Source organism: Pristiophorus japonicus, chromosome 18 (genome assembly GCF_044704955.1).
Source record: "Pristiophorus japonicus isolate sPriJap1 chromosome 18, sPriJap1.hap1, whole genome shotgun sequence".
In the NCBI taxonomy this organism is placed as follows: domain Eukaryota; kingdom Metazoa; phylum Chordata; class Chondrichthyes; family Pristiophoridae; genus Pristiophorus; species Pristiophorus japonicus.
This window is the reverse complement of record NC_091994.1, coordinates 12950393-13021767: the sequence shown is the minus strand read 5'-3', so window position 1 is coordinate 13021767 and position 71375 is coordinate 12950393. Positions and strand designations below refer to the sequence as shown.

At 44.4% G+C, this 71375-nt stretch overlaps 3 protein-coding genes, 2 non-coding genes and 1 pseudogene across 12 annotated transcripts in view; 2 read left to right on the top strand and 4 right to left on the bottom strand.

Annotated features, from left to right (window-relative positions):
• Positions 1-22075: 22075 nt before the first annotated feature.
• On the top strand, positions 22076-34689 carry gamt (guanidinoacetate N-methyltransferase). The gene is made up of 6 exons (XM_070859663.1): positions 22076-22587; positions 25818-25963; positions 27271-27334; positions 30355-30422; positions 31461-31571; positions 34473-34689. The coding sequence occupies exons 1-6, from the start codon at positions 22407-22409 to the stop codon at positions 34611-34613; spliced, it is 711 nt and encodes a 236-aa protein (XP_070715764.1). The 5' UTR covers positions 22076-22406; the 3' UTR covers positions 34614-34689.
• A 1788-nt stretch (positions 34690-36477) lies between these two features.
• Positions 36478-54152, bottom strand: ndufs7 (NADH:ubiquinone oxidoreductase core subunit S7). The gene is made up of 9 exons (XM_070859664.1): positions 53996-54152; positions 53636-53772; positions 45457-45493; positions 41951-42019; positions 40218-40335; positions 39263-39442; positions 37721-37767; positions 37524-37612; positions 36478-36710 (listed from the first exon to the last, which is right to left on the bottom strand). Exons 2-9 carry the CDS (start codon positions 53649-53651, stop codon positions 36613-36615), a joined length of 654 nt encoding a protein of 217 aa, XP_070715765.1. The 5' UTR covers positions 53652-53772; positions 53996-54152; the 3' UTR covers positions 36478-36612.
• Positions 43838-44412, bottom strand: LOC139229149 (reactive oxygen species modulator 1 pseudogene; annotated as a pseudogene).
• trnan-guu (transfer RNA asparagine (anticodon GUU)) lies at positions 53918-53991 on the bottom strand. The gene has a single exon. It is a non-coding gene; the product is annotated as a tRNA-Asn (tRNA).
• A 183-nt stretch (positions 54153-54335) lies between the features above and the next one.
• Positions 54336-54408, top strand: trnaf-gaa (transfer RNA phenylalanine (anticodon GAA)). The gene has a single exon. It is a non-coding gene; the product is annotated as a tRNA-Phe (tRNA).
• Positions 54409-63489: 9081 nt separating this feature from the next.
• LOC139228551 (PWWP domain-containing DNA repair factor 3A) overlaps positions 63490-71375 on the bottom strand; it is a 72053-nt gene continuing 64167 nt past the window's right edge. For all 8 annotated transcript variants that reach the window (XM_070859653.1, XM_070859652.1, XM_070859655.1 and 5 more), the window contains 3 exons: positions 70091-70536; positions 66671-66759; positions 63490-64857 (listed from right to left, as the gene is read on the bottom strand). In XM_070859653.1, coding sequence (XP_070715754.1) covers positions 64773-64857; positions 66671-66759; positions 70091-70536 — 620 coding nt within the window. In that variant the 3' untranslated portion in view covers positions 63490-64772. The remainder of the gene's footprint in view (positions 64858-66670; positions 66760-70090; positions 70537-71375) is intronic.

Below are 71375 nucleotides of genomic sequence, written 5' to 3'. Positions count from 1 at the left end.
TCATCTAACTCACTTAGTGAAACCACAGGGCGAGATCAGTCTGAGTGACAATCTGCTAAGTTAACATGCATCAACTGAATGTGATGGTTGTGAGCTGTAGAAATGCCCATACATTCCATTTAGTATCAATGCTCTTTGTCCCCCCCCCTCAATATTAAGAACATTTCCATTATAATTTTCTCAAAAGTCTAATCCAGTTTCTTTATTTGTGTGTGAATGCTCCTGGTTACTTATACAAAGGGGCTCCCTCAGTTACACTCAGTCCCCTCACCTACGACACATGCCTGAGTGCAGAATCATCATCATAATCATAGGCAGTCCCTCGGAATCGAGGAAGACTTGCTTCCACTCTTAACATGAGATCTTAGGTGGCTGAACAGTCCAATACGAGTCCCTGTCACAGGTGGGGCAGATAGTCACTGAGGGAAGGGGTGGGTGGGATTGGTTTGCCGCACGCTCTTTCCACTGCCTGCGCTTGATTTCTGCATACTCTCGGCTAAGACTCGAGGTGCTCAGCACCCTCCCGGATGCGTCTCCTCCACTTAGGGCGGTCTTTGGCCAGGGACTCCCAGGTGTCAGTGGGGATGTTGCACTTTATCAGGGAGGCTTTGAACGTGTCCTTGTAACGTTTCCGCTGCCCACCTTTGGCTCGTTTGCCGTGAAGGAGTTCCGCGTAGAACGCTTGCTTTGGGAATCTTGTGGCTGGCATGCGAACTATGTGGCCTGCCCAGCGGAACTGATCAAGTGTGGTCAGTGCTTCGATGCTGCGGATGTTGGCCTGGTCGAGGACGCTAATGTTGGTGCATCTGTCCTCCCAGGGGATTTGTAGGATCTTGCGGAGACATCGTTGGTGGTATTTCTCCAGCTACTTGAGGTGTCTACTGTACATGGTCCATGTTTCTGAGCTATACAGGAGGGCGGGTATTAATACAGCCCTGGAGACATGCGCTTGGTGGCAGTTTTGAGGACCTGGTCTTCAAACACTCTTTTCTTCAGGCGACCGAAGGCTGCACTGGAGGCAGTGCTGGATCTCGTTGTCCTTGATGACTGGGGGACAGTGCAGTCCAGCGAGGACAGGCTGGTGGAGGACCTTAGTCTTGTGGATGTTTAGCATAAGGCCCATGCTTTCGGATACCTCAGTAAATACGTCGACTATGTCCTGGAGTGCAGCCTCTGTATGTGCGCAGATGCAGGCATCGTCCACGTACTGTAGCTTGACGACAGAGGTTGGGGTAGTCTTGGACCTGGCCTGGAGATGGCAAAGGTTGAACAGATTCCCACTGGTTCTGTAGTTTAGTTCCACTCCAGCGGGGAGCTTGTCAGCTGTGAGGTGGAACATGGCAGCGAAGAGGGTTGGGGCGATGACGCAGTCCTGTTTGACCCCAGTCCGGACATGGATTGGGTCTGTAATGGATCCGTTGGTAAGGATCACGGCCTGCATGTCGTCGTGGAGCAGGCGGAGGATGTTGACAAATTTTTGGGGCCATCCGAAACGGAGGAGGATGCTCCATAGACCCTCGCAGTTGACAGTGTCAAAGGCCTTTCTAAGGTCGAAGAAGGCCATGTATAAGGGCTGGTGCTGTTCCCTGCATTTTTCCTGCAGCTGCAAAAATCATGTCCGTTGTGCCCCGTACTGTGACTCCGGGAGGAGCTCCTCAGCCACAGGGAGAAGACGGTTGAGGAGGACTCTAGCGACGACTTTCCCAGTGGCTGATAACAGGGAAATTCCTCTGCAGTTGCCGCAATCGGACTTGTCCCCTTTTTTAAAGATGGTCACGATCACTGCATCTCTGAGATCTCCCAGCATGCTCTCCTCCCTCCTGATGAGAGAGATGAGGTCATGTATTCGCGCCAGTAGTGCCTCTCCGCCATACTTCAGTGCCTCAGCAGGGATTCCATCCGCTCCCGAAGCTTTGTTGTTCTTAAACTGTCTTATGGCTTTTTCTACCTCACGCAGTGTTGAGGTTTTACTGAGGTGGTGGCGGGTCATATGCTGTGGGATGGAGTCGAGAACACTCGAGTCAAAGGTAGAGTCTCGGTTGAGGAGATATTCGAAGTGCTCCTTCTAGCGGGCCCTGACTGCCTCGGTGTCCTTGATGAGTGTTTCCCCATTCTTGGCCAGCAGTGGGGTGCAGCTTTGGGTGTTTGGACCATAGGTGGCCTTGACTGCGATGAAGAATCCTCGCACATCATGGCTGTCGGCCAGCTGCTGTATCTCCTGTGCTTTCTCCATCCACCACCTGTTCTTTAGGTCCCGGGTTTTTGTTGGACCTCAGCCTTGAGCCGTCTGTAATGCTGCTTTGCTGCTCCGGAGTTGGGTTGTTGCTTAAGACTCAGAAATGCCCTGCGTTTGCATTCTATTAGCTCTTGGATCTCCTAATCATCCTTTTTTTTTATCAGCAAGAAAGCCTCAATTGCAAACGCTTGGTGGAGGACACAGAGAGGTGGAATGATAATGTTGGGAAAGGAGAGAATACTAAAAAAAGTGGTGCACTTGTGCAACAGGGGTGACCTGGATTTAAAAAGAAAAATTCAGGTGAGCAACATTTTCTAAAAGGAGGGGATCGCACGAAGAGTGCAGTTGGGTTGAAAGGGAGTTGGGAACGGTACCTTTTGAGGCTGCAACGGTGGCGAGGGAATGCATGTACGGAGTCTCCCAGCGCTCCATGACTGGTTTGCCCAGGGTCTCCAAGTGACTGTCGGTTTCATCGTACTCGGCGCTCGCCACCCTCCAGTCGGGTTTGCAATCTTCCCCCTGCGAGAAGATTGGGATCTTGCTTTCCAGGCTCATTTTGCTGCAGTTAGGGTTGGGCAGGCACTTGGGGGAGAAAAGGGGACGATGGAGGGCGAGGCTGAGCTATAAGAGCTCACAGAGTTGTGCTGACATTGCACGTTGCTTCTGCACCTCCCCCTCAATGCAAAGCTGACATTGTGGCAGATAGATATCAGAGCCCAAGAAGGCGAGGGGCTGCAATAACATTATTATGCTGCTTAAACATCCCTCCGTCTCCCAGGAGACATTAACTGGGTCACAGAGATCTTTTTTATTCATTCATGGGATGTGAGCATCACCAGCATTTATTATCCATCCCTAATTGCTCTTGAGAAGGTGGTGCTGAGATTATTTATTGAACCAGTGCTGTCCATATTCTTAGTATCTGTGACAGGATTGAAACCCATGTCTCTGGATCAGCAGACCTGGCCTCTGGATTACTAGACCAGTAACATAACCACTATGCTACCGTACCCATCCACATGCCCGACACGAGACTCCCAAAGCAAGCGCTCTACTCGGAACTCCTCCACGGCAAGCGAGCCCCCCAGGTGGGCAGAGGAAATTCTTCAAGGACACCCTCAAATCCTCCTTGATAAAGTGCAACATCCCCACCGGCACCTGGGAATCTCTGGCCCAAAATCGCCCAAAGTGGAGGGAGAGCATCCAGGAGGACGCTGGGCACCTCGAGTCTTGTCACCAAGAGCATACAGAAACCAAACGTAGACAGCGGAAGGAGCATGCGGCAAACCAGGCTCCCCACCCACCCTTTCCTTCAACCACTGTCTGTTCCACCTGTGACAGAGACTGTAGGTCCCGCATCAGACTTTTGAGTCACCCAAGAATTCAGTTTGAGAATGGAAGTAAGTCTTCCTTGACTCCGAGGGACTGCCAATGATGATGATGATGATGATGATACCCCATTGTCATATGTACTCTCTGGTATCTCAGCTAACTGGCCATTCATTGAGTGCAAGTGGCAGCAGGCTGGCTGGCTGACTGTGAAGGGTATCACAGTTGAGCCTGATTCTGTTCCAGATCCACATTTGCACACAAATACTTCCCAGCAGGAATCACGGGAGAGCAGGAAATCTGGGTGGTTTTCCTCTCCACTAAAAGTGTCAGCTGTGGCTGAGTTGGTAGCACACTCGCCTCTGAGTCAGAAGGTTGTGGGTTCAAGTCCCACTCGAGAGATTAATCTCGGCTGACACTCCTGTGCAGTGCTGAGGAAGTGCTGCACTGTCGGAGGTGCCACCTTTCGGATGAGACGTTAAACCGAGGCCCCATCTGCTCTCTCAGGTGAACGTAAAAGATCCCATGGTACTATTTCGAAGAAGAGCAGGGGAGTTATCCCTGGTATCCTGGCCAATATTTATCCCTCAATCAACATAACAAAAACAGATTATATGGCCATTATCACATTGCTGTTTGTGTGAGCTTGCTGTGTGCAAATTGGCTGCTGTGTTTCCCACATTGCAACAGTTGCAGTACTTCATTGGCTGTAAAGTGCTTTGAGACGTCCGGTGGTCATGAAGGGTGCTATATAAATGTAAGTCTTTTTGGTTTTTTTCTATTCCAGAGCCACTGAGGCCAACTATAGTCAGCCCGCCTCCCTCTCTAAGATTATAGTCAATTCACTTATTAATTTGTCTCGCAACAGTTATTTTCTTTATACACACATATATATGCATCCAGTTACTAATTTGTTTGTTAACACTTATACTCACATATATATGAATTCACTCACAAAGCAAAGCAAACACTCACATCTAGCTTAGCAAAAAGACTGATGGAATAACATTCATCAACGTGCCATTTTTATTCGAGTAAACTAGAGCTGAACGAAACACAGTAAAAGCCATGAAATTCACAGACCTTGAAAAGACAGGAGTTTATGAACTAGAGAAAAACAAAATGCAGCTGCAGTTAGAATCCATGCAACCACAGGAACCAGACTGATAAGGGAGGTTCACTATACAGATAAGAAGGGGCCTTTTGCCACACTAACATCCTTGAAATAGGTGTTTTTCAGTAACAAAAGAGGAGGGACGGCATGAGATTGGGGGAAAAGAGAGAGGACCTATCAGAAAGGTAAGTTGAGTGATGGATCCAAGGGAAGATCCAAGGGATTGAATTGAGAAATGGTATAAGAAAAGGATACCAGCAGCTGTTAAGAGTAGAAGATACCAGAGGAGGATTCAACAACAACAACAACAACAACTTGTCTTTATATGGCGCTTTTAACATAGTTAAATGTCCCAAGGCGCTTCACTGGAATAATATGCAATAGAAATTTGACACCGAGCTGCATAAGTAGAAATTAGCGCATGGACCAAAAACTTGGGCAAAGAGGTATGTTTTAAGGAGAGTTTTAAAGAAGTGGTCCTAGAAATAGTGGATGCATTGGTGATCATTTTCCAACAGTCTTATCGACTTTGGATCAGTTCCTATGGACTGGAGGGTAGCTAATGTAACAACACTTTTTAAAAAAGGAGGGAGAGAGAAAATGGGTAATTATAGACCGGTTAGCCTGACATCAGTAGTGGGGAAAATGTTGGAATCAATCATTAAGGATGAAATAGCAGCACATTTGGAAAGCAGTGACAGGATCGGTCCAAGTCAGCATGGATTTATGAACGGGAAATCATGCTCGCCGAATCTTCTGGAATTTTTTTGAGGATGTAAAGAGCAGAGTGGACAAGGGAGGACCAGTGGATGTGGTGTATTTGGACTTTCAAAAGGCTTTTGACAAGGTCCCGCACAAGAGATTGGTGTGTAAAATCAAAGCGCATGGCACTGTCGCGTCCGAGGAGCACGTCCTTCAATTAAAGGGAAATGCCCACGCTGCCGACTCTGCCAAAGCAGAAGCCACCTACCTAGACCACCGGGGAGCTGGGGTGGGGTGTGTGGGGAGGTGCCGCGCGATCAGCCCACCCTCAAGCAGTGTGCCAGGCTGAGCAATCGCGGCACCGACCCCGCCAAAAAACCGCAGCAATGAAACGGGCAGATGCTTTTTCACAGCAGCCGGTCACCTCCCCTTATAATGTTCACCCCGGTAGCGGCCGGCTGCGTCCCTTGAATCAGTCGCTGTTATCACCCTGCGCTGCTTCAGGGGGTGAAACCCAATTTAAGGTCCGGGACGCTAACGGGGCGATGTGCGTAGTGATGACATCACGATCTCCGGGTGTGGGAGATCGGGGCGCAATGCTGTAAGCGCCGCAGCTAAACTCTCACTGAATTTATTGGGAGTCGTTAGCGGTGTGCACCCGGTCGCAAACTCATTGACGCCTCGTTATGGCAGGCACAAAGGCACCCAATTTCTCCCCTTATGATTCTATAAATCTATACTTCTTAATATACATAGCTTAGGGTCGCTGTGCCCAATTTTGGCGACCCACATGAGATAAACTAGCTCAGCAACAATCTCCAGACAGACCAGCTTGTAACTCAATATTCAAATGACCCAGGCCCTGGAGTTTGGGACAGGGTCAAGGTAAGCGGTGGGCAGAAGTCCCACCCTGTTACAGTTCAAATGGCAGCGCAGGTTTCCTACAATTTCTGAGCAATGTTTCCTGACAGTTGAAGCCCCTGGAATAAAAGTGACAGTTGCAGTATGGATATGAATTTGGCTACGTGACAGGAGACAGAGAGTAGTGGTGAATAGTTGTCTTTTGGACCGGAGGAAGGTATATAGTGGTATTCTCCAAGGGTCGGTACTAGGACCACTGCTTTTCTTGATATATATTAATGACTAGGACGTGGGTGTACAGGGCACAAATTCATAATTTGCAGATGGCACAAAACTTGGAAGTTCGGCCTCAACTGGAGTGTTGTGTCCAAGTCTGGGCACCACACTTTAGGAAGGATGTGAACGTCTTAAAGAGGATGCAGAAAAGATTTCTAAGAATGATTCCAGGATGAGGGACTTCAGTTTCGTGGATAAACTGGAGAAGCTGGGGTTGTTCTCCTTTGAACAGAGAAGGTTGAGAGGAGATCTGATAGAGGTGTTCCAAATCATGAGGGTTCTAGACAGAGTCGATAGAGATTGTTCCTATTGGCAGAATGGTCGAGAACCAGAGGACACAGAGTTAAGGTGATTGGCAAAATAAACTTTTTTATGCACGGAGTGGTTAGGATCTGGAATGTGCTGCCTGAAAGGGTGGTGGAGGCAGACTCAATCGTGGCTTTCAAAAGGGAATTGGATAAATACCTGAAGGAAAATAAATTGCAAGGCTACGGGGAAAGGGCGGGGGAGTGGGACTGGCTGAAGTGCTCTTGCAGAGAGCCGGAATGGCCTCCTTCTGTGCTTTAACCATTCTATGATTCTACATCGTACGACATACTATCATGGGTATTTAAAACGCATAAAGTGAAGCTTTGGTCTGTAGTGGGGGCAGGCTTGCCTTTGGAAACCATTTACAGTGAGCACTAATGTGTATTGGAAAGTGACTTCAACTGTCACATTTAGTATTTACTATCCTTATGCAAAGCTGTTTGATAATTTCTTGTATGCTAATCATCATCTTGGCAGTCCCTCGAAATCGAGGAAGACTTGCTGCCACTCTAAAAGTGAGTTCTCAGGTGTCTGTACAGTCTAATATGGGAATTACAGTCTCTATTACAGGTGGGGCAGACAGTGGTTGAAGGAAAGGGTAGGTGGGGAGTCTTGAGGTGCTCAATGCCCTCCCGGATGCTCTTCCTCCATTTAGGGCGGTCTTAGGCTGGGGGTTCCTAGGTGCCGGTGGGGATGTTGCACTTTATCAAGGAGGCTTTGAGGCCACCTGGGGCTCGCTTGCCACGTAGGAGTTCTGAGTAGAGCGCTTGCTTTGGGAGTCTCGTGTTGGGCATGCGGACGATGTGGCCCGCACAACGGAGCTGGTCGATTTAATCAAAACCGCGCCACCTTGGACAACATGGACCATTTTCCATATCTCAAGAGCCTACTATCAACATCATCATAGGCAGTCCCTCGGAATCGAGGAGGACTTGCTTCCACTCCCAAAGTGAGTTCTTTGATGGCTGAACAGTCCGATACGAGAGCCGCAGACCCTGTCACAGATGGGACAGACATTCGTTGAGGAAAGGGGTTGGTGGGGCTGGTTTGCCGCGCGCTCCTTCCGCTACTTGGCCTCTTCATGCTCTTTGCGTTGAGACTCGAAGAGCTCAACGCCCTCCCGGATGGACTTTCTCCACCTCGGGCGGTCTTCGGCCAGGGTCTCCCAGGTATCAGTGGTGATGTAGCACTTTACCAGGGAGGCTTTGAGGATGTCCTTATAACGTTTCCGCTGTCCTCCTTTGGCTCGTTTACCATGAAGGAGCTCTGCATAAAGCATTTGCTTAGGGAGTCTCATATCTGGCATGCGAACTATGTGGCCTGCCCAGCGAAGCTGATTGAGTGTGGTCAGTGCTTCAATGCTGGGGATGTTAGCCTGGTCAAGGACACTGATGTTGGTGCGCCTGTCTTCCCAGGGGATTTGCAGGATCTTGCCGAGACATCGTTGGTGATATATCTCCAGTGACTTGAGGTGCCTTCTTCTATACATCGTCCATGCCTCAGATCCATACAGGAGGGCGGGTATTACTACAGCCCTGTAGACCATGAGCTTGGTGGTAGATTTGAGGGCCTGGTCTTCAAACACTGTTTTCCTCAGACGGCCGAAGGCTGCACTGGCGCACTGGAGGCGATGATGAATCTCCGCATCAATGTCTACCTTTGTTGATAAGAGGCTCCCAAGATATGGGAAATGGTCCACGTTGTCCAGGGCCGCGCCGTGGATCTTGATGATTGGAGGGCAGTGCTGTGCGGCGATGACAGGCTGGTGGAGGACATTTGTCTTACGGATGTTAAGCGTAAGGCTCATGCTTTCATATGCCTCAGTGAATACATTGGCTATATCCTGGAGTTCAGCCTCTGAATGTGCACAGATGCAGGCGTCGTCCGCATACTGCAGCTCAACAACAGAGGTTAGGGTGATCTTGGACCTGGCCTGGAGGCGGCATAGGTTAAACAGCTTCCCATTGGTTCTGTAGTTTAGTTCCACTCCAGCGAGGAGCTTGTTGATTGTGAGTTGGAGCATGGCGGCGAGGAAGATTGCGAAGAGGGTTGGAGCGATGACGCAGCCCTGTTTGACCCCGGTCCGGACGTGGATTGGGTCTGTAATGGATCCGTTGGTAAGGATCACACTATCAACAAGGGCAGACATCGATGACGAGGTCCAACACCGCCTCCAGTGTGCCAGTGCAACCTTCGGTCACCTGAAGAAGAGAGTGTTTAAAGACCAGCACCTCAAATCTGGCACCAAGCCTTTGGTCTACAGGGCTGTAGTGATACCCGCCCTCGTATATGGCATAGAGACGTGAACCATATACAGTAGATACCTCAAAGCGCTGGAGAAGAACCACCAGCACTGCCTCCGCAAGATCCTGCAAATCTACTGGGAGGATGGACGCATAGCATGCTCGATCAGGCCAACATCCCCAGCATCGAAGCACTGACCACATTTGTATGCTAAGCATGCAACACGACGACTTAAATCGTTTGAAAGTTGACACTGTGTTGCAAAAGTATTTAAATATTTTTGTGTAAGTGAGATTTAGGACTGTGAGCATCAGGGAGACGGTAAGAGCAAGATTTACTTCCAAGGAAATCGTGACAAATCATGAAAAAGAAAGATAAACTAGTATTTATATAGCACCTTTCACGATCTCCGTAAGTCCCAAAGCACTTTTTGAAGTGTAGTCACTGTTGTAATGCAGGAAACGTGGCTGCCTATTTACGCACAGCAAGCTCCCACAAACAGCAATGTGATAATAATCTGTTTTTTCGTGATGTTGATTGAGGGATAAATATTGGCCAGGACACCGAGGATAACTCTTTCTTTGAAATAGTGCCATGGGATCTTTTACATCCACTTGAGAGGGCAGACAGGGCCTCGGTTTAACGTCTCATCTGAAAGACGGCACCTCCAGCAGAGCAGCGCTCCCTCAGCACTGCACTGGAATGTCAGCCTAGATTTTGTGCTCAAGTTTCTGGAGTGGCACTTGAACCCATAACCTTTTGACTCAGAGGCGAGGGTGCTCCCCACTGAACCACGGCTGGCACTAAATACAGTTAAATGCAGAGAGTGCTGTTTCCTTTGCTGTGGTGTAGATCAAAATAAGTCATATTGTTACATCAAAACTGAGTGGGACTTTATAGGATTGGGCTCTTCTCCCCATCTCCCTTTAAATGTAGGCGCGTTAAGCTGTGAGCTGCGATATTTATGAGGAGCGCAGGGAGGGATCGAGGGTACGTGTCAGCGGCTGGGAAGGTATAGGCCTGCATAAGAACATAAGAAATAGGAGCAGGAGTAGGCCATTTGGCCCCTTGAGTCAGCTCTGCCATTCAATAAGATCACGGCTGATCTGATCTTGGGCTCAGCTCCACTTCCCTGCCCGCTCCCCATAACCGTTCACTACCTTAATACTCAAAACCCTGTCTATCTCTACCTTAAATATATTCAATGACCCAGCCTCTACGGCTCCTTGGGGCAGAGAATTCTACAGACTAGAACTAGGGGCATAATCTTAGAATAGGGGGCCACCCATTTAAAACTGAGAGGAGAAGGAATTTCTTCTCTCAGAGAGTTGTAAATCTGTGGAATTCGCTGCCTCAGAGAGCTGTGGAAGCTGGGACATTGAGTAAATTTAAGACGGAGATAGACAGTTTCTTAACCGATAAGGGGTTATGGGGAGTGGGCAGGGAAGTGGACCTGAGTCCATGATCGGATCAGCCATGATCTTATTGAATGGCGGAGCAGGCTCACTCCTGCTCCTATTTCTTATGTTTTTATGTTCTTAATTCCTCCTCATCTCAGTTCTAAATGGAAACGGGCGTGCATGTGCAGAGTCTACAATGCGTTGCAACTAATCGCTCCGTTTTTCAATGTTGCTCGCTAGCCAGCTAAAAAGGAGGTAGAAGAGGATTTTTTTTCTCTGCTATTATCCTTTGTACCAGAGAATGGCTTTTTGCAGGTTCCCAAAAGGTGGCGGTAGAGGGGAGCTTGTGTGATAGCTCACTGCATTTAACTGGCCCATGATTTGTCACGCTTTCCTTGAAAGTAAATCTTGCTCTTAACATCTCCCTGATGTTGACAGTCCTGCATCTCATTTGCACATAAATATTTAAATGTTTTTGCAACACGGTGTCAATTTTCAAACAATTTAAGTCGTTATGTTGCACGCTTAGCATACAAAAAATGATTGTCAAACAGTTTTGCAGAAGGATAGTAAATACTAAATGTGACAGTTGAGGTTATTTTCTAATACTCATTTGTGCTCACTGTAAATAGTTTCCAAAGGCAAGCCTGCCCCCACTACAGACCAAAGCTTCACTTTATGTGTTTTAAATACTCTTGATAGTATGTCGTACGATGAGCAATCTATAGATAGGATGTCATAAGAACATTTGAAATAGGAGCAGGAGTAGGCCATTCAGCCCTTTGAGCCTGCTCCGCCATTCAATAAGATCATGGCTGATCTTCTACCTCAACTTCACATTCCTGCACTATCCCCATATCCCTTAATATCCAAAAATCTAGCGATCTCTGTCTTGAATATAATCAATGACTAAGCATTCACAACCCTCTGGGGTAGAGATTTTCAAAAATTTACCATCCTCTGAGTGAAGAAACTTCTCCTCATCTTAGTCCTGAATGGCCGATCCCTTATCCTGAGACTGTGACCCCTGGTTCTAGGCTCCCCAGCCAGAGGAAACATTCTCCCTGCATCTACCCTGTAAGAACTTTGTATGTTTCAATGAGATCACCTCGAGAGAATATAAGCCGAGTGTACTCAATCTCTCCTCATAGGACAATCCCCACATCCCAGGAATCAGGTTGGGTAACCTTCATTGCACTCCCTCTAAGGCAAGTATATCCTTCTTTAGGTAAAGAGACCAAAACTGTACACAATACTCCAGGTGCGGTCTCACCAGGGCCCTATATAATTGCAATAAGACGTCTTTACTCTTATACTCCAATTCTTTAGTAATAAATGCCAACATACCATTTGCTTTCCCAATCGCTTGCTGTACCTGCATGTTTCAGTGATTTGTGTACATGGACACCCAGGTCCCTTTGAATACCAACAGTTCCCAATCTCCTACCATTTAAAAAATATTTTGCTTTTCTATTTTTCCTACCAAAGTGGATAACTTCACATTTATTCACATTATATTCCATCTACCATGTTCTTGCCCACTCACTTAATCTGTCTATATCCCCTTGAAGCCTCTTTGCAACCTCCTCATAAATTACCTTCCCATCTCCTTTGTATCGTCCACAAACTTGGATACATTACACACCGTCCCCTCATCTAATTCATTGATATAGATTGTGAATAACTGAGGAGCAAACACTGCACTAGTTACAGCCCGCCAACCCAAAAATGAACCGTTTATTCCTCTCTGCTTTCTGTCCATTAATCAATTCTCTATCCATGCTAATATATTATCCCCAATCCAATGAGCCCTAATTTTGTGTAATAACCTTATCGAATGCCTTCTGAAAATCCAAATACACCACATCCACTGGTTCTCCCTTATCTACCCTGCTAGTTACAACCTCAAAAAAGTTAAATTTGTCAAACATGATTTCCCTTTCATGAATCCGCGTTGACTCTGCCCACTTATATTATGATTTTCTAAGTGCCCTGTTACCACATCCTTAATAATAGATTCTAGTATTTTCCCTACTACTGATGTCAGGTGAACTGGTCGACAGTTCCATGTTTCCCAATAACCTTTTATTTTTTTCCAAATATTTATTAATTCCCTTTAAAAGTTATTATAGATTCTGCTTTTACCACTTTCCATGACCTAACAATCTTCTGAGTAAAAAGGACTCCTAACCTCTCCTTTTACTCTGTATCAGCTATGGCTCAGTGGGTAGCACTGAGTCAGAAGGTTGTGGGTTCAAATCCCACTCTAGGGACTTGAAGACAAAAATTTAGGCTGACACTCCAGTGCAGTGCTGAGGGAGTGCTGCACTGTCAGAGGTGCCATCTTTCAGATGAGATGTTAAACCGAGGCCCCGTCTGCTCTCGCAGGTGGATGTAAAAGATCCTGTGGAACTATTTCAAAGAAGAGTAGGGGAGCTATCCCTGGTGTCCTGACCAATATTTATCCCTCAATCAACATAACAAAAACAGATTATCTGGTCATTATCACATTGCTGTTTGTGGGAGCTTCTGTGCGCAAATTGGCTGTAGCGTTTCCCACATTACAACAGTGACTACACTCCAAAACATACTTCACTGGATTTAAAGCGCTTTAGGACATCCAGTGGTTGTGAAAGGCACTATATAAATGCAAGTCTTTCATTCTTTGAGTTTTTTTTGTCAATTATCTTAAATGTATGCTCTCTAGTTACCAACCTGTGATATGTGTGCGCACTAGGTCCATGCAGCAGAGCTGGTCTCCAGTCGTCTTGGTTAACTCTTGCCACTGGACCAAGACTTAGCTCTGTCAAGCTCGTGTCGTGGCTGATTTGCAATGGTCACCACACGTTAAAAAAATCCACGCACAGGCATCTTCCACCCTTCAAGATTTAGTTCGGGACCTGGAATATTAGGTTCTTCGTTGAAACACCTGTGAACTTTTTGGTGTGGAAGCAAGTCATCCTCGATTCGAGGGACTGCCTATGATGATGATGATTAGAAATATATCAACCAGGTAAGCCTGATTGTTCCAGATTGGCAATCAGAGATCCCTGCTGGAAGGTACAGATGTGCAGACATTGGGTTAGGCTTGGCTGTGGTGTCTTTCACTATAAAATAGCCACCAGGGCTCAGTGTGTAGGCTTCCATGTGAAGGTTGGCCACTTACATGCCGTATTGAGCTGCTCCCCATTCCCCAGAACAAGTTATTGACAGAAAAAAAAACACCCGCTGTCTGTATTCCAGCACTATGGTCATAAGGTGCCAGCCGTGGCTCAGTGGGCAGCGCTCTCTCACCCTTGAGTCAGAAGGTTGAGGGTTCAAGTCCCACTCCAGACACTGGAGCTCAAAATCTAGACTGACACTTCCAGCGCAGTGCTGAGGGAGCACTGCCCTGCTGCACTGTCGGAGGTGCCGTCTTTTGGATGAGATGTTAAACCGAGGCCCCGTCTGCCCTCTCAGATGGATGTAAAAGATTATTAAAAGAGCAACAAGTGAGTTCATCCTGATGTCCTGGCCAATATTTATCCCTCAATCAACATCTTCTGAAAAAACAGATTTCCGGTCATTGCCGTTTTTGGGACCTTACTGTGCAGAGATTGGCTGCCACATTTTCCACATTACATTTCAAAAGTGATTCATTGGCTGTAAATTGCTTTGGGATGCCCTGAGGTCATCAAAGGCGCTATATAAATAGAAGTTCTACTCTTCTTAGAACTGTTAAATACTGAACTGCTACTCGGAAATTCAATACTCTGAATCTCAACACGTCCTTTCTCGCGGAAATGTTTGCTTTAGTTGCTGATGCTTTACATCACATACACGGGAAAAGTACTGGTAGTGAGCCTGAAGAACCGACAGGCTCTTTTACAGGAGTGGGCCATTGAGCCCCTCGAACCTGTTCCGCCATTCAATGAGATCATGGCTGATCTGTGACTAAACTCCATATTCCCACCTTTGGTTAATACAAAGTTATCAATCTCCGATTTAAAATTAACAATTGACCTAGCATCAATTGCCGTTTGTGGAAGAGAGTTCCAAACTTCTACCATCCTTTGTGTGTAGATGTGTTTCCCAATTTCACTCCTGAAAGGTCTGGCTCTAATTTGTAGGTCATGCCCCCTAGTCCTAGACTCCCAACCAGTGGAAATAGTCTATCTACCCTGTCTGTTTCTCTTAATAACTTGAAAGGGGGTGATCAGGTCACCCCTTAACCATCTAAATGCAAGGGAATACAACCCTAATTTGTGTAACCTCTCCTCGTACCTAAACCCTTGAAGTCTGGGTATCATTCTGGTAAACCTACACTGCACTCCCTTCAAGGCCAACACATCCTTCCTAAGGCGTGGGGCCCAGAACTGCTCACAGTGCTCCAGGTGTGGTCTAACTAGGGCTTTGTACCGCTGCAGCAGAATATACCAGCACAGGACCAATTACTGAGCTTGGAGCAGACCACAGTGTGTGATTTCCCTTTCATGAATCGGTGTTGACTCTGCCCAATCATATTATGATTTTCTAAGTGCCGATTATCTGGTCATTATCACATTGCTGTTTGAGGGAGCTTGCTGGGTGCAAATTAGCTGCCGCATTTCCCACAGTATAACAGTGACTACACTCCAAAAGTACTTCACTGGATGTGTTGGCCAACCACAGATGCCCTGATTGACCTTTGCCATGCCTAGTCCTCAACTGATGCATTCACACCAGTCACTGGTGAAGGTCAGTGCTGCGTACATTTTCATGACATTTGTTATGTCTGCAATTACCATCGAATAACTCCACGAGGCCATGTACTGTGGGTAAGAACTGTGTGACTTCAGTCCATTTAATACGACTGTAAAGTGAGGGGCAGTATGGCTGATCGTCTTTTATATGCCCCTGCACACCTGGGCAGATAACCCCTGGGGCCTCCAACAGCAGCGCCCTCAGGTGGTACATAGTTGCATAGTGAATACAAAGAGTTTGCATACATGACAACATTGACTTCCAATGAGCGGATGGACATTTTTGTTGCATAATCGATAATGCAGAAGTTTTATTGCATAATCAATTAAGTGCAGAAGTTTTTTTAACTTCTACATGAATGAGAAATTTATCTTAATTCCATGAGCTCACTGCAGTATGGTATTTTTAATGGGGTAGAATGCATAAATTCATAATTTTGTAAGCTTGATATATTTATACAGTATCTCTAAAACTGTAACAGTTAATCACCCCCAACAAAGGTCATTATTGGAAATAAAAACTGAAGACACTGGAAAATGCTCAACAGGTCAGGCAGCATCTGTGGAGAGAGAAACAGCGTTAATGTTTCGGGTCGATGAACTGAACCTGAAACGTTAACTCTGTTTCTCTCTCCACAAATGCTGCCTACTCCATTGAGTATTTCCAGCATACCTGTACTTTATTTCAGATTTGCAGCATCTTTAGTAATTTGCTTTTCTCAAGTATTTCTCAAACTCATCAGTTGCGTTTTTACAACTTGGCGTCTGTTTATCTCCTGTTCCTCCTTAGTTATCAGAAAATTTCCATTTCCTTTGTTCCACTACTGGTGGCCGTGCTTTCAGCTGCCTAGGCCCTAATCTCTGGAATTCCCTTCCTAATCCTCTCCGTCTCTCTCTCCTCCTCTCACCCTTGTTTACAAATCCCTCCATGGCCTCGCCCCTCCCTATCTCTGTAATCTTTTTCAGCCTCACAACTCCACAAGATGTCTGCGCTCCTCAAATTCTGCCCTCTTGAACATCCCTCATTATAATTGCTCAACCATCGATGGCCTTGCCTTCCGCTGTTTGGGCCCCTAGCTCTGGAACTCCCTGCCTAAACCTCTCTATCCTCCTTTAAGACGCTGCTTAAAATCTACCTCTTTAACCAAGCTTTTGGTCATCTGCCTTAATTTCTTCTTTTGTGGCTCGGTGTCAAGTTTATGTGTTTTGTCTTGTAACACTGCTGTGAAGCGCCTTGGGATGTTTTATGACATTAAAGGCGCTATATAAATAAAAGTTATTATTAATAAAACATACCTGTTCTAATATCTCTTAATGTGGTTTGGTGTCATATTGTCTGATAACGCTCCTGTGAAGTGCCTTGGGAACCTTTACAACATTAAAGGCGCAATATAAATAAATAGTAGACAGCATTATTTCCAACCAATAATAGAGGCAACCTGTGATCCGAACTACAGAGGTGCCGAGACCAAATCACACAGGCCGTTATGTGCACCTGGACATAAGAAAGAAAGACTTGCATTTATATAGCGCCTTTCATAACCACTGAACATCTCAAAGCGTTTTACAGCTAATGAAGTACTTTTGAAGCGTAGTCATTGTTGTAATATAGGAACCACGGCAGCCAATTTGCGCACAGTAAGCTCCCACAAACAGCAATGTGATAATGACCAGATAATTTGTTTTTTTGTTATGTTGATTGAGGAATAAATATTGACCATCATCATCATAGGCAGTCCCTCGGAATCGAGGAAGACTTGCTTCCACTCTAAAAATGAGTCCTTAGGTGGCTGAACAGTCCAATATGAGAACCACAGTCCCTGTCACAGGTGGGACAGATATTCGTTGAGGGAAAGGGTGGGTGGGACTGGTTTGCCGCACGCTCTTTCCGCTGCCTGCGCTTGATTTCTGCATGCTCTCGGCGACGAGACTTGAGGTGCTCAACGTCCTCCCGGATGCACTTCCTCCATTTAGGGCAGACTTTGGCCAGGGACTCCCAGGTGTCAGTGGGGATGTTGCACTTAATCAGGGAGGCTTTGAGGGTGTCCTTGTAATGTTTCCTCTGCCCTCCTTTGCTGTGAAGGAGCTCCGCATAGAGCGCTTGCTTTGGGAGTCTCATGTCTGGCATGCGAAATATTGACCAGAACATCGGGGATAACTCCCCTGCTCTTCTTCTAAATAGTGCCATGGGATATTTTACGTCCACTTGAAAGAGCAGATGAGGCCTCGATTTAATGTCTCATCTGAAAGACGGCACCTCCGGCAGTGCAGCACTCCTCAGCAGGGCACTGGAGTGTCAGCCTAGATACTTTTGTGCTCAAGTCCCTGAAGTTGGACTTGAACCGATTGGAGACAGCCTCTATCACAGTGGTTGAGAAGATCGCCACTGCATTATCTTTTACAGTCCTGAATCCTTGCAAGCCACCACCAGCTTTGCTGTGGGAGTAGTTGAGGCAGAAACCATTGTGTATTTAAGGGTGGAGCAGTGAGCAGGTGAAGCAGAGGAAGACGCAGTGTTACGGGGACAGAGCCAGGCAGTGGAAATTCTGTTGGATTGCTCAAACAAAGAGCCAGCAAAATCACGATGGACTGAATGGCCTCCCCCTTTGCTGTAAAGTTCTACAGTTCTGTAATCAAGTGAAATCTGCCGTCCTAATGAAAAGTGATTGAAATCTGAAACATAAACCGAAAACGCTGGAAACACACAGCAGCTCAGTCAGCACCTGCAAAGTGACAAGACCGGTTCCAGAGCTATTCCCTTCATTGGAGCTGCTCGGAAAAACCTGAACCATCAAAACCTGCCTTTTCTGCTGCGGATTCCCAACATTTTCTACCACGTTGGCTTCCTGCCATTGTGTGTTTTTACTCGAAATAAATCTACTGATCACACGAGAAGTATCTGGCAAAGCCCTGAAATCTCAAGAACCAGCAAAGGCTGGTTGCTTTCTCATTTTGTACCTTTGGCACTTTGATGTATAATGGACACGAGACTTTTCTGTCGGCAGACAGAAGGACTGCAGCGTTCAAGAAGGCAGCTCACCACCACCTTCTCAAGGGCAATTAGGGATGGGCAATAAATGCCAACGACGCCCACATCCCAGGAACAAAACAAAAAAAAGACAGACAGACAGACTGACTGATAAGACAGACAGACATTGCAAGTAAAGTAAGATTATTGGTTGCACTTATTTGGAAGGAATACGAATTCTTGGGGGCCCGGGCATCAAAAACCTACCAAACTTTTGGTCACCAGTCCTAATGTTGTCTTCTGTAGCTCGGTCTATTTTTTTCTGATTGCACTCCTGTGAAGCGCTTTGGGACATTTTACTCCACACAGCCTCCTCTCGATCCACTAAAACACCAACATGAACTGTGACACGTGTGAGTATTTATACTGTAACAAATCTGACGATTCTGCCTCGCCCACTTCTGACTGTATTTTTGAAAGCTAGAATATTTTGATCCACCAGTTGTATGCAGTTATTCTGCATTATGGTGAGTTTTACTGGGAGCCCCATATTTAACTGGAGCGTCAGGGCTCCAGGCCCCTTACAGCTGTTAACCCGGAACAATATACGAATGTTACCAGGGGCAGTTCTCCCAATGGCTCAGTTGGTAAAGCCAACGTAACCGACTAGTTAAAGTTCTCACATATCCCTCCACATCTTTGCCCTTCCCTATCTCTGTAACCTACTTTACCCCGACTACCCTCCGAGATCTCTGCGTTCTGCCAATTCTGGCCTCTTGTAAGGACATAAGAACATAAGAAATAGGAGCAGTAGGCCATTCGGCCCCTCGAGCCTGCTCCGCCATTCACTATGATCATGGCTGATCTTGTGCATCCCTGACTTCTTTCGCCCCACCATTGGCGGTCGTGCCTTCAGCCATCATGACCCTAAGATTCCCTCCCTAAAACTCTTTGTATCTCCACCTCTCTCTGTCCTCCTTTCATCATCATCATAGGCAGTCCCTCAGAGTTGAGGATGACTTGCTTCCACTCTAAAAGTGAGTTCTCAGGTGACTGAGGAGTCCAATGTGAGACCTACAGTCTCTGTCACAGGTGGGGCAGACAATGGTTAAAGGAAAGGGTGGGTGGGGAGCCTGGGTTAACACACATTCCTTCCGCTGTCTACGCTTGGTTTCTGCTTGTTCTCGGCGATGGGACTCGAGGTGCTCAGCGCCCTCCCAGATGCTCTTCTTCCATTTTGGGCAGTTGTGGGCCAGGGATTCCCAGGAGTTGGTGGGGATGTTGCATTTTATCAAGGAGGCTTTGAAGGCGTCCTTGAAGCATTTCCTCTGCCCACCTGGGGCTCGCTTGCCGTGTCGAAGCTCCACGTAGAGCATTTGCTTTGGGAGTCGTGTCAGGCATGCGGACGATGTGGTCCTCCCAATGGAGCTGATCAAGTGTGGCCAATGCTTTGATGCTGGGGATGTTGGCCTGTGAGAACACTAACGGTGCATCTATCCTGCCAATGGATTTGCAGGATCTTGCGTCGGCAGCGCTGATGGTACTTCTCCAGCATTTTGAGGTGCCTGCTGTATATAGTCCAGGTCTCTGAGCTATATCAGAGAGCGGATATCACTACTGCCCTGTAGACCATAAGCTTGGTGCTGGATTTGAGGTCCTGGTCTTCAAACACTCTCTTCCTCAGGTGACCGAAGGTCCTCCTTTAAAGGTGCTCCTTAAAACCTACCAAATCTTTGGTCACCAGTCCTAATGTTGTCTTCTGTAGCTCGGTCTATTTTTTTCTGATTGCACTCCTGTGAAGCGCTTTGGGACATTTTACTACATCAAAGGAACATAGGAACAGGGGTAAACCATTTTGCCCCTCAAGGCTATTCCGCCATTCAATGAAATTATGGCTGATCTGTGACCTAACTCCATATCCCTTAATAATTTTGGTTGACAAAAATCTATCAATCTCAGATTTAAAATTAACAATTGACCTAGCATCAATTGCCATTTATTGAAGAGTTCTAGACTTTCACCACCCTTTTAGTGTAGAAGTGTTTCCTAACTTCACTCCTGAAAGGCCTGCCTCTAATTTTTAGACTGTGCGCCCTAGTCCAAGACTCCCTAACCAACGGATATAGTATTCCTTTCTCTACTCTATCCATTCCCTTTAATATCTTGAGAACTTCAATCACATCAACCCTTGACCTTCTAAATTCCAGGAATACAACCCTAGCTATGTAATCTCTCCTCATAAGTTAACCCTTGGAGTCTCGGCATCATTCTGGTAAATCCAGGCTGCACTCCCTCCAAGGCCAATATATTGTGCCCAGATCTGCTCACTGTACTCCAGGAGTGATGTATAGCTGCAGCATAACTTATACTCCCTTGTACTCTCGTCCTCTAGATATAAGGGCCAGCATTCCATTAGAATTTTTTATTATTTGCTATATATAAATGCGCTATATAAATGCAAGCTGTTGTTGTTGTGTTTCAGAAAGTACTTGTGAGCAAATGTGGATGTAGGACAGAATCAGGCTCAGCTGTGATGCCCTTCACAGTCAACTAGCCGGTCTGCTGTCACTTGCACTCCACATTGTCCGCATGCCCGATAATAGACTCCCAAAACAAGCGTTCTACTCAGAGCTCCGACACGGCAAGAGAGTCCCAGGTGGGCAGTGGAAACGCTTCAAGGCCACCCTCAAAGCCTCCTTGAAAAAGTGCAACATCCCCACTGTCATCTGGGAGTCCCTGGCCCAAGACCGCTCAAAGTGGAGGAGAAGCATCCGGGAGGGCGCCGAACACCTCGAGTCTCTTCGCCAGGAGCACATGGAAGCCAAGCGCAAACAGTGGAAGGAACGCATGACAAATCAAGCACCCCACCCACCCGTCCCTCCAACCATCGTCTGCCCCACCCGTGATAGAGACTGAATATAAGAACATAAGAAATAGGAGAAGGAGTAGGCCATACGGTCCCTCGAGCCTGCTCCGCCATTCAATAAGATCATGGCTGATCTGATCATGGACTCAGCTCCACTTCCCCGCCCGCTGCCCGTAACCCCTTATCGTTTAAGAAACTCTATTTCTGTCTTAAATTTATTCAATGTCCCAGCTTCCACAGCTCTCTGAGGCAGCGAATTTCACAGATTTACAACCCTCTGAGAGAAGAAATTTCTCCTCATCTCTGTTTTAAATGGGCGGCCCCTTATTCTAGTCTCCCCCATCAGTGGAAACATCCTCTCTGCATCCACCTTGTCAAGCCTTCTCATAATCTTATACGTTTCGATAAGATCACCTCTCATTCTTCTGAATTCCAATTGAGTAGAGGCCCAACCTACTCAACCTTTCCTCATAAGTCAACCCTCTCATCCCCGGAATCAACCTAGTGAACTGCCTCCAAAGCAAGTATATCCTTTCGTAAATATGGAAACCAAAACTGCGCGCAGTATTCCAGGTGTGGCCTCACTAATACCTTACATAGCTGTAGCAAGACTTCCCTGCTTTTATACTCCATCCCCTTTGCAATTAGCCTTCCTGATCACTTGCTGTACCTGCATACTATCCTTTTGTGTTTCATGCACAGGTACCCCTGGGTCCCATTGTATTGCAGCACTTTGTAATCTTTCTTCATTTAAATAATAACTTGCTCTTTGATTTTTTTCTGCCAAAGTGCATGACCTCACATTTTCTGACATTATATTCCATCTGCCAAATTTTTGCCCAGTCACTTAGCCTGCCTATGTCCTTTTGCAGATTTTTTGTGTCCTCCTCACACACTGCTTTCCCTCCCATCTTTGTATCGTCAGCAAACTTGGCTACGTTACACTCAGTTCCTTCTTCCAAGTCGTTAATATAGATATTGGTCTCATCAGTCACTGGAGAACTCATAGTAGTGTGGAAGCAAGTCATCGAAGTCACCTAAGAGAGAGTGAGCACTCCACAAATGGTCATTTAGCTGAGGCACTGGAGACACTGTGATCCATCAAGGGGTTAACTTCTCCAGAAAGTGTGTTTTTTTTTAAAAACAGCACAATAACGTTATCGGAGCCTCTCTTCCTCTGTCGGGCTCAGTAACACCTGCTGGGGGCCCCAGCTGCTGTGGACTGCTATCTATCTGCCACAATGTCAGCTTTGCATTGAGGGGGAGGTGCAGAAGCAACGTGCAATGTCAGCACAACTCTGTGAGTTCTTATAGCTCAGCCTCGCCCTCCATCGCCCCCTTTTCTCCCCCAAGTGCCTGCCCAACCCTAACTGCAGCAAAATGAGCCTGGAAAGCAAGATCCCAATCTTCTCGCAGGGGGAAGATTGCAAACCCGACTGGAGGGTGGCGAGCGCCGAGTACGATGAAACCGACAGTCACTTGGAGATCCTGGGCAAACCAGTCATGGAGCGCTGGGAGACTCCGTACATGCATTCCCTCGCCACCGTTGCAGCCTCGAAAGGTACTGTTCCCAACTCCCTTTCAACCCAATTGCATTCTTTGTGCTATCCCCTCCTTTTATAAAATGCTGCTCACCTGAATTGTTATTTTAAAATCCAGGTCACCCCTGTTGGACAAGTGCACTATTTTTTTTTAATATTCCCTCCTTCCCCAACATTATCATTCCGCCTCTGTGTCCTCCACCAAGCGTTTGCAATCGAGGCTCTCTCGCTGATTAAAAAAAAACTAAAATTAGTTCTTGCAGCAACAAACTAATTTTAGTTCCGGGGAGTGTCACTCTGTCAATTTGTGCACGCGAGGGTTCAGTATTTAAAAATATGTCGACATTTGAGATTTAAGGCTGACCAGATTATAAACACAAATGGGCTTTAATTAATTATAAACACAAATGGGCTTTAATTAATCGCCCAGTTTCTTCTATTTTATACCCAGGGAGAAGATTATTTTGACACATTCTTGGGAACTTATCATGTATCTGACCAGCAGTTTATCTCACCTACTTTTAAGTCCACTGGCCAATGCAGGATGGTGGCAGGTTTGTTGTACTGGAGCTGGTTAATCTGGCGACTGCCACTCGGATTGTTCGTTGTGTATCAACTTTTGAAGTCATATTTGCACCATTTGTGTGAGAGTTGCGGTGTCAGTACAAGGTGAAATGGTGCGGTAGGACAATCTTCTCTGGTGCAATCACTTCTGTGCTCACTTGGAAAAAAAAGGTTTGATGAGAATCAGGGGAAATTGCCCACAAACTATAATGTGTCGAGTTGTTCATTATTCTGCACTCAGGCATATGTCGTGGGTGAGGGGACTGGGTGTAACTGAGGGAGCCCCTTTGTATCAGTAACCAAGAGCACTCACACACAAATAAAGAAACTGGATTAGACTTTTGAGAAAATTATAATCGAAATGTTCTTAATATTGGGGGAGGGACAAAGGGCATTGATACTAAATGGAATGTATAGGGATTTCGACAGCTCACAACCGTCACATTCAGTTGATGCATGTTATCATCATAGGCAGTCCCTCGAAATCGAGGAAGACTTGCTTCCATTCAAAGTGAGTTCTTAGGTGACTGAACAGTCCAATACGGGAATTACAGTCTCTATCACAGGTGGGACAGACAGTCGTTGAAGGAATGGGTGGTTGGGGAGTCTGGTTTGCCACACGCTCCTGTCTGCGCTTGTTTTCTGCATGCTCTCGGCGACAAGACTCGAGGTGCTCAGCGCCCTCCCGGATGCTCTTCCTCCACTTAGGGCGGTCTTTGGCCAGGGACTCCCAGGTGTCGGTGGGGATATTGCACTTTATCAAGGAAACTTTGAGGGTGTCCGTGAAACGTTTCCTCTGCCCACCTGGGGCTCGCTTGCCGTGTAGGAGTTCAGAGTAGAGCGCTTGCTTTGGCAGTCTTGTGTCGGGCATGCAGACAATGCATGTTAACTTAGCAGATTGTCACTCAGACTGATCTCGCCCTGTGGTTTCACTAAGTGAGTTAGATGATATAAATCACAGAACGTCTCTGAATGCAACATTGCTCTGAAGCACATGGTCAGCCCTCAGTGAAGGTATGTGGCTGGCTGAGAATGCAGATACGTGCGTTTCATTCCAAATATGAAGATGAAAATCAATTTCACTCCCATGGCTTGGAAAGGGGCATTTTAACGTTTTAATTCAATCAGAATAGATTTTGCTTTCCAGATTTTCTGCGTGTAAAGTTATTGGTCAAAACTTCCATCTTGTCTTGTCACATGCTTATCGGTTGCACACTCATGTGTCACTCATTCAAAAGCTGAGAAGACGGCTTTGTAACAGTTGCAACAGGGGGCAGGCTCCGTAACATGACCATGTCCCCTGTGCTGTCCTTTAAAGAAAGGGAAGTGTGCATTTTCTTCAAGTATTTTGCAAAATGCATCGTTTTACAGGATTTGTGTTTTACAATTTTTTCATTACACACTGTCCTGTAACATTGATTTTAAGGGTCACTATAAGTTGCAACTGAAATATTTTATTGGAACATTATCCTTTTACTTTCTCTGCCAGTTTTATCCTCTTTCCCTGTTGCCTGGAAGGTGGTGACTCCTTGCTGGAGTAATGGTTCCACCAGTGTGACAACACTTTTTATTACTCCTCAAATGTCCCAGCTGTCTCGTTCAGGCAGTTTTGCTGCTTAATATTTGGTGGTATAGAAGTTAGTGAACTACAATAGATGAGACGATTGGGCCAGTGTAAATATCTAGTGGTCTGCTACAACACATGTGCCAGCTAGCACAGTAGCTCATTGTAAGTCTTTCTTAAAAATTCGCTCATGGGATGCTGGCAAGGCCAGCATTTATTGCCCATCCCTAATTGCCCTTGAGAAGGTGGTGATGAGCCACCTTCTTGAACCGGTGCAGTCCGTGTGATGAAGGTACTCCCACAGTGCTGTTAGGGAGTTCCAGGATTTTGAGTCAGTGACGATGAAGGAACAGCCGATATACTTCCAAGTCAGGATGGTATGTGACTTGGAGGGGGACGTGGAGGTGATGGTGTTTGCATGTGGTTGCTGCCCGCGGGTTTGGGAGGTGATGCCGAAGAAGCCTTAGCGAGTTGCTGCAGTGCATCATGTAGACAGTACACACTGCAGCCGCGGTACGTCGGTGGTGGAGGGAGTAAATGTTCAAGGTGGTGGTTAGAGTGCAATCAAGCAGGCTGCTTTGTCCTGGATAGTGTCGAGCTTCTTGAGTGTTGTTGGAGCTACACTCATCCAGGCAAGTGGAGAGTATTCCATCACACTCCTGACTTGTGCCTTGTAGATGGTAGAAAGGATTTGGGGAGTCATGAGATGAGACACTCGCCGCAGAATACCTAGCCTCTGACCTGCTCTTGCAGCCACAGTATGTGCTTAGATGGTCCAGTAAAGTTTCTGGTCAATAGTGACCATCCAGGATGTTGATGGTGGGGGATTCAACAATGGTAGTTGCTGAATGTCAAGGGGCAGTGGATAGACTCTTGCTTGTCGGAGATAGTCATTGCCTGGCAGTGTGGCACGAATATTAACTGCCACTTATCAGTGTCTACAGATGTGCTAACCCAACAGCTGTTTACTCTAACCCTATTTCCCAGTTGTGAAACAGATTCTGCCAGCACTGTTGCAGCTGCAATGACAGACATAAACACACTGGATTGAAGTAGTAAGTTGTGGAGCAACTGACGAGGGGTAAAAAACAGTAAAGACCAATGCGCTTTCTCTTGGCTTAGGAGGACGTGTTCTGGAAATTGGGTTTGGAATGGCAATTGCAGCCACTAAGATACAGTCCTTTAATATTGAAGAGCACTGGATCATTGAATGTAACGATGGTGTGTTTAAAAGATTGAAGGAGTGGGCTAAGAAGCAACCGCACAAGGTGAGTGCCCTCTGACTACACATTTGGATAATTCCTCAGTTCTTCCAATCATTAAAGTGTTTTTAAATGTTGGTGATTTTTATTCTGGTTTTGTGCTTGGAAGTCGTAGGGAAACTGCTCGACCAAACTCATTTCACTTGGGATGTTATCAAATTTGACTAGATTCAATCCAAAATCCCAGAGATGAAGGGACAATGTTCAAATATAATTGTACCATCGAACCGCCTCAACAAAGAAAATCATTGCATTTATATAGCACTTTAACATGTTTCGAAGCACTAAAGTTGCAAAGAATCATTGAGGCTATTATTATGTAGGCAAAGGTGGCAAAGATCGATCGAGTACCATGGTCTAGTGAGCCATTCCATGACGGGGAAGGGCAAAACATGCATCATTCATCTCGCTCTACTCAAACTTCACCTCTTGTTCATTGCCCTGCCCTCTCTCCAGCTCCTGGCTGGAATAAAGCTCAGTTGGGAAAAATGAATGTAGAAATGTTTTAAATCTAATCATGTATGACATGGATAATTTGCACAGAAGTTGTACAATTCTGCAATAGAGAGCTCACCAATATATCCACACATTAAAATACATCACAGTCAGCAATTTTTCAAGCACATTAATGTAGGAATCAGAGTGTTTGCAGACAGACTCATCATTTTGAAAATAATTTATGCTGTTCACTAAACAATTTTCTAAGATGAAGTCTGCATTGTTGTGGGTTCTGTCCTTTGGATGAGAAGCAGAACAGGCTTGAGGGACTGAATGGCCCACTCCTGTTTCAATGAGACATTAAACTGATACCATGTCTGCCTGTTCTGTTGGCTCAGGTGAATGCTAAAGATTCCACTGGATTACTTGAAGAGCAGGGAATTCTCCTGGAATCATGGCCATCATTCCTCCATCAACAAGTATCGTCACAACAGAATACCTGGTCATTCATCTAATTGCTGTGTGTGGGTTCTTGCTGAATGAATGCAAAATCACTGCAGTCCTTGCCAACAGGACAACAGACACTGCACCTCAAAGTAACTCAGTGTATGGGAAGTGCTTTGAGATATTTCTAAGAGATTATAGGACACTACATAAATGCAAGTCTGTCTTTCCTATGTATGGCAAAGGGTACAGAGCACTAGAATGTTACAGCACAGAAACAGGCCATTTGGCCCATCGAGTCTGTGCCAGTGTTTTTCTCCATAAGAGCCACCTGGTTAAATCCCATTTTCTTGCGAATGTCCAAATCATTAGGAAAGGACACTTCTAAGCTGCCCATAATTTTAATCAGTCTTACACATTTTCCAATGCAGGTTGTTCCTCTCAAGGGGCTCTGGGAGGATGTAGTCACAACGTTACCAGATTCACATTTTGATGGTAAGTTTGACATTAGTGTTTTATCTTTTACTAAATCTTTGACTATGTAAACAAATTTGAACAAATATTCTCTTTACTAATGGCAGAATTTATGTTTAGATGTCGGGTTCTGAAGTCAGGAGTTCCTTTAAATCACCATGCCTAACTTTCAGTAGTATATTAATAGCAACCTGTATTTATATAACACCTTTAATGTAGCAATACATCCCAAGGCGCTTCACAGCAGTGTTACCAACAGATTTTGACACCGAGCCACATGAGGAGATATTAGAGTAGATGACTAAAAGATTGGTCAAAGTAGTAGGTTTTGAGGAGTGTCTTAAAGACTTGGATTTATATAGCGCCTTTCACAACCACCAGATGTCTCAAAGTGCTTTACAGCCAATGGAGTACTTTTGGACTGTAGTCACTTATAATGTAAGAGAGAGAGAGAGAGATTCAAGCAAGGAATTCCAGAGCTTAGGGCCTTGGAAGCTGAAGGCTCGGTCGCCAATAGTGGAGCAATTAAGATCAGGGATGCTCAAGAAGTCGGAATTGGAGGAGCGCAGATATCTCCAGCGGGGGGGGGGGGGGCGGTGCTGAAGGGCAGATTTAAGGAATTAAAATGGAAAGACCTTGGTTTAAATGTTCTGCTCCTAGATGTCCTTGGAATATTTTGTGAATATTTAATGACGAGGCGGGTGAGATCTAGTGATCAGAACATCAGTACAGCATCAACCTGTATTTTATATATACAGACTGTCCAATTTAGACAACCTGGACTATTTTGTTTATAGGATCTACCCTGTATTTGGAATATCAACTATCCACAGGATGGTTGGCCATATGAATATATCTCACACTGGTTTAAGTGGAATTGCGGTGAAGAGGTTCCGTTCAAAATTCTCAAAGAACCTCTTTTCAGTGCTAGCTGCCTGATGGAAAAGCTTGCCATGTCCTATAATGGCTCAGTGAGTTGAGACAGTGAACCATCTTGACTGGGAGGATTCCCAGATTCGAGTCCCTATCTGTGCTGAGTTAGCCAATCTAAGTCGGGATGCCAGTTTGTACCTCGGCGCCCAGTTTGGGCGGGGGAAGAGAATTGCAAAGAGTGCCAGCTCCCAATTACTATCCCGAGACCGTGCTGGAAGTGTACACTCTCGGGATTATTGAGTGAGAACAGCATTGGCTATGATATTAGCTGCAGCTGAATAGCCTTGAAATCACCATCAAAAATAATGGTGACATGGATGAGGTACCTACAGACCAATAGCCAGAATTGGAATCAATTGCTTCACAGGGGGAGAAATAAAATAAGCAGAGTAAGAGCCAGGATTGTTTTTGGTTTAAAAACTTTGCCATATCGCAGATGATTTTGCTGTAGGGAGATATTTCAAAATAAACTATCCAATTTCAGTAAAGAAAACAAGTACCTGTAGTTTGGATAATAGGAAACAAGGGATTTAAAACACTAAATAAACAGACCTGTTTGGTCTTGGACTTAAATGGAACATTTTCCAGCCCTACCCTCTATCCATGCACTTTTTGCTTTTGTTTTCAGTCGAGGTCTATTATTGGTAATTTCTGTGACAGTACTGCTAAAGAAAATTTGTTGGGCAGACTCCAAGTAAGTTGGCTGCTCGGCAACACTAGAACAGCTATGTGTTTATAGTGCCCTTTTGACCTCTAGTCTTTCTGTATACAGTACAAGCCCTGTGTTCTAAATCACACCATTACAGTAATCTGCACAAGAAGTGAACATGTTTGTATGGTTCAGATCAAGGGAGTCATTCTTAATTACAGGCGATAAACAAAATGGCAGATTAAGTAAAATTCAGTACTTTGTGCGATGATTTCAATAGTGTTGACAGGTTGAATGTTTAAAAATGCTCCTTATTTGATTGCAACTTGTGCTGTATAACACGTGTAGAGTGTGGAACAGAATTGCTCCACGCCCCTCAACTGTTGTAGCATCTAGAGCATCTGTGTTGGAAGGATAGAGAGCAAAGGTCAACTGTAAACCTTTAGTTAGATCTATGGGGCAGCCATCTTAGACAACCTGCCAAGAGATGCCTTTAGTGGCACAGTCACAGAGTATAAAGATTACTCACTGGAAGAGCAGAGCTCACTTATGCATACTGGGAGCTGTACGCAACAACAGGTGGCTTATCGTCTCATGCTAAATGCCAAACTGGGATTTTGGCTGAATATATAAATGTTCGCCATTTTGTTTACTCTCTCCCTTCTCCTCCTCTCAACCCACCAACTTTTCTCCCATCCTCCCTTGAAGGCAGCGACTCTTACCCACCTACAGGAACTCAGCAGGCTGTTTGTGCCAACAAGCTACTTAGCCACGGAGTCGAGCCTGATTCGGTCACCACTGAAATCTACACACGATCATTTTCCAGCAGGGATTACTGGCTAGTGATCAGGAGCTGAAATCCCGGCTCATTTTTCTTGTATCTAGCCAAGTGGCACTGAGGCTAATTGTAGCATTCGACTGCTGAGATCAGCCAACCTGGCATGGATCAGCAATCGAAACTGGGACCCCCGTAGGTCAGTATGGCTCAGCAGAGCACAGGGTGGTCTGCATTAAGCTACTGGGTTTATCTCAAATTTAAAATTCTCTTCCTTCTGCTCAAATCCCTCCATGGCCTCGCCCTGCCCCATCTCTGGAACCTCCTCCAGTCCGACAATCCTCCAAGATCTCTGCTTTCCTCCAACTCTGACCTCGTACTTCCCTAACTTCCTTCGCCTCACCATTAGCGGCCATGCATTCAGTCGTCTAGGCCCTAAACTCTAGAATTCCTTCCCTAAACCTCTCCACACCTCTCTCCTCCTTTTAGGATGCTCCTTAAAACCTCTCTTTGGCCAAGATTTGTCCTCCTTTGGCTCGGTGTCAATTTCTTTGTCTGATTACGTTCCTGTGAAGCGCGTTGGGACGTCTTACATGAAAAACGCTATATAAATGCAAGTTATCATATTTGATCTCAGGATGTGAAAACAAACAAGAATTCTTTCCTTTTGAATTTGTTTTCCAGGAATTCTTTATGATACTTACCCATTGTCAGAAGAAACCTGGCACACACATCAGTTTGCTTTTATAAAGGTAAGTGCAGACCGTGGCCCGGATTTTGTGGTCAGCGGCCAATGAACAGCGTGAGCTGCTGATTACACTTGCACTTTTCCAGTCTTTCTGTGGGCTTTTGCACTGGAACTTGCAGCGATTAGAAATCCGAAACAGCGCGGTGCCCTTACAGGGAATCTAGGACCTTTGTGAACAGGACAAGCAACCGTGTGTCTCCTTAACCAATCAGATTGAAGAATTCTTACCGAGGCACGCAGAAGTGCAAGTTAGAATAGTTAATCCAATGCCAAATCATGTATAGAAAGCAAAAGAGAGGGAAAGAAAGATGGGATTAAGAGATAAGAGACAGAAGGAAAAAAGCAACATTTACAAAACATTTTTTGTAAGTCTCCAATAAGGAATGAGACACCACACTTCTAGAAATTAATGTTCAGTGTCAGAGAGGTTGTTTTGTAGTAATTGCTCTATGGAGACACAGATGTTTGAGAACACTCCTCAATTGGGTGATGGGGGTGGCCAGAAATGCTGCTAAGAGGGGGGGGGGGGTGAAATAGATCAAAATGTTGCTCATTTGGGAGGAGTAATTAAGACGTAGCATGTAGTTAAAAATTCACTTGCACTTGAGTGGCAACCCCTAACCTTTTCTGGCAAGTTTAGTGGGTATCTCTCACGTAAGTACCGCAACTTTACATCCTTCCATGTATTACAATGCCGAGTCTCTCCTCCATCTAAATCTAGTTATCTCCCTGCCCCAATCTTAATATTAAATTGATATTGACTCTCCTTATGCAATGATATGGGAGATTGATTAGTATAATGTAGTAAAGCTGGGAAGGTCACAGAGAAAATGCAGCGAAATCAAACTGCAATTGTGAAAGGAAAAGCAAAATACTGCAGACGCTGGAACTCTGGAATATAAACAGAAAATGCTGGAAATACTCAGCAAGTCAGTCAACGTTGACTCTCTCCACAGATGCTGCCTAACCTGCTGAGTATTTCCAGCATTTTCTGCTTTTATTTGCAACTGTTCAAGCCCTTCTAATTTCCCTTTTCTTTCAGGGTCACGCTTTGCGTTTGCTGAAGCCCGGTGGCGTCCTTTCATATTGCAACCTCACCTCCTGGGGAGAGCTACTGAAGGGAAAGTATAATGACATTGAGAAAATGTTCCAGGTAGGAATCAAACACACGCCCATCTTTCTCTTCCAAATGACTGGAGCCACCATGTACTGTGGGACAGATCCAAACTGCACCCATATATTTGATCCTTTCGAAAGCCACAAACGCCCCAGCTGACTACACTCCCTGTGCACTCCAAAGACCTTGCATTTTTCATTCAGTTACCGTAAAAGCAATCTTACTCGTTCTGCGTGGACGAGAAATGCTTTGAACCCAAAGTTCTTGCGCCAGGAGCATGCAAAGGCCATCAGGTTTATTCTGCAGCTGTCTTACCACTTTCAGAATTCGACCGTATTTTTAAAAATCACATGTATACAACAACTTGTATTTATATAGTGCCTTTAATGTAGTGAAACGTCCCAAGTATAGGCTAAAAATGAGGAGAAAAAGCACTTACATTTATATAGCACCTTTCACATCCTCAGGCTACCCCTCAAGTGCTCAATTACTTTTTGGAAGGCAGTCACTGTTATATAGGCAAATGGGGCAGCCAATTTGTGCACAGCAGGATCTGACGAACAGCACTGAAATAGATGACCAGAGAAACATAGAAAATAGGTGCAGGAGTAGGCCATTCGGCCCTTCAAGCCTGCACCGCCATTCAATGAGTTCATGGCTAAACATGCAACTTCAGTACCCCATTCCTGCGTTCTCGCCATACCCCTTGATCCCCTATTAGTAAGGACTACATCTAACTCCTTTTTGAATATATTTAGTGAATTGGCCTCAACAACTTTCTGTGGTAGAGAATTCCACAGGTTCACCACTCTCTGGGTGAAGAAGTTTCTCCTCATCTCGGTCCTAAATGGCTTACCCCTTATCCTTAGACTGTGACCCCTGGTTCTGGACTTCCCCAACATTGGGAACATTCTTCCTGCATCTAACCTGTCTAAACCCGTCAGAATTTTAAACGTTTCTATGAGGTCCCCTCTCATTCTTCTGAACTCCAGTGAATACAAGCCCAGTTGATCCAGTCTTTCTTGATACATCAGTCCCGCCATCCCAGGAATCAGTCTGGTGAACCTTCGCTGCACTCCCTCAATAGCAAGAATGTCCTTCCTCAAGTTAGGAGACCAAAACTGTACACAATACTCCAGGTATGTCCTCACCAAGGCCCTGTACAACTGTAGCAACACCTCCCTGCCCCTGTACTCAAATCCCCTCGCTATGAAGGCCAGCATGCCATTTGCTTTCTTAACCGCCTGCTGTATCTGCATGCCAACCTTCAATGACTGATGTACCATGACACCCAGGTCTCTTTGCACCTCCCCTTTTCCTAATCTGTCACCATTCAGATAATAGTCTGTCTCTCTCTGTTTTTACAACCAAAGTGGATAACCTCACATTTATCCACATTATACTTCATTTGCCATGCATTTGCCCACTCACCTAACCTATCCAAGTCGCTCTGCAACCTCATAGCATCCTCCTCGCAGCTCACACTGCCACCCAACTTAATGTCATCCGCAAATTTGGAGATACTACATTTAATCCCCTCGTCTAAATCATTAATGTACAATGTAAACAGCTGGGGCCCCAGCACAGAACCTTGCGGTACCCCACTAGTCACTGCCTGGCATTCTGAAAAGTCCCCATTTACTCCTACTCTTTGCTTCCTGTCTGCCAACCAGTTCTCAATCCACGTCAGCACACTACCCCCAATCCGATGTGCTTTAACTTTGCACATTAATCTCTTGTGTGGGACCTTGTCGAAAGCCTTTTGAAAGTCCAAATACACCACATCAACTGGTTCTCTCTTGTTCACTCTACTGCAAACATCCTCAAAAAATTCCAGAAGATTTGTCAAGCATGATTTCCCTTTCACAAATCCATGCTGACTTGGACCTATCATGTCACCTCTTTCCAAATGTGCTGCTATGACATCCTTAATAATTAAATCCATCATTTTACCCACTACTGATGTCAGGCTGACCGGTCTATAATTCCCTGTTTTCTCTCTCCCTCCTTTTTTTAAATATGTTTCGCTGGTGGTTGAGGGATAAATATTGGCCAGGGCAGGGGGAGAACTCCACTTGGACAGGCAGATGGGGCATCGGTCTAACGTCTCATCCAAAAGACTGCATCTCTAACAATGCAGCACTCCCTAGCAACATTCCCTTTCGGTTGCACAGCGCTCGAGGTCCCGCGCAGCTGGCAAACCAGGTTTTAAATTGAAAAACCCGCCCGTGCGGAATTGTGAATGGGCCGCTTAGCCCGTTAAAGGGGCCATGTGGCCCCCCCCCCAAAAAAAATTACAGGGAACATTGGTCCCTAGTGTCAGCCTAGATTATGTGCTCAAGTCCTGTGGCGAGGCTTCAACCACAACCTTATGATTCAGAGATGAGAATGTCACTTAAAGGCTTACCACACAAATCAGTAACTCAAAGCCACTTCAGCATTAAGATTTACATTTAAGAGCAATGACAGTTTCCAGGCTGTGTAAAATCTTGTTAAGAGGGAGAAGGAAGCCATTCGTGCCGTTTATTAAATCGGGCCGCCTGAATCCAGTTTCTAGTGACCATGGACCCACAAGACTTGTCCTAATTTCATGTCAATCAACATCAAATTGGCAATCTCACTTTGAGAGATCAGAGGATGCTCAATGGGATGGAAAATAGTGCAGTAAGGGATGGCCTTGTGAGGTAGAGATACTGTACATTGTTGTGGCAGAACAGAGGGAGATTTACACTGCATCTATGCTGCTGTATCTTACCTGATGGTAACAGCCAGTGCTGGAGATGGAAAGTGTTCCGTTTCCCTACCCCATTATCCCTCACTTATATAGGCTTTTGCTTATGTTTTTGTGTAAATAAGGATACCATCTTGAATTTCTGGGATATGCAGTGCAGTCTGTTTCACATTTCCAAAAATAACTTTCACCTTTAATCTGTCCAGGAAACCCAAGTGCTTCTGTTGGTGGAGGCTGGCTTCAAGAAGGAGAACATTCAGACCACTGTGATGGACATCTGCCCTCCCAAAGACTGTAGATACTACTCTTTTCATAAAATGATCACACCCACGATAACTAAACACTAACCAGCAACCTTTACTAGCACTGTTGTGAAGAACCATCAGTACAGTAATAAAAGGCATCCTTTAATTATTAACTTTACACCCGTTCCAACGGAGTTTTCTTTGGGATACAATGAAAAATGTTGAACATGATTAATATGGTGACTTGAATGCATTACTAAGCAACGAGACTGGATGATTGGTGTCACATTTTTAGAACGTCCATCAGTATTGATACAATAGCTTCACAGATTTTAAAATGTGCGTTCCCACAATTGCCTTTCATTCCCAACCTCGCCCTCACCAAATGTCTTATTTTCTAGCAGTTTTTAAAATAGAAGTTGGTGCAGAAGCGCCTTGGAACATACAACAAAAAGAGAAAAGGTGAAGCTACACTGCACTTGGTGACAACTCAAAGTGACCTCCTGGAAGGGGTCTTGTACCGTTAAGAGCACTTGGTAGTCTTTGGAGTTAGACTGCCACTTTGCATTGGTGTGCTCCCAAAGCTGCTGGATTATAGATTCAAAAGTGGCAGTATAACTATATCCCAAGAAAATAGCACTGATTTCTAATGTGTGTGCAGGCAACTCCTCCTTCACACAATTAGGGCTCGAAATTTGGTACCGCCGTTTTTGAGGTGGTGTCACCGCTGGTTTTACCGCCAGGCGTTAGGTGCAGGCTCAAAAGTGCCAAATTCAGTTTTTACGCCCAAAGGTGAGAGAGCAGCGCTAAACAGTGGCATTGCACATTCACCCTCGGGCGGGAGCTCAGGAGGCCTACTGAATTTCGCATCGGGAGGCTGCCGCCATGCTCAAACTTCTCCGACCCACACGCAAACTTCCCCACTGTTACAACTAATGAAAAAATGAATAAATAAATAAAAGGAAAAAACTTGCCTTGCTCTCTGGCTGATTCCGTCCGAGTTCCGCTGTTTACTCACCACTTTTTCCAGGCTGCAAGAACGCCAGCCGGGAAGGCCGACGCTGAAACTAAGTATCGTGATAGAGGCGCCAAGGAGGCGTTGCACGCTGGATGACGTCACCACGCGGGTGGCATTAGCCGGCGCAGCGTTAGCTCTTGGCGCCTCTGCCAAAGAACCCACTGAATTTCTGCGCAGGCGTGGGTGCAGCTTACCGTAACGGGTGGCAGTAGAAACTGAATTTCGACCCCTTAATCTTTTAAAAAGAAATAAGCAAAATTGAGCTAAAGCTTTTGTAATTCTCACAATTAAGGAGCTATCTGGGTTTTTTTAAACATCCATGGGGAAACCAAGAGTAATTGTCCAATAGTAGATGTTGAGCAAGATGCTGAGAGCACTTTTGTATTTTGAGGGAAACGTGTAAACGTTGGAATAAAAATCTCGTCATAAGTAATATATCTGTCTCATCACCTTTTGTGCTTCCTCAGATTTAAACTGTTCCTCACTCTCCCTCAAGTCCCCTCTCTCCACTGTTCCTAGAGACAAGCAACAAGAAAGCTTTTCCTAGGCATTTCTCAATGTTACTCTCTAGCCAGCCAAAAATGGGGCATTAGAGGAGCATTCGTTGATTTTTTTCCTGTTATTTCTCCCTCATGTTAGAGAATGGCTTTTTGCAGGTTCTCAAAAGGTGGCGGTAGAGAGAAGTTCGTGCCCTTTTAAAAAAAAAATCGAAGTAAAAGGAAGTTTTATGATGCCAAATGTGCTTTATAAAAGGTTATTGAGGAGCTAATTCAATGCTTACCATTACCTATCTGCTGGACTCCAAGGAGGCAACAGAAAAGTCAGAGGGGAAAATGATGACAGAGCCTTAGAAAATGGTATAGAAACCAGATGAGGTATTGACTTTTCAAATTCAGCATTGCTTAACAGAACATTGAAAAAATACAAAAGGAAAACAAAAAGAAATGCTTCAATTTTTCAAATTATTGTTTATAGGATATTATTACATAAAGATATCACAACACAAAAGGTTCACTCTTACACCAAACAATCGGATCTTTGCCCACAAGCTACATAAATACTATTTGTAATTATACCGTCCATTTATTTCCGATACCAAATGCTTATCCTTCTTTCCCTCTTTATTTTCTTCTGCAGCTGTAGAATTCCATACAGAAGTGCTTCGGCCGTGGGTGGGCAGCCTAACATAAAAGGGACGGTGTCATTTATCCAGCAACATTTTGGGTAACCACAATCAAAGGGATCAGCAACTCTTTTGAATGAATTTACTTTGAACTGAGATGCAACCATGCAGCGCAAAAGTAGCTTTTGGGTTTCAGGTAGACTTTTCTCCCCCCTTGATTCCTTCCATCTCCACAGGAACCAGGAGCCCTCTGGTAGCTCGCCCCAACTGGCCATTCTTCATGAACAGTGAGCACTGGCAGGTCATTCTGTACGTAGAGCAGCAGAGTTGAGCCTGCCTTCAGTTGACGAATTAAACATGCACTGTCCAGCAGTGAACACCCTGCATGATTTCTCCGCACCAACCTAGAGGTTCAATTGCAACAACCCCAACTGCTGCTACAGCTGAAATCAGCTAACGTGACAGGGACTGGGAATCAAATCTGGAACCTCTTGGTCTGCACAGCTCAGCTACACACTCGCTTTATCAACTGAGCCATCGCGGGTGCTTGGTTTCAGGGAGTTAACCCACCGACTGAATTTAATTCCTCCTCTACAACCCCACCTTTCTCTGACGGTCACACATGCTTTTAACCTTATTCCACCACTGAGTCTGGTCCTGCGTTGGTAGAGTTGAGGGAAAAGATGCACGTCTCTGCTCTGTATCCTTTCACTGCACCCAGTCAACGGGCACCAGTTCATTTTATGAATGAATTTCCCTATTTTCTTATGATAGGTAGGCATGATGATGACCATGACGCACTGCACCCATTAACCATGCTCAGTATGTTAATTGCTAACTTGGCAATTTTCCCTTGGATAACTGCACTCACCTGGGACATAAATGTCTACTGGCACAATTCTGTCACAGCCCCTCACCACGGCATAGGAGTAATGGTAATAACCACCGCCATTTGCACAGCTGTAAGAACAAAGTCATTGTTAGAACTTCCACCTCCAATGTGTGAGCAACATTATTAATGCAGTGTTAAAATCTTAATGGCAGTATGCAACTCAGTAACACGCTCACCTGCCCATGGAGACGACATAGCGAGGCTCGGGCATCTGATCATAAACCTGCACAACACAATAATAAAAGTAAAAGAGTTCACCTGTACATCATGTAACAGTTTGTTGGTTTATCTCGCAGCATTTGTTCTTTTTAAACAAAATGTTGATGGTTGGGGTCCAGTTTCAGGGAAGCTGGCCACCCGACAGCAAACATGCTGAAGTGGCCACTCATCACGATGAGCCGAGACAACGGGCTATTTGACCATGAACAGGCTGGTGCTCTTTTCTCCAGAAATGAAAAAGCTGAGGGGTGACCCAATAGAGGTCTTTAAAATTATGAAAGGGGTTCGGTGGGGGAGACCAAAACTAGAGGTCATAAATATAAGACACCAGGAATTCAGCAGAAAGTTATTTACTGAGAGTGTGGCGGAACTCGATACCACGTGGTGTGGTTGAGGCGAATAGCATAGATATCTCTTTCTTCCCCCCCCTTTTCTCTCCCACAGAAGGCTGCGAAAATATTCGTGTAGATAATCACAGCGATATTTTAGGCAAAAGTCTAAATCAGCAAAGCAACGAGGTCAACAGCAGCGCCGGGCTCCTCACGATACAAGCATCACTTCCGGTTTCGGATTCGAGAAGTCTGCGTATGCGCGGGACGAGGGGGAGCTGAGTGCAGGGAGATTGTGCGTATGCGTAGCAGGTCGGGAGCGGAGTCCAGGGCGCTCATGCACAGAAGGGCACACAAAAAACTGTTGCAAATAATCACGCTGATAAATTTAAGGGGAAGCTAAATTAGCACATGAGGGAGAAAGGAATAGACGGTTATGCTGATAGGGTTTGATGAAGTAGGGTGGGAGGAGGCTCGTGTGGAGCATAAACACTGGCATAGACCCTTTGGGCCAAATGGCCTATTTCTGTGCTGTAAATTCTATGTAATGGACAGCATCCCAATCCAGCTCAATCCTGTACTCAACCAACATCCAGATAGCGCTTCCAGCAGGGGATCAGCCACTCCATAGCGAACAGGGGCAGGAATGCTGGCTGGTGGTCCCCCTCCCTATCCCAGGGGCCTCCCCAAGGACAATTATAGTGTCCCGACTGCTGAGATCAGTTGAGGGAGCAGTCTGAGTTGAACCCCCGGTTGGCCTTTACTACTGCACCGGATGCTAGTATTCCAGAAAAAACCTGTGCTCGCCTGCGAAATAGCAGATTACCAGACATTCTTTGCTTATTGAACAGAAAAGCATTATTGTTTTGCAGTATAAATAATTTCACAGAACAACTTGTTTTTAAGTGGAACAAAAACAGAAATAGGCTGGAACACAGCAGCTGAATTAGCTATGTGGAAAAAAATGTGTCTGAGTTATACCCTTCAGATGAACAGTTCTGATGAAGGAGACTGATCTGTAATGTTGACTGTTCGCTACTGGTGCTGTCTGGCTGACCCGCTGTGTGTTTCCATCTTCCTCTCAGTTATTTTTCCAATTTGCAGTATTTTAATTTTTTATTTGTGTCGGAGGAGGAAACCTATAGAAAACAAATCAACGACCGCGGTTACCTTTCGAAGGGCTGGAGCCATTTTGTTTGTGAGGGTGCCAGCCACAATCATGACGTCTGACTGCCGGGGGCTGGCACGGAAGACGATGCCGAACCTGTCCATGTCGTACCTGGGCGCTGCCATGTGCATCATCTCGACGGCACAGCAGGCGAGCCCAAAGGTCATGGGCCACAACGAACTCTGAAAGCATTGGGAAAAAATGTAAAGCTTCCCACTTCTAAATCGATAGTTTCAAAAATGCTCACAATCGTGACATGTAAAACAAATGGAATAGGGTAAAGGGAGAAATGATGACTGCAGGCTGCATTGCTTCTGAATATGTTGCAGAGTGTTGCCCGAAATATTAAAAGGTGTTCCTAGTGTCCTCAAACTGCACTCTGGTACAAAATAACCAAATGTAGCAATAAGATTAAGTAGACTGGGCCTATATTCTCGAGAGTTTAGAAGAATGAGAGGTGATTTCATTGAAACATACAAAATTCTTACAGGGCTTGACAGGGAAGATGTTTTTCCTGGCTGGGGAGTCCAGAATCAGGGGTCACAGTCTCAGACTAAGGAGTCGGCCATTTCAGACTAAGATGAGGAGAAATTTCTTCAGTCAGAAGGGTGGTTAATCTTTGGAATTCTTTACCGCAGAGGGCTATGGATGCTTAGTCTTTGAGTATATTCAAGACAGATAGCTAGATTTTTGAATATTAAGGGAATTAAGGGGTATGGGGATAGTGCAGGAAAATGAAGTTGAGGTAGAAGATCAGCCATGGTCTTATTGAATGGCGCAGCAGGCTCAAGGGGCCGAACGGCCTACTCCTGCTCCTAATTCTTATGTGCTTATTAAAATGATGCCACATCCTTAAAAACGATTATTTAATATAGCTCTATATACGTTCCTTTTTACAGTTACTTTCTTATCCATGTCTACAAACTAATGTAGCTTCTTTGCAAATACAACACTCACCCGCCGGGCCCAATTTATCAGCTCATCTAGTTTGGTGATGACATACTCCCCTTTGTTGCTGGGAAGCAAGGATTTCTTGGTGGCCACAGCAGAGCTCGTCTGTTTTGCTAGTGCGGAGCTGAAAACAAACAATTTCAGCTCCATTTAGAAACTGCTCTACGACCTGATTGTGACTGAAATCAGCAGCGCCTTTTAAACGGGTTAATACTTATTGAACTGCTCAAAATAGCCAGCACACTTAAAACGTTACTTAGAGCGGCGCCTTTGTACAGCGCCATTTGCCCGATATTGTCTGTCTAAGCATGGACGACGCGATTTATGAAAGGGAAATCATGCTTAACCAATCTTCTGGAATTTTTTGAGGATGTAACTAGCAGAGTGGACAAGGGAGAACCAGTGGATGTGGTGTATTTGGACTTTCAAAAGGCCTTTGCCAAGGTACCACATAAGGGATTGGTGTACAAGACCAAGGCACATGGTATTGGGGGTAATGTACTGGCGTGGATAGAGAATTGGTTGGCAGGCAGGAAGCAAAGAGTCGGGATAAACGGAATGGGAGGCAGTAACTAGTGGAGTACCCCAGGGCTCAGTGCTGGGACCCCAGCTCTTCACAATATACATTAATGATTTGGATGAAGGAATTGAGGGCATTTTCCGCAAGTTTGCAGATGACACTAAACTGGGTGGCGGTGTGAGCTGCAAGGTGATTTGGACAGGTTAGGAGAGTGGGCAAATGCATGGCAGATGCAGTATAATGTGGATAAATGTGAGGTTATCCACTTTGGTGGCAAAAACACGAAGGCAGAATATTACCTGAATGGCGGCAGATTAGGAGAAGGGGAGGTGCAACGAGAACTGGGTGTCATGGTTCATCAGTCATTGAAAGTTGGCATGCAGGTACAGCAGGCGGTGAAGGCGGCAAATGGCATGTTGGCCTTCATAGCTAGGGGATTTGAGTATAGGAGCAGGGAGGTCTTACTGCAGTTGTACAGGGCCTTGGTGAGGCCTCACCTGGAATATTGTGTTCAGTTTTGGTCTCCTAATCTGAGGAAGGACGTTCTTGCTATTGAGGGAGTGCAGCGAAGGTTCACCAGACTGATTCCAGGGATGGCTGGACTGACATATGAGGAGAGACTGGATCAACTGGGCCTTTATACACTGGAGTTTAGAAGGATGAGAGGGGATCTCATAGAAACGTATAAGATTCTGACGGGACGGGACAGGTTAGATGCGGGAAGAATGTTCCCGATGTTGGGGAAGTCCAGAACCAGGGGACACAGTCTTAGGATAAGGGGTAGGCCATTTAGGACTGAGATGAGGAGAGACTTCTTCACTCAGAGAGTTGTTAACCTGTGGAATTCCCTGCCGCAGAGAGTCGTTGATGCCAGTTCATTGGATATATTCAAGAGGGAGTTAGATATGGCCTTTACGGCTAAAGGGATCAAGGGGTATGGAGAGAAAGCAGGAAAGTGGTACTGAGGTGAATGATCAGCCATGATATTATTGAATGGTGGTGCAGGCTCGAAGGGCCGAATGGCTTACTCCTGCACCTATTTTCTATGTTTCTATGAGTGGTGGAGAGTGTTCTACAAAATGTGTACTGTTCTATATTATTCCTACAACAATCATCTTAATGCCATTTCCACTACAATTTAATCACACTGACAGATAGTCCACACCATATACTTGACAACAAATGGTGGATTCATTTTAGAAACAACGTCTGAATTTACCTGTCTGCATTTTCTGTCACTGTGGTCTGATGGAGACACCATGACTGATTAGCAAGGAGCGAACGGGGTCTGAAAAAAAGGACAGTAATTAGACAAGGTGCACAGTGTCAATATTTTTTTTAAAACACAGTCACTAATCAAACTGCTGTTTTGTGGGCTCTTGGTGTGCACAAACTGGCTGTCCTGTTTACTTGCATAACAAGTGATTAGCTGTCAAGGTCTGTGGGATATCCAGAGGACGTGAAAGCCACGATTTAATAACTTTTATTTATATAGTGCCTATAACGTAGTAAAACGTCCCAAAGTGCTTCACAACAATTTTACAACGCGTTAGATATTGACCATTGAGGGAAGGAGAGAAAAAGCGTGAGAAGGAAGTGTAACAAGAGGTTAACAGCTCGGGTCTGAATAAAAATATAAAGGCAGGTTCATCCTTTCTTTTTAATTATTGGATTCAAAAATATTAACCTGCACCTTAAATTGTAAAAATTGACATTTTTTCATTAAAACAATCTCACTTGGAGATTTTCATTTTTCTTTAAAAAAAAAAGCAAAGTCACATGAATGAGATTCATGTTTATAGTAATAATAGCAGTACAAACAACTTGTATTTATATAACCGCTTTAACATAGCAAAACATCCAAAAGGCGCTTCACAGGCGTGTTATTGAACTAAATGTGACACCGAGCCACACAAGGAGATATTAGGACAGGCGACTTGGGGCCTTCAAAGAAGCAGCGTGGAGCATGCCACTTCAAGGTACAGCACGTGCTGGAGAACGACAGCTGTGAAGAGAGCAACTGGCTTGGACGTCACCATAATCCAGGTCGGTGATTGGAGCGTGGGCAGGTGCAGTAGGAGCGGCGAGGTCGGGGCGCAGGAGCAGCGAGAGATCATGGAGCGACGTGATCGGGGCCCAGGAGAGGCGTGAGTTTGGGGTCCAGAAGAGGCGAGAGCCCAGGGGCAGCATGGGCCAGCCCACACTGCGATATCTGTGCGCACTAGGTCCGTGCAGCAGAGCTGATTTCCAGTCGTCTTGGTTAATCCTTGCCACTGGACCAAGACCTAGCTCTGTCAAGCCTGTGTGGTGGCTGGTGTGCAACGGCCACCACACGTTAAAAAAATCCACGCACAGGCATCTTCCACCCTTCAACATGTAGTCAGGACTTGGAATATTAGGTCCTTCATTGAAACACCTGTGAACTCATCCCTTTTTGGCGTGGAAGCAAGTCATCCTCGATACGAGGGACCGCCTATGATGAGGGCAGGCAACCAAGCCTGGTTATAGAGATAGGTTTTAAGGAGCATCTTAAAGGAGGAGAGGTAGAGAGGCGGCAAGGATTAGGAAGGGAATTCCAGAGCTTAGGGCCTAGGCAACAGAAGGCACGGCCACCAATGGTTGAGCGATTATAATCCAGGATACTCAAGAGGTTAGAATTAGAGGAGCGCAGATATCCTGTGGGGTTAGAGGAGATTACAGAGATAGGGAGGGGCGAGGCCATGGAGGGATTTGAAAACACAAAAGGATAGAAACACGGTAAAAAGATGCATTCAAGATTCCTGCACTGGGTAAAGTCTCTGACTAGTTATAGGGCAGAGGGACTGCTGAAATAATTATCCACGGTCTGAGCTGATGAATGCTACAAGGAGACCTTGTTAAAATATTTCCTATATTGTTGGACAGCTGTGCGAAACATTTCCCACAACTCTAAATATGTACCTCCGATAGAATATTTCTGATTCCACTCTTGACACTACTATTCTGTTACCCAAGGGACTGATTTAGTGGGGGTTTTTTGCAAGTTAAACATTCCACATTTATTAAAAACTTCAACACAAACAACTTTTACATGAAAACACTAACTTTATTTGAACTGGCTTACTTTTTCCTAGCAGTATAGATTAAACCAATGCTAGGTCAAAACTAAAAATCTTTGTACCAAAACACAATACTGAAGGCAAGATACTGCACTGTTCAAGTTTAGCAAGGATATTGTGTAATAATAAAGGCAGCAAGGAAGTGCTTCACAGTCATGGTCTTTGAGTAGCAGATAGAAAAGGTTGAGGGTTTTTTTTTAAAACAGTAAATCATAGACTTTATTCTCTATTATTAATACAGCTTGTAATCTGAAGGGGACAAACAGGTGACATTATCTGCAACACTTGAAACTCCAGCAGCAATTGTTTTGCTAGCATCTGATTCCCATCCCGATCGCCATGAAGGTTCCAAACGTGGCTCCGCTCTGCATCATGGGTCTTACCAACACCACCCAGCAGCTCTCGGCCTCTCAGCCCCAGCCTGAGGCACGAGAAGCTGTCAAAAAGTGCTCCTGCTGCCATACCCACTGCACAGCCCATCATGAACCCCATTTTAACCCTGTTGATGCAGCTGGGCTGTGACTGTCCATACGGTCTCACTGTGACTGGCATCGCTCTCTCTCTCTCCCTCAGGCTGCCAGCTTACCCTCCGCAGGAGAGGATGGTTATCCTGTAACAGGGACAACAGGTGCACTCGCATGATGGGGGCTGAACACAACAGGTGCTGCATAAACAGAGACTTTAAAGTGTTTGTTACAAGTTGGGCCCAAAAGATGACGACAAGTGACTAGTTAATCATCGAAGGGTTTAGAATCTAAAAATTTCATTAACATGGGTCCTTTAGATCAATAATTCCATTCAAAATATTCCAATTGAGATGGAGTAGATTGGGCCTGTACTCTCTGGAGTTTAGAAGAATGCGAGGTGATCTCATTGAAACATACAAGATTCTGAGGGGGATTGACAGGGTAGATGCCGAGAGATTATTTCCCTTGGCTGGACAATCTAGAATTAGGGGGCACAGTCTCAGGATAAGGGGCCGGCCATTTAAGACTGAGATGAGAAATTTCTTCATTCAGAGGGTTGTGAATCTTTGGAATTCTCTGCCCCAGCGGGCTGTGGGGGCTCAGTCATTGAGTATATTCAAGGCTGAGATCGCTAGATTTTTGGACCATAGGGTAGTCAAGAGATATGGGGATCAGGCAGGAAAGTGGAGTTGCGGTTGAAGATCAGCCATGATCGTATTGAATGGCGGAGCAGGTTCGAGGGGCTGTAGGGCCTACTCCTGCTCTTATTTATTTCGTTATGTTCTATTTTCTGACTCGCAACTTCACAGCTTTGAAGCAGAATATTGCTATTATGTGAATACTGTAGCAGATTTAACAACCTCATTTTGAATACCATTTGACTTCAACCAATTTCTCTAAATCAACTGCAATCTTGTCATTCTCGTGGAGGAAAAGTAAAATATATTTTGCTCGTTGGACGGTTTTTAAATTTGAGCCTAAAGTTTCCAACTTCTGGCATCATGCCCCATACCCTGCTGTCCGTCTGGTTTACAGCTGAACTAATCCCACTACTTTCCAACCCTGCTCAGCGTTGCCATGAGCTCTAAAGTCAGTTTTCATCAGCCTTTTCGTCTCGAGATAACTGTTTTTACAAAGTAATGCGAGGTTTATGGATTTACCTGGAGGCAAAGGTCACGAATCTGCCAAGGCGCAGGACTGCAAGAAATAGGAAATAAATTTCAACCAATTAAGGTTATTAAGTACCGTACTGTTAATATTTCTTCACGTTGCATTACATAGTTTAGATAGCTGGGAGTGAACCCAAATGTTCTTATAAACTATGAGAACAAAGTTTGAATGATTTACCACGAACACCAAGACACATGCTTAATATTAACCCTCAGCTGTGACTGTATAGAATACACATGGAGGTTACATTGTTTGTATGAACTGCCACAAACAAATTTGTTACTTCATCTTTGCATGTTAACAATGTACATCACTTTACAACAAGTCATTACAACAAATTTACCAAGTAAAATATTACACTCAAAATGTATATTTCATAACTCATGAGACTAAATAAAATTTAGAAAGTAATTACTATTACATTTTCAAAGTAGGTTGCGGTTTCCACTTCTAAAACGTTGTCCTAATTTTTATTTAAAAAAAATAAATGCAACAACTAAAAATTAGGACAACGTTTTAGAAGTGGAAACAGCAACCTACTTTGAAAATGTAATAATAATTACTTTCTAAATTTTAGTTTAGTCTCATGAGTTATGAAATATGGGCATCGCTAGCAAGGCCGGCATTTTATTGCTCATCGCTAGTTACCCTTGAGAAGGACGTGGTGAGCCACCTTCTTGAACCGTTGCAGTCCACTTAGTAAAACATAAAAGACGTTTCACAGGAGCATAATCAGACAAAAACTGACACCGAGCCAAAGGAGACATTAGGACAGGTGCCCAAAAGCTTGGCCAAAGGAGTGTCTTAAAGGAGGGTAGAGATGTTTCTGGAGGGAATGCCAGAATTTAGGCCTGGACAGCCGAAGGCATGACCTCCAATGGTGGGGTGAAGGAGGTCAGAGATGCACGAGAGGCCAGAATGGGGCAGAGTTCTCGGAGGGTTGTCGGGCTAAAGAAGGTTAGAGATTGGGAGATTACAGAGATAGGGAGGGGCGAGGCCATGGACGGATTTGAATACAAACATTAGAATTTTAAATCGAGGTGTTCGTGTACCAATAAAGGTGAGCAAGCACAGCAGTGATGGATAACTGGGACTTGGTGCAAGTGAAAGATGAGGGAGCGCAAGCCTGCATTTCTGAGCTCTTTGCTTCGGCACGGTCTGGAGATCGAAAGGGTTAAAAGTTGGAAGATTCAAGATTGGATCGAAAGAGGCTGCTAGACGATATGGTGCCTTTTAGTCATTGTCTGTATTTGAGTGTACCATGTTACTATTTGATGACATCATCTGTATGTTAAACGATGTTAAGTATTTGAGTGTAACTTGTTGCTAGCGAATAATAGTAATTCATGACATTGTCTGAATGAGTGTACCTTGTTACTATTTGATGACATCTGTATGTTAAATAATCTGATTTTTGTAAAATAATTCAGAAAGCAGTTAGCTGTGATTTCAGGACAATCTACATCATCTGTATGTTAATAGTCTAAATAAGAGTTCAAAAGTTTTTTTTAGTATAAAGAGAGTTTAGACACTGGACAACAGTGACTCTGGAATCTCGAAAGGTGTGTCAATTCTTGGAGAGCTGCCTTTGCAAGCAGAAAGTTGGCTTGTGAAGTGTACTTGGTTTGTTTAGTATTAATGTCTAAATAAAAGACTTGATCCTGCCTTTACTACAACTGTGTGTGTGCGTAATTCGACATTTAAAGCAACAAAGCGAAAAAGAGCGAGACAGCCGTTACAACATTTTGGTGGCCCTGACATGATTTTCAAAAGTTCATTGGCTGAGTTGTTCAAAGAAGTGTTTCCCACACATCAGTTCCAGGGGTGAACATTCTCTTAGCTGTCATGACTTAGTAATGGGAGGATTAGGGAATATTCCAGATGAGGTCCGGTCGTTCCTTAAATGAGTGAATTGAGTCGAAAGGGGGACCTTGTGGGACAAGGCAGGAAACAATGACAGGTGGATGGAGAGAGACACAGCAGTCCTTAGTGGAGAGTGTCCAGTTAAAAAAGATTAAAGTGTTTGGGTTAAAAAGTAATAAAAAGAGAAAAGCGTTAGTGTCACGGTGTCTAATGCTGGGGATTCAAAAGTTAGGAGAAGAGTCTGAGGCTAGAAATAGGGAAGTCTCAGAACTCAGAGAGCAGCTAACAGCTGCTAGGAAAGAAGTAGAGAACTGGCGATTTCAGGCATTCTGGGCAGCCAGGTGTGTTCTGCCGCTGGATCAGAACAGAACCGTAATCAAGATCTAGAGAAAGGAATATCTAAGCTACGGCAGATGGTGGTACTCTATTAGGTTGCCCAGCGGAGACAGTAATTGATAAAGCTGGGTGGTATTCGGAGGATTCCCCAGGCCTGAGAGTTGAAAAGGGGATTAAGGGTCAGGGAGAATGTCCACCGGTCCCTTCCGCAGCTCCTTTGCCTTCTCTGACTTCGGAGCCTCGAACCCATGTGGTTCGCGTGGCAACATTAGGTACAGAGGCGGAGCAGTTAGATGCCCCTTCGGTTCCTCAGATGTTTCACACACCACAACATTACACAAGACCTTCCGGGGTAATGTGGAGAGTGGGAGAAGCATGTTTGGGTGGACAAGGCAAGAGCAGGATGATTCCTCTACTCCTTATGGAGCTCGTGAAGTGAATACTACCTTAAGTGGTTTTGGGGATTGCTGGTATGAGTAAGGAGGGGTAAAGTTACAGGGCATGAGAGCTATCCTTAGTGAAGTGGGACCTGCACCACTTCAGGATCTTAATAGTTTGCCCAGTTGATAGAGTATTCAAACAGGCTCATTTAGACAGGCTTTGAAAATTCACAGACCCCCAAGTCAAAGCTACTACATGCTGCTCAGCATGTCGCATTAACTCATCAATCAACTTGACATTTTAGGACCTTGGGTAGCGAGCCAATTAAAAGGTTAAAAGACTATTAATTGAGCCAATAAGGTCAAAGAAGGCGAGTTCTTTTCTGTAAATTGAACCCGGTATAAATACAGCCATTTTGACCATGTGGTCCCAGTAAGACAAAGGAACTGGCAATCAGCCAGCAGCTTGTTGCTCTCTGCCAAAAATAAAGAAGTTAAAACTACCATCGGAGTTCGTATTTCATTGGAAATTAAGAGATCTAACACCAGTGGTGGTGTAATATTCTGGGATGGTGGCAGTCAGGGAACATATCAGAGAAACAGAGGGTTCACATGATTCTGCGAGCTTTAGGGAATCACCAGGGAAAGGCAGTAGGTTTTGAAACAACTTCCAGGGATCTGCTTGGTCGAATCATAGTTGCAATCTTTGATGCTCACTCAGGGCTTGCATTATTACCAGGGGAAGGACCGAGGGAAGCAGGGAATGTATATTCCAGTTGTGTAAAAGTTTGGGAAGTAATTGGATTGATATCAGTCATTATGGGGATGATACACATAGAGAGATCATTGTGACTCTCCTACCCCCTCCAGTAGTTCTGGAAGTAGATGTCTGGGGTGGGGACGATAGTTTTGATAAATGGTTGGCAAAGGTAGAAAGCTTGTATCAGAGAGCTGCAGGAATTTCAGTCATGGAAGTGAGATAGAGGTTACAGCAATGGAAGGCAGAAGGGCCTGAGTGGATGAATCCCACGAAAGGAGCAGGACCAGGTGGTGCCTGGATCCCAACTCGTCAGTTGATAGAGGACAGGGATAGACTGGCTAAAGAATTGGAAAAGTTAAAAGAAAAAGTGAAGTATCAGGAAAGAGAAGTTAGAGTCACAGACAGGAATGATACCTCGGTTCAGTTGATGAGGTCGGGGTAGATTCTGCAGATGAGGGAGGATTTGTATAGGGATGCCTCAACCACACACGTCATTTTTTTCAGACCCTTACTTCAGGATAGGGTTGGCCATACCCTTATTGAAGCATGTGTGGAAGGGCAGCAGGTAATTGACACAGGGTCTGTCGGACAAATGAAGGATGAGGTGCTCCTTGAGGAAGGGGATTCCCCTCTACAGAGACAGTATCCCATCACCCCAGATGCACGAGGAGCAGTTACTGAACAGTCAGAGATGAAAGCAGTGGGAGAAGCTTGCGCAGAAGCATTTAAAGTTTCTGCAGGAATGGGCTGTCTCAGAACTGATGAGATGTTCAGTGAAAAGCTCAAATGTGAGAGTTACAAACATGATCTTAAAGGATGTGAAATAGAAGTTGCAGCATTGCAAATGTTGAGGGGGGAAATTACAGCAGTTCCGAAGGGTGAACTGAAAGAAGGACTGGGACTCCCGACTGACTATTCAGCATTTCCATCATCCTTTATTCTATGTTGTTACAATTCTCCCATAAAGCAGAGGAAATTGTTAAAACCTGTGCAGAGGGCAACAGACTTGGTCAAAGACACCGATTGCGAGTTTACATTTCTGAATGTAAACAGCATGGAATTCAGTCGAAAACATCAAAAATTAAAAGTTGACTTTTAAGTGAAAATGGCTAGTGATCACAGACCAACAGAGTTTAAAATGGCATCCTGAGAATCTGAGTCTGCAGCAACCCTACTTTGAACCTAATCATGCTGCTATTTGGAAGAAGGAAATGTGGAAATGGAGTACAAGATTTCAACAGCTACAGAGTTTGAATCAAGCAATTGTTGTGGACATTAACCATCACACTGAGAACGTTCGCACAACTTTGGATCAGATGTTACCCAGATAAGACTTGCAGAGGGGCAAAGAAGTGGGGAATGAGGGAGCGCAAGCCTGCATTTCTGAACACTTTGCTTCGGCACGGTCTGGAGATCGAAAGAGTTAAAAGTTGGAAGATTCAAGGCTGGACCGAAAGAGGCTGCTCGACAATATGATGCCTTTTAGCCATTGTCTGTCTGTCTTTGAGTGTACTGTGTTACAGATCATGTCATCAAATAGTATGTTAAACGATGTTAAGTATTTGAGTGTAACTTGTTACAATGCGAATAATAGTAATTCATGACATTGTCTGTATTTGAGTGTACCTTGTTACTATTTGATGACATCTGTGTGTTAAATAATCTGGTTTGTGTAAAGTAATTCAGAAAGCAGTTAGCCGTGAATTCAGGACAATTCTACATCAACTGCATGTTAATGGTCTAAATAAGAGTTCAAGGGTTTTTTTAGTATAAAGATGAGAGTTTAGACACTGGATAAGTGACACTGGAATCTCAAAAGGTGTGGCAATTCTTGGAGAGATGCCTTTGCAAGCAGAGTTGGCTTGTGAAGTATACTGGGTTTGTTTAGTATGAACATCTAAATAAAAGGCCCGATCCTGCCTTTACTACAATGGAGTGCGCGCGCAATTTGACGTTTAAAGCAACAAAGCGAAAAAGAGCGAGACAGCCGTTACAACAAAGGATACAGACAGCAGAGATTTGGATGAGTTCAAGTTTGGTGGGTGAAAGATGGGAGGCCAGCCAGAAGAGCCTCTGACACGGTGAAATGTAGCTAACCCCTCGGGACCAAAGCATGACCAGCATTGTAGTAAGAGTGGACAGGTCAATATACTTGACTTATAATCATATCATTTTGCGGTACAGGAGAAGGCCAGTTGTCCCATTGTGCCTATACAGCTATCCATTCAGTCTAATTTCCCTGCAATTTCCTGATATACTCTGAAACTATGCCCCCTAGTTCTAGATTCCCCCATGAGGGAAAACATCCTCTCAGTTGTCCTGTCAAGTTCCCTCAGAATCTTCTATGTTCCAATAAGATTCTCATTCTTCTAAACTCCATTGAGTATAGGCCCAACCTTTCCTCCTTAGACAACCCTTTCATCTCCGGAATCAATCTAGTGAACCTTCTCTGAACTGCCTCCAATGCAAGTATATCCCCTTCTTAAATAAAGAGATCAAAACTGTACGCAGTACTCCAGGCGTGGTCTGCCCTGTACAGTTGTAGCAAACTTCCCTGTTTTGAAACTCCATCCCCCTTGCAATAAAGGCCAACATTCCATTTGCCTTCCTGATTACTTGCTGTACCTGCATACTAACTTTTTGTTTTTCATGTAAGAGGACAACATAATAACGTCCCAAGATGCTTCACAGGAGTGTTTTAAGACAAGACACATAAATTTGACATTGAGCCACATAGGAAGCAATTAGGGCAGGTGACCAAAGGTTTGGTCAAAGAGGTAGGTTTTAAGGAGCATCTTGAAGAAGAGAGAGATAGAGAGGCAGAGAGGTTTAGGGAGGAAGTTCCAGAGTTTGGGGCCTAGGCAACAGAAGGCACAGCCACCAATGGTTGAGCGATTATAATCAGGGATGCTCAGGAGGGTAGAATTAGAGGAGCGCAGACATCTCGGGGGGGGGTTGTAGGGCTGGAGAAGATTACAGAGATAGGGAGGGGCGAGGCCATGGAGGGGTTTGTAAACAAGGATGAGAATTTGAAATCAACACCCAGATCCTTCTGAGCCAGCACAGACAAGATGGGCAGAATGGCCTCCGACTATGCTGTACATTGCCATGGACTGCTTTCTGACTGCTCCATTTTTAATTGGGGCGGAGGAGCAGTGAGAGATCGGGGCCCGGGAGCGTTGAGGGTTTGGGGCCCAGAAGAGGCGAGGGCCCAGGGGCAGCATGGGCCAGCCCACACTGCGATCTATGGATAGTAGGAGCATGTGTGTGCACTAGGTCCGTGAAGTAGAGCTGGTCTCTAGTCACCCTAGTTAATCCTTGCCACTGGAGCAAGATCAACGGCCACCACATGTTAAAAGAATCCACGCACAGGCATCTTCCACGCTTCAATTGGTAGTGAGGGACCTGGAATGTCAGGTCCCTCATTGAAACACCTGTGAACTCATAGAAACATAGAAAATAGGTGCAGGAGTAGGCCATTCGGCCCTTCGAGCCTGCACCGCCATTCAATGAGTTCATAGATGAACATGCAACTTCAGTACCCATTCCTGATTTCTCGGCATACCCCTTGATCCCCCTAGTAGTAAGGACTACATCTAACTCCTTCTTGAATATATTTAGTGAATTGGCCTCAACAACTTTCTGTGGTAGAGAATTCCACAGGTTCACCACTCTCTGGGTGAAGAAGTTTCTCCTCATCTCGGTCCTAAATGGCTTACCCCTTATCCTTAGGCTGTGACCCCTGGTTCTGGACTTACCCAACATTGGGAACATCCTTCCTGCATCTTCCCTGTCGAAACCCGTCAGAATTTTAAACGTTTCTATGAGATCCCCTCTCATTCGTCTGAACTCCAGTGAATACAAGCCCAGTTGATCCAGTCTTTCTTGATATGTCATTCCCACCATCCCGGGAATCAGTCTGGTGAACCTTTGCTGCACTCCCTCAATAGCAAGAACGTCCTTCCTCAAGTTAGGAGACCAAAACTGTACACAATACTCCAGGTGTGGCCTCACCAAGGCCCTGTACAACTGTAGCAACACCTCCCTGCCCCTGTACTCAAATCCCCTCGCTATTAAGGCCAACATGTCATTTGCTTTTTTAACCGCCTGCTGTACCTGCATGCCAACCTTCAGTGACTGATGTACCATGACACCCAGGTCTCGCTGCACCTCCCCTTTTCCTAATGTCACCATTCAGATAATAGTCTGTCTCTCTGTTTTTAACCACCAAAGTGGATAACCTCACATTTATCCACATTATACTTCATCTGCCACGCATTTGCCCACTCACCTAACCTATCCAAGTCACTCTGCAGCCTCATAGCATCCTCCTCGCAGCTCACACTGCCACCCAACTTAGTGTCATCCGCAAATTTGGAGATACTGCATTTAATCCCCTCGTCTAAATCATTAATGTACAATGTAAACAGCTGGGGCCCCAGCACAGAACCTATTTTTGGTGCGGAAGCGGGTCATCCTCGATATGAGGGACTGCCTAACACTAGACTATACATTGCCATGGCATCAAAGGAATGCAATTGCCGATAGACATGCTGCCCACAGCTCCCACACACACACACTGCTGGCGATGTGCAGCAGTCGGAGCAACAACCTGCCGCAGCGAGAGCCCGGGAGCCACTGCCAAGGAGGAAAGGTCAGCGGCAGCCCGACAGCTTTCCCGGCCGCTTCAGGCCCAGCGGGAACCCGAGAGCCCAGCTCCCCAAGCGCGTCCACCGCCCACTCCCACTCTCCCTCTCCCGGGCTGCACCCGCATCGCCGGTCAAACACACAAACATTGTCCAAGGCCGCCCCGGCCACCAGCGCACTTACCGCCCAACGCCGCCATCTTCCCCGGAACCTGGTGCAGCTCCCAACAGCGTCCCCCCCGCCTTCCGCCGGAACATGCACGGCGCTGACCGAAAGGTCCGGCCTCACAGGAAATTAAACAATAATAATTACTCCACCACCTGAAACAAAAAACATGCATTATAATCTAAACCCATTGTGATTCGTTGCCTTTTATTTTATTTTATTTTTTTTAAAACGACGAATGACATTTAAAAAAAAAACTAAAAAGCAATTTTAAAAAATGTTACAACTAAAACATTTGGCCGTCCCTGGGTGGGCTCGAACCACCAACCTTTCGGTTAACAGCCGAACGCGCTAACCGATTGCGCCACAGAGACCAACCTGCCCGAAATGCTCTCGAAACGACTGGAAAAGCCGACGCGTCGCGCCGCGTGGCTGAAGCGAGCCGCCTCACCAGAGGCGCCCGTTCCGTGAGTAAATACAGGACGGCTGTGACGAGAAAGGCCTCGGTAAACGGCGCGACGGCACTGCTGCTTTCCCTCCCTCCTCCAGGCCGGAGAGCAAAGAGAGAGAGAGCGAGAGGAGGGGTTTTATAAAGGATAATTAACCCCCCCACCCGGCCCCCTCACACACACAGATTCGCCTCACTGCCAGCCGGCCTGAAGGACTGAGGCTCCGGCCCGCGCACTTGGGGCCTGCATCTTCCGCTCTTCGTCGTGGAGCCGAAATAGCTCAGTTGGGAGAGCGTTAGACTGAAGATCTAAAGGTCCCTGGTTCGATCCCGGGTTTCGGCAAATCTTTTTCACTTTGCAATGCAATCTGGTCTCCCACTCCCTTTCAAAATGCCCCAACAATTTTCAACAGAGAGCATCTTTTTTTTTTTAAAAGCTTCCACAACAGTCACTGGAAATTAAAAGTTTATTTCTTGCGACTGATATCAGGAAAAAATTTTTTTAACAGAGTCTTTAGCCTTAGCGAAGAGGTCAATAATCAAGTGGACATTTTTTTAACAATTCGTTCATGGCATAAAAACATAGAAAATAGATGCAGGAGCCGGCCATTCGGCCCTTCGAGCCTGCACCGCCATTCAATAAGATCATGGCTGATCATTCACCTCAGTACCCCTTTCCTGCTTTCTCTCCATACCCCTTGATCCCTTTAGCCGTAAGGGCCATATCTAACTCCCTTTTGAATATATCCAATGAACTGGCCTCAACTGCGGGTGAGAATTCCACCGGTTCACAATTCTCTGAGTGAAGAAGTTTCTCCTCATCTCGATCCCAAATGGCTTACCCCTTATCCTTAGACTGTGACCCTTGGTTCTGGCCTTCCCCAACATCGGGAACATTCTTCCTGCATCTAACCTGTCCAGTCCCGTCAGAATTTTATATGTTTCTATGAGATCCCCTCTCATTCTTCTAAATTCCAGTGAATACAGGCCCAGTCGATCCTGTCTTTCTTCGTATGTCAGTCCTGCCATCGTGGAGCTGAGGCAGGGACAAAGACGGGCGATGTTACAGAGGTGGAAATAGGCAGTATTAATCCACAGATATGTGGTCAGAAGCTCATTTCAGCATCAAATATGACATCAAGTTTACAAACAGTCTGGTTCAGCCTGACAGATGCTAGGGAGAAGGATGGAATCGGTGTCTCGGGAATGGTATTTGTGGCGGTGTCGGAAGACAATGACTTTGCTCTTCCCAATATTTAATTGAAGAAAATTTAAATTCCTCTCAGGCTTTCAAACACTCGAATTTGGGAGCAAATGGTCATAGTCAGGCGAGTGCTTTTCTTTTGATCATAGAAACATAAAACATAGAAAATAGGTGCAGGAGCAGGCCATTCAGCCCTTCTAGCCTGCACCGCCATTCAATGAGTTCATGGCTGAACATGAAACTTCAATACCCCATTCCTGCTTTCTCGCCATACCCCTTGATCCCCCGAGTAGTAAGGACTTCATCTAACTCCCTTTTGAATATATTTAGTGAATTGGCCTCAACTACTTTCTGTGGTAGAGAATTCCACAGGTTCACCACTCTCTGGGTGAAGAACTTTCTCCTTATCTCGGTCCTAAATGGCTTACCCCTTATCCTCAGACTGTGACCCCTGGTTCTGGACTTCCCCAACATTGGGAACATTCTTCCTGCATCTAACCTGTCTAAACCCGTCAGAATTTTAAACGTTTCTATGAGGTCCCCTCTCATTCTTCTGAACTCCAGTGAATACAAGCCCAGTTGATCCAGTCTTTCTTGATAGGTCAGTCCCACCATCCCGGGAATCAGGCTGGTGAATCTTCGCTGCACTCCCTCAATAGCAAGAATGTCCTTCCTCAAGTTAGGAGACCAAAACTGTACACAATACTCCAGGTGTGGCCTCACCAAGGCCCTGTACAACTGTAGCAACACCTCCCTAACCCTGTACTCAAATCCCCTCGCTATGAAGGCCAACATGCCATTTGCTTTCTTAACCGCCTGCTGTACCTGCATGCCAACCTTCAATGACTGATGTACCATGACATCCAGGTCTCGTTGCACCTTCCCTTTTCCTAATCTGTCACCATTCAGATAATAGTCTGTCTCTCTGTTTTTACCACCAAAGTGGATAACCTCATTTATCCACATTATACTTCATCTGCCATTCATTTGCCCACTCACCCAACCTATCCAAGTCACTCTGCAGCCTCATAGCATCCTCCTCGCAGCTCACACTGCCACCCAACTTAGTGTCATCCGCAAATTTGGAGATACTACATTTAATCCCCTCGTCTAAATCATTAATGTACAATGTAAACAGCTGTGGCCCCAGCACAGAACCTTGCGGTACCCCACTAGTCACTGCCTGCCATTCTGAAAAGTACCCATTTACTCCTACTCTTTGCTTCCTGTCTGCCAACCAGTTCTAAATCCACGTCAGCACACTACCCCCAATCCCATGTGCTTTAACTTTGCACATTAATCTCTTGTGTGGGACCTTGTCGAAAGCCTTCTGAAAGTCCAAATATATCACATCAACTGGTTCTCCTTTGTCCACTTTAATGGAAACATCCTCAAAAAATTCCAGAAGATTTGTCAAGCATGATTTCCCTTTCACAAATCCATGCTGACTTGGACCTATCATGTCACCATTTTCCAAATGCGCTGCTATGACATCCTTAATAATTGATTCCATCATTTTACCCACTACTGAGGTCAGGCTGACCGGTCTATAATTCCGTTTTCTCTCTCCCTCCTTTTTTAAAAAGTGGGGTTACATTGGCTACCCTCCACTCGATAGGAACTGATCCAGAGTCAATGGAATGTTGGAAAATGACTGTCAATGCATCCGCTATTTCCAAGGCCACCTCCTTAAGTACTCTGGGATGCAGTCCATCAGGCCCTGGGGATTTATCGGCCTTCAATCCCATCAATTTCCCCAACACAATTTCCCGACTAATAAAGATTTCCCTCAGTTCCTCCTCCTTACGAGACCCTCTGACCCCTTTTATATCCGGATGGTTGTTTGTGTCCTCCTTAGTGAATACCGAACCAAAGTACTTGTTCAATTGGTCTGCCATTTCTTTGTTCCCCGTTATGACTTCCCCTGATTCTGACTGCAGGGGACCTACGTTTGTCTTTACTAACCTTTTTCTCTTTACATACCTATAGAAACTTTTGCAATCCGCCTTAATGTTCCCTGCAAGCTTCTTCTCGTACTCCATTTTCCCTGCCCTAATCAAACCCTTTGTCCTCCTCTGCTGAGTTCTAAATTTCTCCCAGTCCCCAGGTTCGCTGCTATTTCTGGCCAATTTGTATGCCACTTCCTTGGCTTTAATACTATCCCTGATTTCCCTAGATAGCCACGGTTGAGCCACCTTCCCTTTTTTATTTTTACGCCAGACAGGAATGTACAATTGTTGTAATTCATCCATGCGGTCTCTAAATGTCTGCCATTGCCCATCCACAGTCAACCCCTTAAGTATCATTCGCCAATCTATCTTAGCCAATTCACGCCTCATACCTTCAAAGTTACCCTTCTTTAAGTTCTGGACCATGGTCTCTGAATTAACTGTTTCATTCTCCATCCTAATGCAGAATTCCACCATATTATGGTCACTCTTCCCCAAGGGGCCTCGCACAATGAGATTTTTAATTAATCCTCTCTCATTACACAACACCCAGTCTAAGATGGCCTCCCCCCTAGTTGGTTCCTCGACATATTGGTCTAGAAAACCATCCCTTATGCACTCCAGGAAATCCTCCTCCACCGTATTGCTTCCAGTTTGGCTAGCCCAATCTATGTGCATATTAAAGTCACCCATTATAACTGCTGCACCTTTATTGCATGCACCCCTAATTTCCTGTTTGATGCCCTCCCCAACATCACTACTACTGTTTGGAGGTCTGTACACAACTCCCACTAACGTTTTTTGCCCTTTGGTGTTCTGCAGCTCTACCCATATAGATTCCACATCATCCAAGCTAATGTCTTTCCTAACTATTGCATTAATCTCCTCTTTAACCAGCAATGCTACCCCACCACCTTTTCCTTTTATTCTATCCTTCCTGAATGTTGAATACCCCTGGATGTTGAGTTCCCAGCCCTGATCATCCTGAAGCCACGTCTCCGTAATCTCAATCACATCATATTTGTTAACATCTATTTGCACAGTTAATTCATCCACCTTATTGCGGATACTCCTTGCATTAAGACACAAAGCCTTCAGGCTTGCTTTTTTAACACCCTTTGTCCTTTTAGAATTTTGCTGTACAGTGGCCCTTTTTGTTCTTTGCCTTGGGTTTCTCTGTCCTCCACTTTTCCTCATCTCCTTTCTGTCTTGCTTTTGCCTCATTTTTGTTTCCCTCTGTCTCCCTGCATTGGTTCCCATCCCCCTGCCATATTAGTTTAACTCCTCCCCAACAGCACTAGCAAACACTCCCCCTAGGACATTGGTTCCGGTCCTGCCCAGGTGCAGACCGTCCGGTTTGTACTGGTCCCACTTCCCCCAGAACCGGTTCCAATGCCCCAGGAATTTGAATCCCTCCCTGCTGCACCACTGCTCAAGCCACGTATTCATCTGCGCTATCCTGCGATTCCTACTCTGACTAGCACGTGGCACTGGTAGCAATCCCGAGATTACTACTTTTGTAAATCATCATTTATAGACATCCCCTCGTACATCAGGGACTCACTATATGGGATGATCCTGCACCCCCAGCAGCCTGGTGTCGTACTTTGAAGATGCAGCAATATTGCACCATTGCTTTAGATTCCTACAAGCTGTCATTCTCCATCTTTCACCCTACCATAATTGGCTATGGCTTCAGATGCCTAGGTCCACACTCAGGAATTCCCTCCATAAAGCACTCCTCCATTTCCCTCTCCTCACTTCTCTCCTGATAACCCTCTGATTAAGCTTTTGGACACCCCTCGTAATCTTTCATCCTTTGGCTGTTGGGTTTTCCTTGTCTTGGGATGTTTTTCTCACATTAAAGGTTGCTACATAAATCATACAATGATACAGAATAGGAGGCCATTTGGCCCATTGAGCCTGTGCCCAGCCTATCTAATTATTATACTGGTTCTTCATGTGTTGATTGATGTGTAATGTGAGTAAATGAACTTCTGCCTGTAACACTAAATAGATAGTACTGTGGAAATTCATGCAAAGCCAGAGATCAAAACAGTTATCCTTTGGGAAAGGGGCATAATATACAGCCTTGATGGTGGCTTTCTGTGTGATCTTTCCAACCACTTCACTGCCACCACTCAACTCTTCATTGAGTGCATCAGTCATTGCCACGGTTATATTATTCCCATCACCGTCTGACCCCGTTTTCCCCATAGCCCAACATTTTGTTTCCTTTGCAAGTATTCATCCAATTCCCATTTAAGTTATCAAATCTGCTTCCATCACCTTTTCAGGCAGTGCATTCAAGATCATAATACATCATGTAAAAAATTAATTTCCTCATGTCACCTCTGGTTCTTTTGCCAAATACCTTAAAATTTGTGCCCTCTGGTTGTTAACCCTTCTGTCACTGAAAACAGTTTCTCCTTATTTACTCTACCAAAATCCTTTAAATTTTAAACACCTCCATCAAATTTCCCCTTAAGTTTCTCTGCTCCAAGGAGAACAACCCCAGTTTCTCTAGTCTCTCAACAAAAGTATTTCATCCCTGGTACCATTCTAGTAAAGCTCCTTTGCACCCGCCATAAGGCATTGAAATCCTTCCTAAGGTGTGGTGCCCAGAATTGGACACAATTCTCCAACTGAGGTCTAACCAGTGTTAAATAAAGGTTTAGCATAACTTCCTTGCTTTTGTACTCTATTCCTCTATTTATATGCCTTTTAAACAGCCTTCTCAACTTGCCCTGCCATCTTCAAAGTATTACTTGTGTACGTACCATCCCCTTTCGAATTGTACCATTTGTTTCTTTTCATTCTTCCTAACAAAATGAATCACTTCACACTTCTCTGCATTAAATTTCATCTGCCAAGTATCTGCCCATTTTACCAGTCTATGTCTTCCTGATGTCTATTCCGATCCTCATTGTTTACATTTTCCGAGTTTCATCTCATCAACAAACTTTGAAATTTGCATACTCATGTTCAGGTCATTAATATACATGAAAAAGAGCACAGGTTCCACACCGACCCCTGGGGGACACCACTGCACACTTCCCTCCAGTCTGGAAAGCAACAGTTCACTACTACTCTCTGCTTTCTGTCCCTTAGCCCATTACATATCCATGCAGCCACTGCCCTTTAATCCCATGTGCTTCAATTTGCTAACAAGTTTATTATGTGGTACTTTATCAAACACCTTTTGAAAATTCGTATACACATCAACCGCAGTTATTTCATCAAAGAACTCAATCAAGTTAATCAAATATGATGTCCTTTTAACAAATCCGTGCTGGTTTTCACTTAACGCATATTTTTTCAGGTGCCAACTAACTTTGTCCCAGATTAAAGTCTCTAAAAGTTTCCCCACACTGATGTTAGGCTGATTGGCCTGCAATTGTCAGATTTATCCCTCTTCCTTTTTTGAACAGGGTTGTAACATTTGCAATCCTCCATCACCACTCCCATATCCAAGGAGGATTGGAAGATTGTGGTCTGAGCCTCCACAACTTCCACCCTGACTTCCCTCATGAACCGGGTGACTTTTTTTGAGTGCTGCCAACCATAAGTACCTCCTCTTTATTTTTATCCTACAATTTGCTACCTCCTCCTTTACCATGACCGTGGCAGCATCCTCTTTAGTGAAGACATAAAAACTACTCATTTAGTATCTCAAACACACCTACAACCTCCGTAACAGCTTTTTGGTCCCATCGTCACCATTTTAGTATTTATATGTTTATAAAAGACTTTTGGGTTGCCTTTTATGCTACCAGCTAATCTATCCTTACTCTCTTTGCCCCCCCCCCCCCCCATTTATTTTTCAGTTCTCCCTTGTACCTTTTGTTTTAAACTTGGCTCTCTACTGAATTATGAACCTAACATTTATCATAAGCTTCTTTTTTCCACTTCATTTTAATCTCTAAACCGTTAGTCATCCAGGGAGCCATCTTTGGATGCCCTTCTTTTTCCCCTCTCGTGGAAATGTGTCTAATCTGTACCCGAATTATTTCTTCTTTGAACGCCCCCCCCCATTGCTCATTTTACCTACCATTCTTTGATTCAAATCCACCTGAGCCAGATCCTTCTCAACTCACTGAAATTAGCCCTCCTCCAGTTTAACGTTTTCACATTTGATTTTTCTTTGTCCTTTTCCAAAACTACTCAAAACCTAATGATAGCAATCAGTTTCCCCAAATGCTCTCACTGAAACATGCTCCACTCAAAAAAATACACATTTCTGGAATTCCTCTCCTCCTTTGCCTTTTGAGTTATTTTTCATATATATTAGGATAATTGAAGTCCCTCCTTATCACTACTATAAAGTTCTTGCATCTTTCTGCAATTTCCCCAGTCACCTTTCCACTATTTGGTGGGCTCCAGTGTACAGCTAGCATCGCAATAGCTCCTCTAATGTTCCTTAATTCTAACCAAATAGATTCTTTGCAGCCTCAAGTACATCGCTTTCTTGTGCTGTAATAGTATCTTGGATCAATACTGCCACCTCACCTCTTTCCTCCCCCCCTTTCCTGTATTCCCTGAAGTGCCCATTCCTCCCCTTGTTTGAGCCAGGTCTCGGTCACTGTCACTATATCATAATCCCATATGGCCCTGTTGTTGCCATGTAATCTATCCCAATGTAAACCATATCAGATCAAATCCCATTCAAAAGTCTCAACATTTCACTCCCACCTACTATTTAACAGCACTCCAACTAAAAGATTAGATTGGCACAGCTAATGTTTTAGACCATTGATATCTCTGTTGATAGAGATTGGTTGATGCCAAAGTTAGAACAAGGCCAAATCTCTACAAGCAAGCGAGCTCCAATCCTACTCAGATATTCAGAATTAATTTATTCTCTCTTGCTGGTCAAGAAAGTGAGTTTCTATGGGGTATGAAATGCAAAGGAGAAAACACCTTGAACCTTTTACTTCACAGCTGTATTTAAATATAGGCCTTATAGAAAATGGAAATAATATTCTAGAGTGGTGCTCTTGGTCTAATCCGAGGGTGCAGAAGGGGACCATTTCACCGAGTCAGCCTTGACTCAGTTGGTCGCACTCTCACCCTTGCCACAAGATTGTGGGCCCAGAGACTTGAGCACATAATCCAAGCTGATACTTCAGTGCAGTACTGAGGGAGTGCTGTACTGTTGGAAGTGCAGTCTTTGGGATGAGACGTTAAACCGAGGCCTCGTCTGCCCTCAGGTGGATGTAAAACATCAGACAGCACTAATCAAAGAAGAGCAGGGGAGTTCTCCCCAGTGTCCTGGTCAATATTTATCTCTCAACTAACATCACTAAAAAAAAAACACATCAGGTCATTGTCGCATTGCTGTTTGAGAGAGTGGCTATGTACACATTAGCTGTCACATTTCCTACATTACAACAGTGACCAAACTTCAAAAGTATTTCATTGGTTGTAAAGCTCTTTGCAAAGTCCTGAAGTCAGGAAAGGTGCCATAGAAATGCAAGTTCTCTCTTTACAACCAGAAACACTAATAAATGTAATTCCCAAAGTGTAATTTTGCAGTTTGTCACTACTGTGACAACCCAATGAAAATATACTACAAGAATAATTATTCAGGTTTAATTAGACTTCAGTATCCATTCCAGTTTGTCTATAGTTTTTGGTTTGCTTTCCCCATTCTCCCCCTCTGCCATTACAATGTTCCATTGTAACTTTAAAAGAAAAACAACATTGCAAGTACAGCCAGGGACTGAAATTCTTGTACAGCAAGTTCCTTGATGTTTAAAATCAAATTCCTGGAAGTGGGTGGTTTAGTAATCAGTTAACTTCTGATATTATGCTTGTACCCAATCCAGACAGATGGGAAAGTCTTTTATTTCTATTATTGACCATTTTAAAGAGCCTTGAGCTGTCTTGGCCATATAACATCGAGAACTCCCTCCCTAAACCCTTGTCGTTGCTTTTCTCTCCACCTTTAAAATACTTAAAACTTCTCTCTCTGAACAAGCTTGCAGTCAGCTCTCTAATCTCTCCCTCCATGCTCGTCAGCTGTTCCCTTATCTATGTATTTCTCTTTTTCCCCCATCCTCCACTTGTAGAAAATGTCCGATGGAATTTGACATTTAAGCGTTAAATAAATGCAAATTGCTATTCAAAAATCTTGATGTTAAGAAACTGACTTTAAAAAAGAAAAGCAGTAATGATTTTTTTTTTTTACACAGGTCCTGCATAGAGCAGAATTATCATTTAATATATAGTGTGGGGCAGAAAGATTAAATAAAGGTTAGTCATTAAAGACTGCAGTTCAACATTCTGAATTTATACATCCCACAAAACATTCATGCATCTGCTCATTAGAATGAATACATAGCTAATTTACAATATTAGGCAAGTGTGAAACTGGGTGATTCATTTCACAAACAGAGAAAATACTGCCCATCAAGTAGCACTCAATTACATTTCCATATAGAATCCACATTTACATCACACCAAACCAAATGCAAAATATGGTCAACTCAAACGCAAGCTCGTGATTTTCTTTGAAACACATTATATCCCTCGACTGATCTAGGCATAGATATGAACTATAAAAATCAGAAAGCTTGCTAGGCCTTCAAAAAAAAATAGTTCCAGAATTTCTTTAAAAAGGATAAAAAAAGTTCGTCACAGCTTCAAGTTAAGGCCAGTTCCTGCATCATGACTAAACCTTAGTAACTACGTTGCAGTGCCTGTTCGATGGAATTTGTAAGCAGCCTACAGAAAAAGATCTGAATGTGTGTGTTCAGTGCAACGAGCACGCGAGAGCATCAGAACCACCATTATGGTCACGGAATTGTTGCTAAATTGAATGGTCTCAGTCTAACATGCCTTAATCTGAAGCCATGCCAAACTGGTCAGTCAGTATCAACACTATATACAAAATAGAATAGGGAAAATTTTTTTTTATAAAAAGTTACTCAAATGCAACATGCTTCATTTTTGATCACATTTTATGATACCCTAAATATTATGTCAGCACTATTAACAAGAATATATGCAAGTTCAATCACCAGTCTATAACTAGGTCAACAAAATGGACAAATGTCTCCAAATGATTTTCACTGGTCATATTCTCTTGTATTATATGGCACAAGCAGCAGCATCAGTGAAGCCCGATACCACTATTCCCCACTCCAGGGGAAATACCGATGTTCTATCACAGCCAGTAATCCATTCAAAAACAAGTGAAAGCAAATACTTTGCATTTGAGAATGGGACACAATAAGTAGGATATCAATTTTTTTTTTACTTCGCTTGCCAGAATGCCAAGTCTTTGTGAAATTATATGGCTTGTTACTCAAAAGTTAAAAAAAAAATCACATTAAGTGCTTGCCAAGTACTTGAGAGCCTTAAGTGGTTGGGTGATAAGCTTCCCCAGATGGGATATTTACATGCTTTTAACTCCCAAGTTACTTGTACACCCTTGGTTTCAACATTTCATAAGAAACATAAATTCTTGCTATCAAAAATGATATTACTTTGTTGCACAAAAATATGGATTTAATTCAATTTTATATACACATTATGTTCAGAATGAAAGCTTTAGTCTGTGGATTCCTCCTCATTCAAGAGCTGTCCTTTCAGTTTCATTTCTTCCTCGATCTCTTTGTTGAAATGTTCGACTTCTCTGTAAAATATTTTCAAAAATGTCCATAAGGTTACTTTCATTTGAATTCTTCCACTTGGGGAAACTTAAAATGTGTTCGGCAAGTAAATATTACCACCAATAGACTTAAGTCCATTGGTACCCAACATGCTGCAGCAGAAAATGGTGTACTTGAGTAAATACAAGTGTGCAAATCTGTTTGTGTGATTGAAGCACCTCAAATTGCTAGCACCATCACCACCAGTGGCAGGCGTTGAACCATCAGTTCTTCACCCCCAAGTTATACAGCTCAACCAGTTTAGAAGAACACGTCCTATAATTCAACTGCTGCCCGTTTTCCCTAGCTCAAGATTTGAATATAATGCAAGTTTCTTACCCACCTGATTTCCCATTTAAAGTTTTTCAGAAATTGCCAGTGTCTTTATTACTGTATTCTTTAAAGTTCATCTGCCAACATAAAGCTATGAGACATTTTATTTTAGCACTGGCTATTAAGAAAAGACTTGCATTTCTATGGCGCCTTTCACGACTGTTGGACATCCCAAAGCACTTTACAGCCAATGAAGTACTTTTGGAGTGGAGTCACTGTTGTAACGCAGCAGCCAATTTGCACACAGCAAACTCCCACAGATAGCAATGTGACAATGACCAGATAATCTGTTTTTGTTATGTTGATTGAGGGATAAATATTGGCCAGGACACTGGGGACAACTCCCCTGCTCTTCTTCGAAATAGTGCCATGGGATCTTTTGCGTCCACTTGAGCCCGGTTTAACGTCTCATCCGAAAGACGGCACCTCCGACAGTGCAGCACTCTCTCAGTACTGCACTGGAGTGTCAGCCTAGATTTAAGTCCCTGGAGTAGGACTTGAACCCACAAATTTGAGTCAGAGGCAAGGGTGCTACCCACTGAGCCACTGGCTGACAGTTATTCCTAGAGAAGACTCATTGAAATATTGTACATGATAAATGTAATGACAATCTAAGGTGTAACCCATGTGGCCTATATATTGTACTGAAGGAACCACATTCTCTTAGCATCTAGATATAGCTAGCCCAAATATTAGTACCACACTCGATTATGGCCATCAAGAAACAGCCACATGGAGCAATTAGGATCTGCAATATTGGATTAGTAGGTGAGAAGTTCCCATATTTCAGTGAAACCAGCTGGGAGTGATCATGTATGGTTGTCAGCAAAGAACAGGGTCAGTGTTTTACTGTGGTGACCTCGATTGTCATCAGAACGTCACGCCACCACTCATTGTATAGGTGCTCACGTCAAGTGTGGACAACTGGAGGAGCCAATTTAGCCAGCAAGGAGTCAACATCTTCAAGAAAGGAGGAAATCGACAGGAGAAAACCGATGGGACATCTTTCATGTGTATATCTATTTCATTACAATATTATATAGTTCCCCCATATGTTAATGTTTTTCATTATTTCTTTTGCAGGAAGGCAAATTTGAGACAATAATGTTCCATTCACCCATCAAGCTATTTTAGTTTTCAGGAGTGTACAAGCTATTGAATGATTTTTAACAAATTTAAAATTCAATTTTTTTGAAACACCATTGTTTGGCTAATATTTATATGAAATGAGGCGCCAATAGTTGCACCTAGGAATTCTATGGTTTATCAAATCTAATTTAAGAAGCACCATTACTTACTTTTTGACAATCTTTCTAGCACGATGCTATTGTTCAATACTATAAATTATTAACTAAATCCTATTGTCTTATGTAAATGGTCAGCCAATTAATTGGGCAGCTTTAAGTCTTTTTGCAGTGACTCACATTATTCAACATATGCTAGGATTACACACACAGTTCCTACCTTTCACTGTGAAGTGGGCCTTTCATGTACTTTTCTTCTGCTTTCCATATGCTCATTTGTTCAACCTCTGCAATTGCACAGATAATGGCCTGCAGTGAAAGAGACCAGTTTCTTTAGTTGTATGAAGTACAGTGCAAGAATGAAACCAAGCACAGGGTCAAAAGCGTCAAGATTCTTTGGTGTAGGTGGTGCAGCGGGCTTATCCAGTTAGCAACTAAGCCGGACAAAGATCTGATGTGTTGATTGAGGTGAACTCGTCTGAGGTGGTTATACAGGAATTACATATTGACCTCTGCACTTGTGTTATTGCAAAAGAAGATAATTAAAATCAGCCAGAGTTCCTGCTCCCGATTGGAAAATAAATGTACGGGCTGAATTTTCCGTGGTGGTAAGCGGCGCGATCGGTGGCAGGTCGGGGGACCCAATTGAAATCATTGAGGTATTTCACAGGCTCTCGAGAACCTTTTCCTTTTTAAATTTCCCTGCATGGTCATGGAATTCAGAGCTCAGGAACCACGTCTGTCAACCTGAGGCGTGAGTTCCTTAACCATTGCCAAAATAAAAAACATGATTACATCAGCTAACAGATTAATAGAGATTCTGTTCTACTTGAAAAGCTACCAGTAAATATTAATTCAGAAATTCCTGAAGGGATGCAAATGGTGAGGGAAAATACATTTTTTACTGTCTATTCTCAGCTGTTGTCTTCCAATTCAACAGTAATTGCAGTGAATTGATCTGCACTATAGAAAAATTACACTTACCATTTAAATAAATTTGTGGTGTTTGTGGTCAGGTTTTTCCTCATATACCGTGATTGTCCAGTTACACATTAAATCAAGTAATCAACCGTAATTCTCATCACTCATTCCACTATTTCAATTTGCTTTCAGTCCCTGAATTCGACTAATGTAAATTTTTCAGTCTGAGACTTCAGGGTGAATTTCTGCAGAGATTCTCACTTGTCCATTGTCCATTGTCCTTCAACGAAGAGTTGCAGAAATCCCACAAACACAATGCAAGCACCACTTGTCAGGGATTCTGCAGCTCTTCCACTGAATTGGCACAAGGTTGTAAATCCATCCCATTACAATTACATTTAGCATATGCTTAATTTTATGTATTACCTATACACACACATCTTTTATTTAAGAACAGGAGCAGGAGGCGGCCATTTTTACCCCTCGAGCCAGCTCCGCCATTCAATAAGATCATGGCTGATCTGATCATGGACTCAGCTGCACTTCCCTGCCCGCTCCCCATAACCCTTTATTCCCTTATTGCTCAAAAATCTGTCTATCTCTGCCATAAATATATTCAATGACCCAGCCCCCACAGCTCCCTGGGGCAGAGAATTCCATCGATTTACAACCCTCAAGAAATTCCTCATCTCAAATTTAAATGGGCAGCCCCTTATTCTGAGACTATGTCCCCTAGTTTTAGTTTCCTCTACGAGTGGAAATATTCTCTCTGCATCCACCTTTCGAGCCCCCTCATTATCTTATATGTTTCAAGATCACCTCTCTTTCTTCTGAACTCCTATCTTCATAAGTCAACCCCCTCATCTCCAGAATCAACCTAGTGAACCTTCTCTGAACAGCCTCTGATGCAAGTATATTCTTCCTGAAATAGAGACCAAAACTGTGCGCAGTACTCTAGGCGTGGCCATACCAATACCCTGTAGCAGGACTTCTCTGCTTTTATACTCTATTTGTACCAGTTACAGATACAAAAGTCTATAGATTTGTGACTAAAGTACAAATAACTTCCCAATTAATGTACTTTTTAAAATTATGTTCTTGTTCGAATTTGTAGATGGAATCATATTGCTTAATGATAACATTAAATATTTCTTTGTCACTCGTATATAACATTATTGTACAGTAAAAGATTCAACACCTGCTATGGTAGATTAAACTTAAACTTTAATGTGGCCCAAGTATCCCGGCTTAAAATGCATCATGAATGACGTCACCAGACCCGCTCCATCTAATTGGGCCAAGTAACGTACAGGGCAGACTTAACAGGCCCCATTAAGGCAAGTTCATTTTCTACAGTGGGATGGAGTCAGCAGCGGGGTTGGGACCCGCCAACGACACCGGCCGCACCGGACCCGCCAAGGTAAGGAAAATTCCGGCCTGCATGTGGATAGGGCTAACTTGCACTGCCAAGTTCCAACAGCCTGTTAACACTCACCGTCAAGGTTCACACATATATAATCACTTGGGCGAGGTACCAGGGCAATTAGCACTTGCAGAATGTCATCCCAGTAAATAAATGAATAATACAAAAGGCAAAGTGTTAGAGAAATTAACACCTTGAGATATTGGGGGAAACTGGTGTAAAGAAATACAGCTTCAAGCATCAAATTGTATTCTAGCTCGACACTGCTAATAATTTCCCATTGTCTGTAACTTGTGGAAACAAAGTGAGTGAAAACAGCAATCCCATTTTAGTTTTGCCCCTATAATTTTTCTCTCCTAGAACATTTTCTACCGACTCTTCATGGTCACAATCCAACCAGCACTGATGTTACAGGATTTAAAACTTCACTCCTGATGGAAATGATGGACCATTCAAAATATAAAATCCTTTGCAATACCTACATTAGTAGATCTTTAATGCAATTCTGAGTTAAAGATTTTACACTTTACAAAGTCGCTAGGCTAAGGTTAAATACAGCCTTTTGCAAGATCTTGGTTAAAAAGCTGGTCAACCAAGATTTAACAAATGCATCTTTCTCTGGATAAATGTAAACATTAAATATAAAAAAACAAGTGGGAACCCCAGCTGAACTTTTTGCCCCTCCCCAACTCAGAAGCATAAGAGGAGTAGGCTACTCGGTCTGCTCGAGCCTGTTTCGCCATCCAGTTTGATCATGGCTGATCTGTTCCTCAACTCCATTTACCCGTCTTTGTTCCATATCCATGGATACCTTTACCCAATAAAAACCTTGTCGATCTAATTGACCCATAGCATCCACAGCCTTTTGGAGGTGGTGGAGAGGAGAAGAGAAAATGGCAGATTTCCACCACCATGAGAAAAAGTGCTTCCCGATGTCACTCCTGTATGGCCTAGCTCTAAATTTAAGATTATGCCCTCTAGTTCTAGATTCCCCAACAGAGGAAATACCTTTTTTGTATCTACCCCATCAACTCGAGGGAATACAAGCCAAGTTTATGCAACCTGTCCTCATAACTTAACCCAAATTTCATCATTCTGGTGAAGTACTGGAGAGCTCCAACTCAGTTCAGCTAATTCAGCCGAGACTGGAAATCAAATTTCCATTTTACCGTCTCAATGACTTAGTACTTCACTGGGTGCAGGCAATATAATCTTACTTTCTATTCATTCACTTGTTTGTCAATCACACAGGGACGACGGAAGACCAACCCCTCTACATATTCCATTCAAACTCACCTCTGGCAAGAGGACATCCAAGATAAACCTTGACCTTTCATAATCTTCCAAGGGCTCTGTGCTCACACTCATTTCACACACAGTTTTTAAATAGTTGACCACTTTGTCCAACTGCCAGTCATCTTCAAGGTATGTGTCAATGACACTAGAGTTGCGGGTACGGGTTTTGAACTCCTCTAGCCACCTGGAGTGCTTCTGTCCCTTAATTACAGCCTGAAGGTGCTTCTCCACACCCTTTGCCTTTACTATGAAATGCACAAGTTTTTCATTGGCACGATCCCGGGCAGCTTTCTTTCTGTCAGGGAGCAATTTTCTGGTAGGCTGCTGTCTGGCTGGTGTGGTCTCCGATTCGGAATCAGAATGCCCTTCTGCCTGATTTACAATTGAGCTGTACGGGAAAGTCATCAGTGAGGGATCTTGTCCAAATGATTTTCGCACTGGGATGCCTGCAAAGGAACAAAAAGAATTGAACTTCGATAATTATGAGTACAAAGGAATTGCTATAACCATCAATGGAAAGTTTTCTTTTGAAATAATGTACTCCGTTTTCTCAAATGTGCAATATTCATTAGTCACTTACACTCAACCACAGAAAGCAGAGTTATGGGGTTTAAGGATGCCATTTTAAGTTTCCTTTTCTAGTTTTGTGATTGATTCACTGTATTGATTGCCCAGCTTGCTTTATATCTCACTGCCATTGCTCGCCATAAGATGCTAATTGGGGATAGAGACACCAGTTTTGAGCCCACATGCAAAGCATAACAACGTCATTATGGGTCTGTTTCAATCAAAGCAGACTCATTGGACAGCTGGTATCATGTCAGACACACTGAACTGTTTCTTTCAGTAGGCTAGACACAGCTTGTAAATGCAGTGGCATTCCACAAACAAAAAAAAAGGTCTGCGCTGACCAGTTAGGCTATTTATATTTCCAAATGCAGCTGATAAGCAGGAGATCCAATGTTTCAATTTGGAGGTTTGGGACTGGGGGCGAGGGTGTGCGCTTAAGTGGTGGAGAACCCGAGAGATCAGCTTTCCTACCGACCCTGCCTAATATAACAGCAGAGCTTGATTTGCATTTGAAACCTGTTTCCCAACCGTAGCCAGCCAGACAGGCTTTGGGTGGTTAGGCCTGGTGCACTAGGCCAGAGAGAGGAGGGATCCGTGGTGGGAGGGTAGGGAGGTAGGGGACATCGGACGGCAGAGGAGCTGATCAGAGGCTAAGGGAGGAGAAGCGGAGGCTTTGGGGAGGGGGTGGGTCTCTGATCGCAGGGCATTTGGGGGG

What these genes read in the sequence shown, in the direction of transcription:
- gamt (XM_070859663.1), top strand. Translation starts at nt 22,407, where the DNA reads ATGAGCCTGGAAAGCAAGATCCCAATCTTCTCGCAGGGGGAAGATTGC. An exon ending in CTAAGAAGCAACCGCACAAG is followed by an intron (nt 25,964 to 27,270) that starts GTGAGTGCCCTC and finishes TTTCCAATGCAG; the next exon opens with GTTGTTCCTCTCAAGGGGCT. An exon ending in ATCAGTTTGCTTTTATAAAG is followed by an intron (nt 30,423 to 31,460) that starts GTAAGTGCAGAC and finishes CTTTTCTTTCAG; the next exon opens with GGTCACGCTTTGCGTTTGCT.
- ndufs7 (XM_070859664.1), bottom strand. An exon ending in TGATAAATTGGGCCCGGCGG is followed by an intron (nt 39,443 to 40,217) that starts GTGAGTGTTGTA and finishes CAATGCTTTCAG; the next exon opens with AGTTCGTTGTGGCCCATGAC. An exon ending in TGGCTCCAGCCCTTCGAAAG is followed by an intron (nt 37,768 to 39,262) that starts GTAACCGCGGTC and finishes TGTGTTGTGCAG; the next exon opens with GTTTATGATCAGATGCCCGA.